Below are 58581 nucleotides of genomic sequence, written 5' to 3'. Positions count from 1 at the left end.
TTAAACCTCTTCTTAAGAAGCCTACTCTTGATTCAGGTGTTTTAGCCAATTATAGACCTATATCTAACCTTCCATTTCTATCCAAGATCCTTGAGAAAGCAGTCTCTAATCAGTTATGTGACTTTCTACATAACAATAGTTTATTTGAGGATTTTCAGTCAGGATTTAGAGCGCATCATAGCACAGAGACAGCACTGGTGAAAGTCACAAATGACCTCCTAACTGCATCGGACAAAGGATTTGTCTCTATACTTGTCCTGTTAGATCTTAGTGCCGCATTCGACACAATTGACCATCGAATCCTTTTGCAGAGACTGGAACATTTAATTGGCATTAAAGGAACTGCATTAAGCTGGTTTAAGTCCTATTTATCAGACCGATTTCAGTTTGTACATCTTAATGATGAATCCTCCGTGAAGGCAAAAGTTAGACACGGAGTTCCACAAGGTTCTGTACTTGGACCAATTCTATTCACCTTATATATGCTTCCTTTAGGTAATATTATTAGGAAACACTCCATAAATTTTCATTGTTACGCAGATGACACCCAATTATATTTATCAGTGAAGCCAGATGAAACCAATCAGTTAAACAAACTCCAAACATGCCTTAACGACATAAAGACCTGGATGACCTGCAATTTTCTACTACTAAATTCAGATAAAACTGAAGTTATTGTGCTTGGCCCTAAACACCTTAGAAACACATTATCTAATGATAAAGCTACTCTGGATGGCATTACCCTGGCCTCCAGCACCACCGTAAGGAATCTGGGAGTTATCTTTGATCAGGATATGTCCTTTAACTCCCACATAAATCAAATCTCAAAGACTGCCTTTTTTCACTTACGTAATATCACAAAAATCAGGCACATCCTGTCCCAAAAAGATGCAGAAAAACTAGTTCACACATTTGTTACTTCTAGGCTGGATTATTGCAATTCCTTATTATCAGGCTGCCCTAACAAGTCTCTAAAGACTCTCCAGCTGGTCCATAATGCAGCTGCACGCGTATTGACTAAAACTAGAAAAAGAGATCACATTTCTCCCATTTTAGCTTCGCTACATTGGCTTCCTGTAAAATCTAGAGTAGAATTTAAAATCCCTCTCCTAACTTACAAAGCCCTTAATGGTCAGGCACCATGATATCTTGAAGAGCTCATAATACCGTATTATCCCACTAGAACACTGCGCTCCCAGTATGCAGGCTTACTGGTGGTCCCTACAGTCTTTAAAAGTAGAATGGGAGGCAGAGCCTTCAGCTATCAGGCTCCTCTTCTATGGAACCATCTACCAGATTCAGTCCGGGGTGCAGACACCCTCTCTATGTTTAAGAGTAGGCTTAAAACTTTCCTTTTTGATAAAGCTTATAGTTAGGGCCGACCAGGCTCGCCTTGGATCAGCCCTTAGTTATGCTGCTATAGGCCTAGACTACTGGGGGACTTCCCATGATGCACTGAGCTCCTCTCTCCTCCTCCTCTCCATCTGTATGCATTCATGTAACATCAATGCATGTCACTAACTTTGCTTCTTCCCCGGAGTTTTTTGTGCTTTCTCATCTCACAGGAAAACCTGAGTCCCGGGCCGAACCTTCGCGGTCCTTCACAGTCCTGATGGCATCCTTCCCTGTCTATTGCTGCTTGTGCTTATTGTTGTTGTTGTGATTGTTTTTCTTCTGTCCCCCCTCCCCCTTTCCCTCTCTCTTTCTCTCTCTCAACCCAACCGGTCAAAGCAGATGGCCGCCCACCAAGAGCCGGGTTCTGTTTGAGGTTTCTACCCGTTAAAGGGGAGTTTTTCCTTACCGCTGTCGCCAATGTCGCCAGTACGGTCTTGACCTGCTCGATGTGAAAAGTGCCTTGAGATGACTTCTGTTGTGATATGGCGCTATATAAATAAAAATTGATTGATTGATTGATTGATAAAAAGAATAAAAATAAAAGTTTAAATAATATCTTGGAGGTTTCTAATGACATATATGATATAAATATATATGATTTTTTTGGTGATGTGTGATGACATAACAGGTTTAGTTTTTCTGCGATCATAAAAGTATTAAGAAACTATTCAGTGCTCATGATAAAATGTAATTAACTGAACAGTGTCATTTATTCCCTCATGACCATTAAATTATTATTTATGATACTACACTGTCTTTATTATATGATTTCTCTGATGTACTTCATCTACCAACAGCAGAAATTGCTCTCAGCCAATTTCCTATTATTTCAGCCTTATTAATACAGTATAAATATATCAGATTGTTGTTAATTTCACATGTTAATTATGCCTGGGGATTTAGAGTTTTCACACAAATAAAATTAACTTAAATATATAAAGTATAAGTCAAAAGTTTGGACTCACCTTCCCATTCACTTCAATTAGAAAGTGTGTCCAAATTTTTGACTGGTCCTGTACATTAACAACAATGTAATCAATCATGTGATCACTTCAGATTTGGCTGTGAGATAAATGTGTCTCATTGTATATCCAGAAGAACTTCTTTACTCTTAAGTTATAAATAATAAACCATCATCTATCTGAACATCTCTGATGACTCTTTATGGGGAGTTTTCATGTATAAAAACTATGAAAGTGAGTTTTTGATGTTGTCCTGATATGTTGTGACCACTAGAGGTCAATGTATACGTTCACTGACAGCTGCCTGATTTTAAAACCAGCAGCAGCAGCAGCAGTTACATTAAAGCCGTCAGTATCTGAACACTGTCTTCCTCCACAAACAGCTCAGATTGACAAATAAATAAATGAGAAGATAAATACAGTAAACAATCTGCTCCAACTCTCCTGAGTCAGTTACAGCTCTGATGGTGTGTGTGTGTGTGTGTGTGTGTGTGTGTATGTGTGTGTGTGCACTGACAGTTATGCTGGCTGTAAATTTAATGAGATGTGTGTTTCCCTCATGACCGCCTGAGTGCTCTTGTGTTTACTTTCCACAGCCAATCATTTTTCAGTCACTAATCAATAAACAAATCAGCTGGGAGCTGTTCACTGTATACAGCAGATGATGAAGATGGTCTCTAATGTGTGTGTGTGTGTGTGTGTGTGTGTGTGTGTGTGTGTGTGTGTGTGTGTGTGTGTGCAGTTGTTGTACTGTATTTCAATGGGACACACAAATATTTTGGTAAAACTGGATTTGCATTAAAACTTAACTCCTGTGTTGGCATTATTTTTATTTATTTTATTAATGTGTTGTATGTGTAATATTGTTTTGACTTCATGTTTTTATTTGATCATGCAGAGTTATTTTCTATATTTGTATTGTGATTTTTTATTTTTTTATTTTATTTAAAAAAGAGGGTCCTGACCAAAATATGCAGCAACAATGATGAATACAGACAGACAACATATCAAACAAATAACACGAAAATACATCACAATATCAGAGTGAAAACACTGCAGTTATAAATCATGAATGAATCAAATGAAATATTACATCCTAAAAACAACCCAACAGCTGTCTGGATAAAAAATAAGTGAAATAAAATTAATAAGGACAAGAAACACATTAAGTTATATTTATATCACAGATTGTGTCTCAAAACAAAAGAAGTCCATGATGATATGATGATGTGTAATATAACTCATCCTCTGATTGTATGTGTGCTCTTCAGGTTCATATGATGTTTGAATCTTTTCTTACAATGTTTTTCTTAAATGTTGTGGTTAAAACTTTACTTTAAGCCAAACTATTTAACTTTTATAAGCAATATACAAACATCTAGCGTAGTTGTAAGCAGATATAAGTGTTTTTTAATGTATTTATCAACAACTATAACTCCATCTATGAGCGGCTGCTGCTGTATAAACAGAAAAATGAATATATAAAATAATCTAATATATGTCTTCATAGGAGAAGTTATAATTGCTGACAAATGCTGCACATTAATAAACACTAAAACTACATTAAAATGTGTTTAATATTAATATTAAATGTTTGTATACTGCTTATAAATACTAAAGTGTTGCTGTTTTATTGTATTTTATTACTTGGAGTATCCATACTGCCAGTGTTGTTGTTATATGATGTGTAATAAAGTTATTAGTAGTAAAGCAGTAAAGTTATTCTACTCTATAAATGTTGGATGGTGGGTTTATATGGTGTCACATGATACTGATCAGATCATCAACTTTGTGTTATAGTTGCTGTTTTCTTTTCTTCTATGCACTTTTTTTTGCACATAAAAAATGCATTTTGGAGACAATCAGTAAATAAATCTATATAACTACTGGCAGGCAAAAAAAACACACATTTTAATCATCAAATCAACATACAGGTTTCATGACTGAGTGTGAAGGTCTCTCTGTCTTCAGGACACCAGCTGCACCTGCTCAGGTGTGAACAACAAAGAGAGAGTGACAGATAGATACACAGACGTCACTTCCACATCTACTTTCTGTCCCGACAGTCAAAACTAAACATAGAGAAGAAGCAGCAGCGTTCAGTTTTTATGCTCCACATATCTGAAAAAAAAAAAAAACTGCCAGAAAGCTGCAGGTCTGCTCTGACTCTCAGTCCAGTTTGACTTTTATTCAATCAGATCTGGGACTATTTATTCATATCTGACACTGCAGCTGTATCTGTTTAATCTGTTTTATTCTATTTTACCTTATTTTATCTCCTGTTTTAATTAAATCCTAATTTTATGTCTGTTTTTATATTGCATTGTGTTTCTTTTCTTAATGCTCTTTATGTTTTATGTTAATGTCTTGTTATTGAAAGCTGCTGCAGAAATAATGATGCTGCTCATCATTTGATTTCTGCAGATTTTTTTTTTAAATGAGCAGCAATTTCAATCAGTTTTATCTCTTTAAATGTGACCTTCTCTGTTGTTTATGATGCTACTGATGTATCTGACAGCTGTTTACCAGAAACAGAATCAGATGAGCGCTAAAATAAGAATAACTTTCTTTATTTGAGTAAAAATAAAATGATAAAAAGATTTTGTAAGATCAGATCTTTAAGAATTCGACTTTTTTAAATATATAAACCAAATAATCTACAAAAGAAAGCAACTGCAGTTTTATACCCACAAATTATAGTTGCAATAATTACCTGGAGGCACCAAAAAAACAAGTAAAATCAAGACAAAAATCTGAATTTATTAGAATTTTACAGCAAAAAAAGCATCATTTTAGCTACTAATATGTAATAATTTTACAAAAATGATATCACAGTTTGTTATTCTGTGTCATGTGTTCAGCAGGTTTGTTTCTCTCCTCTGTGCTGTCTGTCTTTAATCTGCTCTTTTCTTCCTCTCCTCACACTGACCTGCCTCCTCCTCCTCCTCCTCCTCCTCTCTCTCTCTCTCTCTCTCTCTGCATTCTCTCGCTCTCTTTGTTATGGGGGTCCTGCATGGAAGATGTATATTTTATGTGCGGCTCTGGAGGCTTTTACCATTAATTATAGAGAAACACTAAGCTCTCCATTTGCCGGACAGATGTTATTTTTTACTTAAGGAGAGAAAGGGGACTGTTCCATAATTCAGAGGTAATCCCGCTCACCAGAGAACAAATAAATAAATGAATAAATAAATAAAGCAAAAGCCAAAACCACAAACATTTGGTACTCTACTCCTGCAGACATGCGACACACGCACAGATTTCCTCTGCGTTCAGCCTGTAAGTGCTCTCAATGTAATAAATATGGAACAGCTGCTCTGTCATTTCATTTTTTATTCAATCTGCTTCTCAAAAGTATTTCCACAAATCACACACACATAATACAGTGGGGGTTTTTTTAACCTTCAGAACAATACATTTGTAAATATTTCAGTTTTTTTCTTCTTCAATGTGGGGATTTGCAGTTTTTCTCTGTTTTATATCGTTTTAAATTGAACGTCTTTGCTCGAACAAAACAGAAAACAGCTCATTTGAAGACGTCATCTTTGGGCTGTGGGAACCTGCGTCGGACATGTGTTTGACATTTTAGGTATTAAATGATGAATTGATTTCAATTTGATGCGTCACTTTGTTTTATTTTGTTGGTTTTGTGTTTATGCCTGTTTTCTGTTAATAGTTTGAATCTGACGTTTGCTTTTTGTTTTGTTTTCCAGGTGAAAATCCAGTTATTTTACATCATGACAGAGCTTCTATAGATATCAACTTTTATGTCAGAATAATTCAGAAATTTTGGGAAATGGGGGAACATCTACAGGTTGTGACTATTTGACTCAGAATAAAAAAGTGTTGCAACAAGCAGATATAGAATATATACTGTATGTGATGTGTGTCAGTGTGGAAATCTGATTTTTCTGATTTTAAAGAAACCTATAAGGACGATTTAAGGGGCAAATAAAGAGTTTAGGAGGTTCAGTAAATGTGAAACACGACCAGCCAGTCTAGAAATATGTGGATTAAATACCTGCCTTCACTGTTCATTCAACATCCTAAAAATCTTGATTTTTACCTTCAGTTCTGCCGACATTCTGCAAACCCTTCATGCCAAAACTCAGCCTGACATATCAGGTATCTGTGGAAAGTTTGAGATAGTTTTCCACTTATAGTTCTACTTAAATAGCTTTAATATTGAAAAAAAGACAAAAAACAAATTCATTCTACTCTGTCTGACAGTATCATATATCCAACTCTTCAGAGAATTTATATCATTTTTACACTGAGGGAAATATTCAAACTGAAGAATCCATAAAGTACTTCGAAAAAATGGAAATGAGAACATCTATGGTTCCATGATAACTGAGCAGAATCTGTCTGCTCATGAAGATCATGTGATATGATTGAAAGTTGTAGAGTAGCAACTAAATTGACTTTGTGATGAGATATTTGTGGTTTTTTGGGGGGGGGGGTTGTTGTTATTTTAGCACAAAATGATGCATAAAACATCTGGTATATTTTCATTTGATCAAATTCTGCATCCTTTGAAAAACATTGTGTTTGATTATTTCACCCAGTGCAGACACTGGTGAGTGTTGCATCAAGCAGAAACAGAATATATTAAATATATGACGCTGTTATACAGTGTAGACATTTTTTTTTCTCCCAGATTTAAAGAATCATGAGGTTGAATTTGAGGGGGAAACAAGATGTTTCTCTTCCAGATGTTAGACAGTATCCTGCTGTATGTTCTAGCAGCTCTGTGATATTTTCTCTGAGTGAATAACGTGTGTGATGAGGTTTGATTTCAAGCCTTGGGGTTTTCGGGGTCTTGGGACCACTCACTTACCCTCCCTCCGGCAAGCTGAAATCGCACCCCTGGGCCAGTGGATGACCCTTATCCGCACCTCCTGCACACACACACACACACACACACACACACACGCTTAAGCACTCACACACACACACACACTCATACACTCAGTGGAAAGGGGTTGTGGTTGGCGGAGGAATCCCGTCGTTTTAGAGAGGGATCCCATTAAAAGTGCATGAGTGTGTCTGTCTAGGAATCAAGACACCCGCTCTGCTGCTCAGCTGATAGCTCTGTGTGTGTGTGTGTGTGTGTGTGTGGGTGTGTACATGTGTGTGTGTTATTTATTCATACACAGAGTTATTAGGGCATCCTGTGACGTACATCACTCACTCTAAAGCTGGATACACTGAAGAAGGTTGAATGAAAAGCTGAATGTGTTGCTGTTTTATCTCCGGGTTTCGGATTTCAGATGTTTACGGGATCATTAACTCGACCTCTGACCTCAGATGAGACAGCGAGCAGCCTGCAAACAACAAATGACAAATCCTGCAAATGTCACACCCAGGATGAATTACTAGGAGGTGAAGGATTTTCATGTTTTATGGCATCGATTTTGACAGGCTCAGACCTAAAACATGCATTAAAAGACATAAACAGTCAAACGCTGAAGCTGCAGCACAAACACAAGCTGAGAAATGAGTAAAGATATTAGAAGATGCAGGAAAAAAAGAGAGATTAAGGAAAAAGACAGACTGAATATCGCAAACTCGACCTTCAGGGAAACTTTTCTTTTTTCTTTGTATTCTGCTTCCACCTTTACATACATGAGGTTGTGTCGGCACTATCACTACTTGTGAGAATAAACATCATGTCTCATAATAAAAGAAAAAAATAAAGGATTTCTGAAATGACAAAATGATGAAACTGAAGTTGTAAATTAAATTCAGGCTCGACTTAAACTTCACCAAATGAGATATTTTACCTGTCAGTTTTAAAAAGTTTCAATACTGAACAATATTTCTTTTAATTTAGACATATTTCTAAGTTAAATCACACAATGATAAACCCCCAAATCATCATCATAAAGGAGTACTTTTACCTCATTTGTAGGATTGACAGAAAACAGCTTCTGGTACAAATCAAGCCATGATGAGACAGAATAATAATACCTCCATGTTTCATACATCATACATGCATATGTGACACTGAGTGCAACCAAACAAAAATGTGAAGTCACCTTTATAATCCTAAAAACACAAAGACTAAATAACTTTAATTCATGTTTGCTCCTCGGATGAATATCTGTCAAACTCTTGTCATATTTAATTCATGCAACAAATTAAAAAAACAACACATGAATCACATACAATCAAAAAAGCAAAACACAATTCTACATGTGCATTTAGTAAAGACAATAACAGACCTACCGGTGTGTTTATCTTACCCAAACATTTATTTTTCTCCTCCTGTTCTCAGGTCGGTGTGATGCTCGGAGCTGCATCGAGCAGAGAGCACTGCAGCAGGCTGCTGCTGCTGCTGCTGCTGCTGCTGCTGCTGTTTCTGCGGCTGCTGCTGCTGCTGCTCATCTTCCAGCCAGAAGGCGGCGCTGCTCGCACACAAACCCGGGCGGTGCTCCGAGGCCACAGAGAGGCCAAATCAAAGCAGCGGGTCCAGAAAACTACAGAGAGGTCAGAGACGTCCTGGAAAACAAAACAAACACACCATTTAGATCTCCGTCTTATTTTGTCAAATAGATTGATTCCCCTCTTCTTCTCTCCTTTCATTACATTGTTTCCTCTCCTCTCTTCTCTTTTCTCTCCTCCCTCACTCCTCATTCCATCTCCTCTTCTTTCTTTTCTTTTTCTTCCATCATACTCCTCTGTGCTTCTGTCTTTTGTCTTCTCCTGCCCTCTGTTTTCTTTCCATCTTTCCTCTCATAGTCTGTACCTGTCCTTGTTTATCTCTCTTCACTTTCCTCCTCTCTTCTTTTTCTTCTCTCTTCTGATCTCTTTGTCACCTGCCCTGTCCATTTATCTCCTCTCCTCTCTTTCATGTACATCTCCTCGTCTTCCTCTCTTCTCCTTTACCCTTTCCTCTTTGCTCTCCTCTCCTCTCCTCTCCTCTCCTCTCCTCTCCTTACCTTCGTCCTGGCCACACTCCAAGGACGGATGGAGGGGGAACATCCGGAGCGCGCTCAGTGGCGCTGACAGCTGTCACTTTGGCTGGTGCTAATGCAGACGGGCTAACCTGAAATGAGCAGGGACAGGCCTGAAGCTCTGCATGTCACTGACCGCTGCCTCCTCCTTCTCCTCCTCCCCCTTCCTCCCTCTCCTCCTCCTCCTCCTCCTCCTCCTCCTCAGCCACGGGGAGAGGTAGCAGCCAAGTACGCGGTGAGGGGCTGAGGTGCAGGGTGCCGTGGTGGGTTTTGGAGAGATAAGGCAGCGGATATAAGAGGGGTCAGCGGGGTCACAGTGTGGTTAGCACTGACAGCAGGGCTCTGAAAGCGATCTAGCTGCAGCGCTAATGGAGGAGCAGAAAACAAGACGAGGCGAGGAGGAGGAAAACAGAGGAGGAAGGAGAGAGGATAAAGAGCAGTGATGGAGGAGGAGCTGTTATACGGAGGACAGTAGAGCACTGGTTCTCAGTCTTTTTGGCTTGTGAGTCTTCTTTTATCAGTTTTATGTCCTGAAGACGTATAACTCTCCTGTGTTTATGAGAAAAACGATGATGTATGTGCAGAGTTTGTGTTCACATTCATCTGCTGAAGGAGGAAAGTTGCTCTGCTCTCAACTTAAATCTCAGTTTAACACGTCATCACAACTGGTCTGGAGCCAATCAAGGTCCAGTATGCATCTGACACAAGTGTAATCTCTCTAAACAGATATCTGCATATGAATACAGGATCTGTAAGATTTGGGGATTGCAAGCGTTCTGGTGTTTTTATACAGAAACGTGTTTCGGTTGCATGCAGGTTGGTTTTAAACTGTTAACTGTAAACTGGTTACTTGTGAAACAATCCAGTCGTAGACGTTGTCTCTTAGCTCTACCTCCATTCTTGTGTCTCAAGTTGCTAAACAATGACCGTCACATGGAAGAGGAGGTCTTGGCCCGGATATCTATTATCTGTTTTCCGGATGTCCGCTGGCTACACTGGAACCCCTCAGATATTGGCCGTTGCCCCTAGAGGTGAAATTGTCATCAGATGACAGCTGATGGGTTCTGAGATTGACACAAGTGTGACGTGGAAACTTGAAGCCTCCAGTGCACAAACACTGAGGATGGATATTTGCATATTTTATAGATTCTGGAGTTTTCAATGAGGGAGAAGAAGGAGGTGTCATTAAGAGAATTTTAACAAGGTTATCCAACTTTTTTGTGGAAAAACACATTAAACACAAATTATTATTTAAACCAGAGTGTGTTTTTATGTGTCTTAATACATGTCTGGAGAGACACCCTTCATAAAGGATTTATAAACTGTAACTATAATGGCTCTATTATTGATTAATAAGTCATTTACAATTGCTCTATAGATCTGAAGATGTTAATAATTGTACTTAATTCGTTAATAAATGATAATAAGTCTGTGGTAATAGTTAAAGGGTTTCCACAACGATGCATCCAAAGCTGGATAACAAATGGCTCCAAGACCCCAAATTACTTTTGTGCCAATAACTTTAATGCTATTTGAATTCTTGGAAATTTGTTTGGTAATGTGCATCATCTTCCAATTATTTTATCGATTCATTGTTTTGTCAATAAAATGTCTGAATATGGTGAACTTGCCTGTTATAAGACCATGGTTACATCTTTACATGTCTTATTTTGTCCAAACAACAGTTCATAACCCAAAGATGTTCAGTTTACTGTCATGTATGACAAAGAAAAGCACAAATTAATCACATTTCAGAAGCTAAAACCAGTTAATTTTTTGGCGTTTTTGCTTTAAAGAATTACTAAAACAATTATCAAAATAGTGATTAATTTTCTGTTTAATCAACTGATCTTTGTACCCCTAAACGTGGCGCTACTACTACATCAAAGCATAACACACTTTCATCTGAGATGAGCATATATGCATTTTTTAAACTTACCTTTAAAGGACCAGTGTGTAAGATTCAGTGTCATCTAGAAGAATGAACTGGCAGAAATGGAATATAATAATCATAAGTATGTTTTAATTATTAGTGTATAATCACCTAAAAATAAGAACCCTGTTTTCGTTACCTTAGAATGAGCCCTTTGTATCTACATTTATATCTTCCATGTTTCTACAGTAGCCCAGAACAGACAAACCAAACACTCGCTCTAGAAGGGGCCTTTCGCGTTTTTCGCGAGTTTCGCAGCCACCGTAGTTCTCCTACATGCTTGGGAGAGGAGGGGGGATGAGGAGGGGGACTATGCAATCTGCAACCTCACCACTAGATGCCACTAAATCTTACACACTGGTCCTTTAAGGTCCAACTTGTAGCAGGTCCCTGTGTCAAACTTTAATATTTCAGTTCAGGAATAAAAGTTCATTCTTGATTCAGGCATTGATTTCAGTTTATAGTATGACTACAAAGTGTATATTCTTACATGAATTTGCTTTAAATTTAATTATAATCCAACAAACTTTCCCCGCAGCCCTGAATCCATCAGGTCTGCAGTTGTGAATATTAAGTTGTTAATGAATAAATTCTGCTCGATGTTGCTCTTTCTTCGGTCAAACGGCCTTAATGATGAATAAAGAGCTGAATAAAAGTGTCACACTGGGGAATAAACACCAGCCAACTTGGCAACCTAAAAGTTGTTCTTATTTCTGGGTGCTCTGGGTCAATCTGGGTGGACTGTGGTTGTACTGGGCAGTTTCCCGGTATTCATTTGTAACTGTGTGAATGTTATCAGGGCGTTCCTGGAAAAGCGAGCATTACTCTCAGAGAAACTTCCCTTGAATAAATAAAGGTTAATAAAATTGAAATTATATGTTCCGCAACCACAGGAAGGGTGTGATGTTCAGGTTTTTCAAGCATCTGCACATTGAAACTACAGTCAGAGCCGGAGAAAGTACTTTCTTTAAAATACCAGATTTTTTTCTTACTTTTGTGATGTCTATTATAGCGTTTCTTTATCGTGTGTGTGTGTACCTGTGAAGCCCAATATGTGCAGTGTGCAGCATGTGTGTGTGTGTCTGAGAGAGAGAGAGAGACAGAGAGAGAGAGAGAGCAAACAGTAGATGAAGCAGTGTGAGAGCTTGCGGCAATGCTGAGATTTAAACCCATTCTGTCTACGGCTCCATCAGATAACGAGCTGAATCAGCACGCGGCGCTGTGGATATGCACCGAGTGGGATGCTGCTACACACACACACACACACACACACACACACACACACACAGAGTTAAAGTGAGCATGCATCTGACATTCATAAAGATACAGGAGGGGAGACAAAGACTGACACCAGGTGTTATAATGAGCAGGACGCCTTTCAGAGACACAACTGTCATTTCATCCTCATCCCTCCATTGTTTCTCTTCTATAATCTTCTCATCTCTTTTTCCTCTCTGTCTCTCTCTCTGACGCAGTGGTTCCCGACCTCAGAAGGGGTCACACAACATAAATGTGAGGGGTCAAAAAATGATTAAAGCTGCCCTGTGGAGTTTTCTTGAAAGTTGTTTACAGTCAGTGTTTCTCACTGAAAGGATTTGTGTGCATCCTTGTGTCGAATGTGTTTCCTTTCTCACAAAACATTTGCAACTTTTAACAGTCTGCACTCTTCTGCACATGACCCAACACAGGAGGGCCAACTCCTGAGGTCAAGCAGTCTACCTGAAGGACAAGGGGGCACTCTGAGGGCAGCAATGTACACATATCGGATATGACACCAGTGATCACTTACATGTCCTTTCACCCCTTCCCCAGCAGTTTAACACCCATTCACACCTGGACTCATGCGACTCTAACAAATGACTGACAAGAGGACTAACGAACTACATGTGACCTCAACGACCCTGAAGGTGTAAACTACCCGAGTGTCCGTTCAGTCAGAACTGAGAAAGCCTTTTGGACAAGAGGCAAAAGTCCGGTTGCTCTTGACTCAGCGTTTTTGGATACTCGTTCAAACTGCATTCACGCTGAAAACAACCCTGTGTTAAAATAATACGAGAGGCTGCAGAGTTGGAGCGACAGATGAACGTGTTTAAAGGCTCATCAGGATTTTACAACTCTGGAAAACAACTGTTTTATCTTTCTTCTCAACGATTGAGAGGAAAACAGAAGAAACGTGGCTTTCGCGATACAGAATAATCAACCAGGAATGTGGATGGATGTGATTGGCCGACGCAGCGCCTTGCTGGACGACATCATGTTGTGTTGCAGCAGAAACTGAACCAGGTTCAACTTTTTTTGCTGGATGACCCTGCAATGTTTTTTCACCACCTTGAACAAAATCACAATTTCCCAAACCCCACGGTGACAGCTCTGAGTTCTTCTTTAGCCTTTTTGTTTGATAATCTGTAACCATAACTTGATGGTGATTCATTTTCTGAGTAATCAATTAGTCAAATAATCTTTTCCTGACCAAATATAAATGACAAGGAAATTATAGAAATAAAAGTGTGGCCCAGCAGACCACCTGTCCAGTAAGGGACCAGACAGTGAGGGTTTTTCCAGGGTAATGACTCTCATTTAAGGATTATCCCAAAGTAAAAACTGGCAAATTTTTCAACCAACCCCTCTTGGTAATTTGAGCTAGGGGGTTGCCAGGACATTACTGGTGTAATAATCAGGATAATCTTCCTGTAATAGCTGGATTACAGCAGGTTAGGGACACTGTAGTCTTTGGCAGAGCCCCCTCTGGATCTAAACTCTAATTCATTAATCAACTAATGCCCATTCAAGGCCTGCTTAGAGACGCAGAGGGACTCAGACAGGCAGAGCTCTGAGAGAGGGAGCTGCAGCCCACTGCCGGGTCTGTCGCTACACACTCATGTTGTACAGGCTGGCATTATTCTAAAACACAGAAAAGGATAGGACTGTTTCTTATTGTCAACAAATCCCATAAAAAAGACCAACACCAGTAATGTGTAAGTCTGCCTTTCAATACTTTCTGACTGCCTTGTCTGTTTTTAGCAAACGTTACTTAAACAGGAGTAAATAGTCGGCTACATTTGTTGGGAACTATTTTCAGCTTCATTTGGTGTTCTAGTGAGTATTTCTGGCAGCAGAATAGTGTGTGTGTGTGTGTGTGTGTGTGTGTGTGTGTGTGTGTGTGTGTGTGTGTGTGATTGAGTCAAAATAAACTACAATGTGTATGTTCATGGTGATAAAGGAACATGTCACACAGTTCAGTGGTGTGGCTCATTGTTGTGAACTCTATAGAACAGAGGAACAAGATATATCAGGCTTTGGATACACACACAATACTCATTTCTAGATCAGTTCATTGTTGACTTAACAACAACAACAACAACAACAACAACAATAAGAAAAGTATAGAATATCCCCAACCTTAAGGCTCGGTCACACCAGCATTTAAAATGGCAACATTTTGCAGCGTGATCAATTAATATAAATTGAATTACAGCAATCATTGGATATGCTTGCAGAGTTAAAGTAAATCCCCACAGATTTTTGCATTAAACTCAACTTTGACAGGTGCATTTGCGCCGTTAACCAGTAAATATTGAACTTTGAGAGAACAGAGCTGCAATACCAAAATGGTGGAAGCTATCCTGCCTTATTAATGTGTTGCACCATCTACTACAGGAGTGAATTATATAAACATCTTTTGAATAAACTGTGTGAACTTATTGTGCCGTTAGTGATCGAGCTAGCTAGCTAACAGTCAGTTGGCAAATTTGCTAGCTTGGAGGGCTTTTTTCCTTCCTCAACAACTCCTTATTGAATAAAATGATGTACAACCATGAAAAGAAAATGCTAAAGGATAAGGCTAGCTTGTTAGCTTGTTGTGCTGCATATCACAACGTAACCCTAAGTTCTTTGAGAAATTCACAATGTAGTACAAAGTAGCACAAGCTAGCAAAGCACATGCTCAATAGCATCTGCCTTTAAAGCAGTGTGTACATAGAACTACTCTCCTGAGACTGAAAATGTGATTGCTGTTATTAGTCTTTGGAACCATTTCTAAACAAACTAACATGACCAAACTCTTCATAATGAAGGAGCATGTCACCCAGTGTAGCGGTGCGGCTCATTGATGTGTTTTAGGATATTCTAAAATAATGTGGACAAATGATTTTCGAACATTGAAGCCACATAAAGATGCAGCAGGATGAGATTTGGTGGTCATGTCCGTGAATCAGTCACACAAAAACACTCATAATGACAAACCTATTGAATTCTGGATGGTGTTTAATTAGTCTCAAAACCTGCACACATAAAAAAACAGGTTTGTGCACATGACACGAGTGCACAGGACAGTATCCATGAGTGGAATACCATCCTTGCAAGGTAGCATTTCTGCTCCATGTACACAAATGTGGTCTTACAAGCACAACGTTTGATAAGTGCACTCCTTCGATTGGTCATTTAAAATACTGACCATGACCTTTGATTGGCTGTTTGGTTTGATCACTGACACAGTTGAAGACAAGTAGTTGCCTGAGAGAACAAAGGGAAACATAAATAATGATATTTAGCGGCTAATTCTCTCTTTTTTACCACTTACATTGATAAAAAATTGTTAAACATCATGGCAAAAGTCTTAAACACTGTTTAAACCCACTTTCAGATTCATGAAACTTAATTTTGCTTATGAAAACAGAAAAAAAAGGTGATTTCACTGATCCAGACCACATTAGACCAGGTCTAAATCAAAAAACAACTTGCCAAATCTGGACTAGATTACCAAGGTACTCCAGTATGTAAATGGTAAAAAAAAATAGAGAATAACCAGTCACTAAATATCATTTGTTGTTTGGTCTTTGACATTTCTAAGTGACCAATCAAAGGAGCGGACCGTCTTCCATCCCCGCCTCCGAAGTCTCAAAAGTCAACTTGACGAGCGAACGAGTGTTAAGCAGTAGCGAGCTCGCGTTCACTCTCGCGGGACTACGTTTGTGCTGTCAGAGCAGAAACGCTCCCTCGCGAGAATACTTTTCTGTGCTCTCGTATCACGTGCACACGCCTGGGTTTTTATGTGCGCCTGTTTTGAAACTAATTATTTTGCGACTCTCCTGCCCGCTCTTGTAGCTGCATGCCGTCCCCTCTGTGGGGCCACAGGTCCGGTGTGAAATGCACGCAAACATTTAAATATTTCAGACAGTACTCTCGCTCACCAACCGACCAACCAAACAGGCTGACACACACACACACACACACACACACACAGAAAGAGAGAGAGAGAAGGCGGCGACAGCTTCATAAATAGTCCATGAGGAACGGCCCCTCCTCACCACAACCTGTCAAAGGCTCACAATGATTTATTGATTTCTTTATTTGTCACATAAAAAGGGAAACTCGCTCTTCATGTCTCTCTTTTTTTCTTTTCTCTTCCCCTCATCTCTTCCTTCCCTATGTAAAAAAAAAAAAAAAAAAAAAAAAAGAAGAAGAAGAAGAAGAAGAGGACAAATCGCCACTTGACAGGTTGAACAGGAGGGAATTCCCTGCCTGGTGTGTGTGTGTGTGTGTGTGCGTGTGTGTGTGTGTGTGTGTGTGTGTGTGTGTGAAGGACCTGTGACTGCAGCTGTTTAATTGTCGTCATTATTTGATTTCATTTCTTTCTTATTAACAGTGAAATTTGTTTCTTCGTCACTTTTCAGAACAAAGATGTTTTTTAGAGTGTAAAATAAAAATGCTTTTCTCCTCTTTACCTGTCTTAACTTCCTGGTTTCTTCTCCTTCATCCTTTTCTTGCTTTCCTCACTTCCCTTTCCTTTTTTACTCTTTTTTCTTCCTTAATTCATTTCTTTTCTCTCTTTTTTCATTTTCTATATTCTATTCTTTCTTTCCTCCCTCCCTTTTTGATTTCCTTGCTTGTTTCCACTCCTTCACTCTCTTACTTTCCTTCCACCCTCTTCCTTATTTCCTTTATATTTCCTTTATTTCCTTTTCTTCCTTCTTTTCTTTCATTTCCACTAATTTCTTGTTTCCTTTTATTCATTTTCATTACCTCTCTTTCTTCCTGTTTCTTTTTTTTCCTTTCTTTATACTCTTTTCTCAGCTTTTATTCCTTCTTTCCTACCTTCCCTCTTTTCCTTTCTGGTCTTTCCTTCCTTGTTTCCTTTCATTCACTCTCCCCCTTTCCTTATTAATTTCTTTTCTTTTGTTTCTTGTTCTTGATTCTTTTCTGTCTTTCTCTCTTTCCGGCCTTTATTCATTTTTCTTTCCCTCCTTTCTTCTTCTTCTGTTATCTTGACCTTTAATTTTGCTACATGTTTCCTTTCCTTTCCTTCATTTCTTTGACTTTTTTTCCTCCTTTTGTCATTTTTTCCCCTTTCCTCCTTTCCTTTCTCTTTCTCCAACATGTAAAAACATATTTTCTCAAATAACACGAATCCCTTCCTCGCTGTCACATTTTTTTCACACTGCTTCTGTCCTTCCTTGAAGGTTTTTCCACTCTACCACCCTACCACCTAAAAAAACATACAAACACACATTTCTTTGGATGTTAAATGAGTCATTCAGTCCCAGAGCAGCAGAGGTTGACAGGGACAGTCATGTGCTGCTGAGGACACGATGTTGACAGAACAATGAGACGTCTTCAGGTTGTTTTATTCCCTCCAGAGTGTCTCTTCTCTTTCACTCACCTTCAGTCCGTCCTCTTCCCTCAAACCAAACATCTCTCCCTTCTTGTTTCTAGACTTATTTTCTTATTTTTACTCACCTCTCAACCCTCCGTCTCTCTGTCTCCGTCCATCCATCCTGCTCTGTCCCCCCCTCCGTCTATGTGTCCCCTGCTTTCAGAGTCTCTCTGAGCGCTGGCAGCCTGTCGATGAGAAGCATTGGTTGGCGGCCGGCGCAGTCGATGACCCTGACAGTGTGCAGTTATCGTTCTAATTAAGATGCCACACTTGAGTTAAACCGCAGCATTAGGATTTGATGGGGAATTGATCAGGGTGTCAGAAGCCGAGTGAGACAGAGAGATGGGGAGGGAGGGAGGGGGGGAGAGGGAGAGATGGTGAGAGCGTGTAAGGCGTAATGTAAGGGTGTTTGGAGTGAGGAGGGGGGTTACCGGGGTAATAGAGGAGGAAAGACAGAGAAAGACAAATAACTTGAGTGGGACAGAGAGGTGAAGACAGACTGTCCATTCTTGTCAAGTCTCTTTTAGGTACAGTTTGAAATAAATATGATCTGTACAAATGTTTGAGCACAGCACTGACATATTATCACTTTTTAAGCTGATGTGTTGAACGTGTTAGCAAACCGTCGCTTATTTCCACATCCAGCAGTTACGGAGCAACATTATCATTCATTTGGAGTCGTGTTTCTGTCCACCTGGTGAATGTAAGTCAAATATTCACTCTCTTTTAGCTCTGTTTTTGGTCTCCACCAAGTCCTGAGGGAAATATCTGGCTCTTTAGCTGCTAAATGCTCCACTATGTTCACCAGCTAGTCTACAGCTAACTGTGTCTGTTTGCCGTTTGGTGCTGAGCAGGTAGCATACGGTGGCTTTTTAGAGTTTTTTTCTCTGAAAACAGCTGCCTGCTGCGACCAGAAACGACACTATAAGAGCGCTGAGAGTCAGACAGATAAACAATGAGCTGAAACTCAATATAAAGCTCCGTAAACCGATGGCAGCTGCAGAGTCACTGATAATTCTTTACACAGTCATTAAATCAACAAATTTTTCATCTATTTGTTTATTTAACTTTGTTTTTTATTTAAATGATCAATTTCTAAATTTATTTGAATATTAAATTTAATCTTTCATTTATTTATTTGTATATTTACTAATAGTCAGGTTTGATCCTCCATATTTCTCAGTGTGATGGAGGTTCCTGTATTTTTGTGAGTCTGAGGAGCTGCAGGGCAGAGGTTAAGACAATCCTTGATTCCACTTGATCACCAAGTCAATATCCTCAATGACAGGAGCTGAGTGTGTGTTTGTGTGTGTGTGTGTGTGTGTGTGTATGTGTATCCTCTATACATTAGCTCGACGCTGAAAGCTCTGACAGTTTCTTATTGCGTCCGTCTCTCGGGGGTTTCACTAGAACCACACACACACACACACACTTAAATGACGGAGCTGCCGCTTCATACACAACATCAACAATACGTTCGCTCAAACTGTTTGCAAACACATCACAACATCCAAGTAAACAAAAACACACTGCTGCACCGTCAGGTTGTTTCACATTAGAAAGCCGTGAGCATATGATTACACTTACTGGAACAGCTGTGTGTCCGGATGCATGTGTGTGCTGCAGATAAATATGAATGAGCAGCAGATAGGCTTCATGCATTAAAGTGGGTGCGGCGATGCATATTCACTCAGCTCACTGCACACATTCTGATGCATTTTAGACACATTCTCACATAGGACTTTACTAACAACTCTGCACGCACAACACAGTGGGATCTCTGGCCTGCGGGGGGCCGGGTGGGGGGACCAGTCAAGGGTCGAATTAGTGGTCGGCTGAGAAGTTTTGTTTATGTGTGAACAGTGAGTCTATGCTCAACTATACTGGTGGTGGGAGGATGATTAAGACCTATTATTGAAGTCAAAGTTGCAATATCATGATTTAATAATTATCAACTTACAAGTCAAAGGCCAGAATACAAAGTAAAGCTGTGTCTCAAATCACAGACTTCTGTTAGTACACTTTACGGAAACGACGATCGCAAATTAGCATTAGCTAGCATTAGCATTCACGTTATCGTTCGCGCCACCAAATCATTACAGACTGCTAAATTAACTCAAAAAAACATACTGATGGCTTATATCCGACAACAGTGTAGTGGTGCTTAGTGCTAAAAAACACATGTATAACTTAAAGTTGTATAATGTGGCGATGTTCACTGTAATTACGTACCCGGCCGCTATTTCCAGTTTGAAAAGTGGTCCCTTCCCTTCCGCTACGTAGCCAAGATGGCGACCATTGAGGGCGAGAAGTGTCCATAGTTCCACACTCAACTTTTTGACCGTTTTGAGCGCACCATCCGGGTACTCACAGTGCACTGCATTTCCCATACTTCTCAGTGTGAACACACTTATGCACTCAAAATTTTAAGTGTAAGTACAGAAGTACGCGAATCACTGCCCACATCTCCGATTTCATTAAATGATTCAAATATGTCTGATGTTGTGCTTATTGAAGACCATTTTCTCTGGTTGCAGAAACAGTCAACGGATAGATCTTTGTAGATGTTCACATCACAAAGTGACATCACTTGTCCATATGAAATAGGTGAGTTCAGAGGCTTGGAGACGTAGTGACTAGGGCTAGTTGGTGAGCTGCTGTTAGCTGGTGAGCTAACTGCTACTTGCTGGGCTATCGCTAGTCAGTAACAACAGCTCCTGGAACTATTCTGTATTTTCTTTCTATTGTTCTGTTTACTTGGCGTTTTGTTCACCATTTCTTTTGATAAAATGTTATTGAATAGGAGTAAATAAAGCTTATGCACTTGTAAGCTTTATCTGTCGCTAAAGGCACAATAAAATCAAACAGTTTATTCAAAAGATGTGTTTGTACCTTCCACTCCTGTCTCATAACTGTCTGTAAACCTTTTGTGGAACAGTTTTTCCTCCGACAGAAGAGGTTAAAGTCCCCCTTTCCTCAAAAATGTGTTTTTCTTCTTGTTACTTCAGTTGGATGTTTAACGTCACTGTGCAGCATAAAATATGTGAATATTTTCACATTCATCTGCTGAAAGTGGGAATGTTTCTCTGCTCACTGAGAATCTAAATTAAAGGGACGGGCCTATGAGCACGATTTGTGACATCACAACTAGTTTGGAGCCAATCCTGGTCCAGTATGTAATTTATACAAGTGTGATGTGGAAACTTGAAGCCTCCAGTGCACAAACACTGAGAACAGACTTTACAGTGAAGTGTAGATTCAATTTTAAGAATTTCTAACAAAGTAATTGAACTTTTTTTATGGTAAAACCTTATTAGACACATATTATTATTCAAAGCAGAATATTATTATATGTCTTAAAACAAGTCTGAAGGTGATCTTAAAATGAAAGTGGTTGGTGCAACAAAGCTAATATGCAACGACAGCTTCCTCTATTTCGGACTCTCCACCCCCTCAAAGGACAGCTTGCTACGGGTCAACAGCGCTAATTTGCAAGTCAAAGTTCGCCAACATTGAACTTGACATGAAAAATATTCGCAAATATATTTAATCCCATGAGCGAGTCCACCGATTATTCCTTTGGAATAAATGGAATTTGTTGCAAAGTTTCACCATTTTAAATCCTTAAAAAGGCTTTCATACATGTCTAGCTAGCTATGTAGCGGCATTGATGAAAAACAGTGACAGAAAGATTGCAGCTGTTATGAGCTGGTTCAAGTGGCCACAACAAAGGGAGACACACCATCTCAAAGTTTCACAAAAGATATTTTATGAAACCAAGATGAATCAGGCTAAATGTTTAAAATATGGGGTGTGGAAATCAATGATATCAGTGGTGTATGTGATGCATGAGTGGAAGTTGTGTGTGTGTGTGCAGGTGTTGTAAGGTGCATGAAAGCAAAACAAATAACTAAAGTAACATAACCAAAACCGAAGGGATGCCTGAAGAGAGCAGAGATGCAGCAACAGCCTCAACAGCAGAATGACAGAGGAGAGAGAGAACTGTGCTGCATTCAGGCTTAAGTAAGTTGGGAATACCCTCAGGTGTTCCCAGTTGTGCCAATGATCACTTGCAGAAAGCAGACAGACAGGTGAACCACATAGCAAACACAAGATGACACCAGAGATCTGTACTTGGAAGCAGGATTTGGGGTTAGCGAGGTAACTTCAGGTTCAAACTCTGGGTTTTTAGTCCTTTGATGGTGGTTCACTCCCTATCGGGGTTCATCACCATGGTAACTTATGCTTGACAGCTAACCTGCTCTGGAGCAACTTCAGATGATCAGATCACAACCTGTCAACACCTCGACCACTGACCAATCAGATCACTGGAAAAAAAAAAAAAATCCTACAGGATCCTGACATGGACAAAAGTCCTGAGTTACAATAAAGGGACAAGTAAAAAAGGGCAATATATATATTTATAGGTCAGTAGAAACATTTTATTGTTCCAGACTTTCTATTTCTAACAAACAGAGAGATTGTTTGACACTAAACACGTGATGATGATTTTAGCTGCATTTTAATTGTGCAAAGTTGATTTTCTCCCGGGAGTGACAGCTGACTGTGTGGATGATTTTACACTGTGATTCAACCACTGCAGCTCAGAATAACATGAGATAAATCTGTGATGATAATAGAAAAATAAAAGAAAGTTGATGTCTTTTATTAGAAAAATAATCCACACTGTTAATTGGCTCCCATGATTATAAATTTAGCAACATTTGTGTCATGATAGATCATCAGTCATTAACTACTTTTCCACTCTTTGCTTCAGCAGCAGAAACAGTCTGACATTACTTTTAAGTTTTTCTTTATGTGACATAATCAGATGGTTTCTTCATCATCCAACTAAATAGCAAAAAATACTCTCTCTATAGTTAAGTCATATATAATAATTCCTACATGTATTTTAAAGGACCAGTGTGTATGATTTAAGGGCGTCTAGTGGTGAGGTTACCCCTCTCCTCCCCTTCCAAGCATGTAGGAGAAGCTAAGGTGGTCGTGACACTAGCCTCTCTGCAGAGCCAGTGTTTGGTTTGTCTGCTCTGGGCTACTGTAGAAACATGGCGGGCTCCGTGGAAGCTCACTGTGTAGATATGAAGGGCTCATTCGAAGGTAATGAAAACACAACTATTCTTATTTTCAGGTGATTATACTCTAATTAAAACATACTTAGGAGTATTATATTCCATTTCTGCCAAGTCCATTCTGCTAGATGCAACTAAATTCTGCACACTGCACCTTTAAGTCTTAGCCTACTTTTAATATTTGGAAATTATTTCTAGTGTTTCTACATCTTATTCTGTTATATGATTACAGGCTGTTGTCTACATTTCATTTCCTTGAATATGACTTTTTGGTGTCCCTAACACAGTTTTCTGCAGGTTCTTGGTATCACCGTTTCATATCATATAAAGTACTTCATACAGTATGTTGAACTTGCTTCGTAGTACAGGCCTCAGAGGTCATCACACAACAAAATTGGTAACAAGCATGGAAGACATTGTTCAGGTTGCCGTAACTTGCAGAAATAACAATGTTTGAACAATATTTCTGTGATGGAAACCTGAAGTTAGCTGCTTCTAGAAACCCGTTTAAAATGTTTTGTCTGTTTAGATTAAAGACATGATCAGTTAAACAAACAATAACAAATTAATCTGTAATGAAAATAATCATTAGCTGCAGCCTGAGAGATATCTGTATCATACTGGAAATGAAACAGTGAAAAAGGTATTGAGCCACGTCTACCCTTCGCCCTTGGTTGTATTTTCATGCCTCTGAGTGTGTGTGTGTGTGTGTGTGTGTGTGTGTTCACTTGTGTTTGTGTCAGATCTGGTCAATCAGAGTCCTTTCAGGGCAGCTGTTAGCAGCAGACCACACTCGGGGTCCCGCCATGTGTCAGGTGTCATTCATGCTTCCTGTCAGTGTTGATGATGACGAGCTCATCCCTCAGGTGCTTCATGTCACCGTGTCCTTCCTCCACAGACAGAAGGTAAACCTCACAACATGACCCATCCCGTCCAGATGTGGCCTGACAGCTCACGAGTGTCTTACATCTTCTTCTTCTCCTGCTGCTGATTTCCATTTGATTAGCCATTTCACAGATCAGTAACTGTACTTCTTCTTGGTACTCGTTGTTGTATATTTTTATATCCCTCCTTTACATGATGCCTCTCCAAGTGTTTACCACACTGGTCATGGTCATGTGGCATTTTTCACACAGCTTACCGCCTAATATCATGTTATACTGATGTAGCTACTGTTGTCATCATGCAGCCAGATGGTAAAAAAGAAATAATCATACAAAGACCTCAGACTGATCATAATTCAGGGCAAACTATCATTCACTCGAATACAGACTGACTGAGTTGACAACATCTACAAATTTGTGCTAAAGGTCTGTGCTGCAGTTCATAACACATCCATTGGTTCACCATATATTGCACTGGGCTCCAACTACAGTGTTTATTTTACAGGCAACGTGACACACAATGCATCATAGTGAAAGCAAACTGGTTATGAAACAAAACTTTAGAGTAAACAGTATCCACAGATTTAGACAATATCACGTCTCCTCCCACTATGATGGCCGACTTTTCCATCCATCTTTGAGTGTTGCTGTTCAAAACAATTATATTCCCCACATCGTACAAACTAAATCTGATCGATCATAAACCGACACTTATTACTAATGCAATATTTTGCCCAGTCCAGTATCAAAACAAATCCTGTCACAACCCAACAGCTTATTATTTGCTTGTTTTAACCAGTCGTTCCCCAACGTTAAGGTTTTAGTTGCCCTTTACCATAATTAGACATAACCACAATTGGAGATATTGTATGATATTATATATAGAAATAATTTACAACGTGTTGGTTTTGGTTGTTGGTTTGTCATTGAATTTAATTTGGACTTGTGTAAACTCATCCAACATCAACATTCTCTGATGTGACTACGTTGCCATAATACAGTCACAAAGAGTTTAGAAGATACTGTGAGATCAGCAGTGGTTTCATTACTTCTCATCAGAGATGTGATCAGGTCATTTATGGCAGATCCAAGATCAGTTTTCTGTAATTCATCATTTTCTTGTTCAGAATCAGCTCAGTGAATGGTAAATAGTAAATGGACTGTACTTGTATAGCACCTTTCTAGTCTTCCGACCACTCAAAGCGCTTTTATACTGCGCATCACATTCACACACATTCATATGCTGAATGGATACAGGGGCTACCATGTAAGGTCCCAACCTGCCCATCAGAGGAGATCTAGTCATTCATACACATTCACACACTGATGGCACAGCCATCAGGAGCAATTCGGGGTTAAGTATCTTGCCCAAGGACACATCGACATGCAGACTAGAGGAGCCGGGAATCGAACCGCCGATCTTCCGATTAGTGGATGACCCGCTCTACCTCCTGAGCCACAGCCACCTACTACTTTATTATTTTGGACAAGAACCTAAAACTATGTGACATGTTGACATTATTGTACATTAATATATAATATTATAATCATTGTAAAACTGACCACATAGTTATCACATATTGCTACTTGTCTTTACAGCAGGTTGCATAAAACTATGTATTTTCTTTATATGTCAGGGTATATCTGTCAATAGTTTGTATTGCATTTTTTTTCTGATATATGAACACTGTTTTTGGTATCAGACTGATACTGAATACTGAGTATCTGATCAGAGCATCTATAGTAATGGAAACCTTTTTAATTTTCCACTCCAGGATCAAACTGATCGACTGAAAGACGAATAGGTTGACAGTAAGTAACAAGCTTAGTACTCAAGGATTACATAAACAACACATATCCAATTGAACAAACCCATTTAAAATGATCAATATGCAAGAAAAAAAATATCCGTATCAATGTGACCCTTTGCTTTGTCTTACAGAGCCGCTTTAACCAACCTGACAACGAAATTTCGTTTAAATCGAAAATGTTCTCAATAACATTTTAGACCTTCAAGGCTATTCCATTCATTGATTACCACTGATGACGATCATTTACATAAGTATGGGAATGTTCAAGGTTAGCTCATGCTAAAATGATTTTCTGAGACCGTTTCAGGTAATCTTCAAAAATAATGCATTTCCTATATAATACAAGGTCAATGCATGCCCATCTCCATGCTCTCCTCCTCTCTCTATCTGACGAAGGAGAAGAGCTATCGACTAACCATCAAATCTCCTATCTGCACGGTGGGCCATTTCTCCTTGTCTCAGCACTCCACACCTCCTCCATTATAGCTCATAATCTCATCTGAACAGGCAAATGACCCTCTGAGACATACAGAGCAAGAGAAAGAGGAAGAGAGAGAGAGATATAGTAAGACAGAAAGAGAGGAGTGTAGAGAGAGAGAATGAGCAAAATGAGCATAGCATGGTTTAATAACATCTCCCTTCCTGACAGCAGAGGAGAAGTATGTAGGAAACAGAAAACAGATGGCACTAATAGGGATGTGTATCGGTCCCTCTCAGACGATTTGATACGTATCTAGATAATAGTAGATGATCTGATACAAAAACAACACAGGTGAATATGTAAAGTTATGATACATTGTGATTCAAAGCTGATTATGTGCGATTCAGCTGTGACTTAAAAGGATAAGGCTGGTTTTATTCTATATTATAGAAACCCCAAAATCCACAATGTTTTCTGACATTCACACCCTGTCTGATGTAAACCTAGGTGTAAATGGACGACAGATAAGGCTTAGTAAGTTCCTAAAACAGCTGGGCACTGCAGTTTTTAGCAAATGTTACTCATACATGATGAAATAATGCATTTGTTGGGGACTATTTTCATATTTTCAGTGGTGGATTAATACCCCTTTGGTGCCCTGGTGAGTATTTATGACAGTACAGCATTTTTCAGTATCTAAAAAGACATACATGCATACAAACATACAATAATGCACAATATTTTCTGAAGTTAGAAATGTCTTCTGCTACACCTAAGAGGAGAAGAGTGAATGGTTTTCGACATCCGAATATACACTCACTGCCCATTTTATTAAGGAAACCTGCACAATTTAATGCAATCCAATATAATAGGAGACCGTCCTCCAAGGAAAAATTACACAGTCTACCAAAAATGACTTATAGTTATGTTTGAGTGACAAGTGCCATCTGGCAGCTGTAGTAATTGTGACCCGAAGCAGTGGTGCAGTTCAGATGACGTATATATGTTGAGAAATTTCCTCATTCAGTGGAGGAGGGGTGGATGGACGGTATAACGCAACAGTGGACTTTACAACAAAAGACTGCTCTTCGTTTTCCATTTCCAACCGCAAGTGTCACATTACCAACCGTGAGTCAGGACAGTTTTTTAAAAACTGTAACTACGATTGTCCCCTTACCTTAACCCTGTGGTTATAATTGTAGCCATGGTGATGAAGGTAGCCTAACTTTCAGGAAATATTAACCCACGCCATTTCTCTAGCCTTAACAAAGTGATCATTTTAACCCAAACCGTGATCTTTCTCTAAACCTAACCAAGTGGTCTTTGTGCCTAAACTGAACCACGTTAACATAAGCTAATGCGGCTCTTGTGTTGTGTAGCAGGATGCAATCTGGCTCAGTGCGACCGTCTGCTCTGCTTATGATAGAACAACATGTTATTGCTTTATGGAAGAATTGATTGGTTATATAAGATCCATGCCTTCTACATAGACAGAGACGGTACTCGGGAGCAGCGCCAACATGAAACCAAAAAGAAGAAAATAGAAATTTCTCCCTTTTGGTTTCTGATTTTTTTTCTCAAAAGGAGAACACAGGACAAGTGATTCACAGAGCAGATATGTTGCTGTAGCAGACAAAAAAAGTACAATTTAATTTGATCTCTTTCCAGCCCTAAATCTAAACAGCCTGGTGCACCCGCATTCCTTTTTTTCCATCTTCCTTTTCCCTTGTCATCATCACTTTACAGTAAAAAATAATCTCCCTGTCACTCTCCATGTTTCTCTCGGTGGGAGGCTAACCGCTAACACTCCTTCCCTCTGTTGACCATTGATCACCAGTGACAGTGACGTCTCTACTGCGCTCTCAGACAGCGTTGTGTTGTCCTGGCTGCTGTCCACCTGGGATCTCTCCTGACCCCGCCGGCATCAGCATCTGCTGGTTACCGTGACAACTACATCCCGAGCAGTTATTGGTCAAGCCTGCCTGCTCTGGCTCTCCTTCTGTTGGCAGCCATAACTCTTGGCAAACGAGGCTTATGATCCCTCGCCTCCTACGCCCTTTATGGGTGCTTGGGGAGACAATGGGGCGATGCAGACCTGCCTCCCCCGTCTCTCTTTCAACTGTATTTCTGTTCACCCCCCCTCTTTCTTTCCTAACACACATATATATGGCTGAAAGTGGTCCATCACCCCCCACCCCCTCTTCTCAGCTGCTCAGTGATGGATGGAGAGGCAGAGGAATTAACCTTGGCTTTATGGGGACTCCTCTGCCACTCTCCACTGCTGTCTGAGATCCATGTTTGCCTCTCTGACTTTTTTCACTTGATCGTTTCTTTATGTGTGTGGGTGCGTGTGTGAGCGCCCCATGATCAGGGCAAATGATGCATATTGAGAATGGCTTTCAAATGAGGAGTGATTCGTTTCTCCACAACTGGAGGCATCTAGTCAGAGAGGGCAGTAGCCATGGTGACAAGTCTCAAAGATACGGTTGACATGAGATGACAGGGGTTAAAAACTAACAGATATCATGAAAATACAACTTGTATTTTGTCTTTTATTCATTTTTGTCATCATTCAGAGACCAAAATCCCTTGTTCACTCATTCACGATTCTCTTTATACTGTCAAGGGAGCAGCATGAACTGAAAAGTAACTTTATTTAGCCTCAGGAGCAAAGCAAAACTGAACCGGACAGAACAAAACTGAACAATACAAAGGAAAGGATCCAACAAGACCGAACTGAAACACAGGACTGAAATACTAACTGAACTAATGAGGGGATGAGGTGCAGTTGGGGAGATGGGCAGAGAAACTCAAGTGAGGAGAATAAGGAGATGAAGTGAAAACACTGGGAAAAGGGCAGCGCTAATGAGGATTGATGCAGGGCAGGTGTGGAAGGAAACACACACAGAACACACAATCCTCTTTATCACTGAGACAGAGTATATGCTGTCGAGTTCAGACCACAATGAAAACAAAGACAGACCAACCAATATAGGCCACCCACATAATCATCATGCAAGATAGTCTTTTAAAGGCTCAAATCAGCTTTCTCCCACTCAGTCCACTCCAAACAAAAAGGTGGAAAAGTCTGAGGGCCTCTGGAGGACCAGTGGAGAACGGCAGCTGAGGACACAGAGCCAGACTGCGAAAGGATCATGACACATACAATAAATTAGTTTAAACAGATCTGTCTCCTAAAAATTATATTCAAATACTACTAATTTGCAACAGCAAAAATACATTTTGAAGGAAACAATGTCGCCCAAATTATGTTTTCTGTCAACATAATGAGAAAATGTTGTTAATTAATGTTTTTGGCAAACTGTAAAAATGCTGATCATGAACCTATGAGTATTCTATCTTGCAGTACAATATTTATTCATGGTTACAGCACAAAACGTTTTTTATGGTTATGTTTAGGCATTTGCAACACATGCAGCCTGGTCGCCAGAATAAAACGTTGGCAGTTTACATTTCTGCAAAACACAGAACTGTTGAATGTCTACATTTCAACACGTGAAATATGTAGCATATTAACATTTCAACAAATCGTATCATATCAACATTTCCAAAGTGAACTAGTTCACACAAGATCTATATGAGCTGATCTTTCCTATTAGGAGAAGGAGGGGTTGGTGGATGGTTAGTAAGTTTCTCGGCAGCAAGTTGGAAATCAGCAGGGAACACGGTTCGAGACCACCTCCAAACCAATGTCCGCTTCCCGTTTCAACCAACAAAACCGGGTGTTTTTAGTGGGACATCGGCCGTTTTTATTTTATTTTTTATTTTAACCCAAACCATGAAATGTTAATATGCTACATATTACATGTGTTGAAACGTATATATTCAATGTTTCTGTGGTTTGCAGAAACATTCAATGCCAATGTTTTCTTCAGGCAATTGGGTTGACATATGGTTAGGGTTAGGGTTACCAACTAGGGGTCTGAAAATGCCTTAAGTCTTGTTGATCCATTGTGGGGTGGAAGAACATATCGAGGCATAATTTGTCATATCCTAATGCATCAATTTCACACTTAGAATTTGGATATTGAAATAAAATGGCATACAGTAATACAGTGAAATAGGCAGCAAATGGGGAGTGATTTTAGCTAAACACTGTCAGAGTCCACGTTCAGTATTTTTCCTCTAAAGTATCATCTAAACCACATCTCTGCCCAACAGCCCTTTTCCCATCATCACCATTACATACACACACACACACACACAAAATACACATCTTTCCTCAAACATTATACGAGCGCTTGTAGTTTCCATCACTGTCGCGTAACACCAGCTACAATATGATTGCACTCCTGTATCAGCAGCTCTATCAATCCAATAACTGAGTACTTTCAGGCAGAGCGATCATCGCCGCTGTACATGCCTAAAAAACCACCGGGGTGACATGTCACATAAAGCCACCGACCCTGCTCTTAACCCCTCTCTCTCTCACCCCCCGACGACCCCCCCGCCACCCAGCCACCCCCCCTCCCACAGCCAATTCCAGGTAGTGATGGTGAAGTGGAAGAGCGAACAGAGGGGAGAGTGACAGGGGTGTGATGGTGAGGGAGGAGAGGGCAATGGAGGTTAATAGTTCATCTCTCTTTACCGGCCATAAAGGGCCCAGACAGTCTGTTAGTGCTTTAGTGCCGGGTCAATCGTACATGTCCCTTTGTATTAAAGCTCAGAGGTGACAGACAGCCGGAGAAGCAGGATGGGGGGGGGGGGGCGCAGGCTGTAGTTATCGTAGTTTTCAGTCACAGGATGGAAGAACAAATGTACGAGTACTTTACCATCAGCTGAGGTAACTAGATGACCAGTCTCTGTGTCTATGTGAGTATCAATAAACTCAATGTTGATGTAAGTAGTGTACTTTTGTGAGTTTATGTAAGCATGTTTTCACTTTCTTTTACCGATTTTCATGGAAAAATATTCATATTTTCCCAATTCTCACAGAAAAATATAAATTCTCAAACAAAAATATACATGATCTTCCAATTTTCAGAGAGAAATATCCCTATTTTTCAAAAGGCTAGTTGGGTTCAAACTGATTTTCATGCAGATTTGTTTCCTTTAACCCAAAATTGGTTGTGTTTCCCTCTGCAAGACGACACTGATCACATCATAAGGTCAAGGTCATAGACTGTATGTACAGATGATTATATATCTAAAGACCTTTATCAGACCTTCAAGGTAAACAAGGTCCTCTTTCAATTGTTTTATCAATATTTTGCAGAGACTTCAAACTTGCTTGAGTTGGGAAATCCATTCAAGTAAATAGCTTTCCTTTTGTTTGAGTCAAAGCTACCTTATCATTTCCCAATATTGCAGCTGAAACTTTGGACTCACCTGCAAAGAGCCTCCAAAATTTGAGATGTGTGAGTTGGCTGCATCCAGGAGTTCTGTGGGAGGAAAATCAAACATTTTTTAAAAAAGGAAAGCGTAACTTTCTCTCCTCCTTGCATTAGAAAAAATGCTGATCAGCAGTTGTTGTTACATTATACCTCATCATCATAATAGCTAATTGTATAAAAATTACTTTAGCGCATCAATATACCAACAATATGAGTGTGAATGACAAAAAAACATCTCTTTTATCAGCTGTATGCAGCTACAACTATAAATATTTTTCTCTGTCTCAACAAATACAAATAGAAATGTCTGTGAAGTCTATACTCTCTGATTACGGTTATAGTTGCCATCACAATGCAGATTTTATCATCCTATCATGTTAGAATGCATTAAAGGACATACTGTGTCTCGATGCAAAAAAATTGGATTTTGCTCACATTGCTCTCAGATCATAAAAAAACAGATATGTCAGCGTTCAGGCTTTCCTTGTGATGGGAACTGTGTATAACCTGGATGCACTCCAGGGAGAGCAGGAGAACATACTGCAGAAACAGAGCGTTTCATCATTATTACTGGACATACATGTGCTTTAGTCCTGTAGGAAAATTACACAGTGATGGACAGTTCTTAAACCTGCAGAGCGGCTTCTACATATACATGACTGTCTGTTATATTAAAGCCAAACAAGTTCACACAATGCTGCGTAAGCCTATCACCGCCAGATAAAGCTTTCTGTATTTCACAGGAGATCAGAGTTTTTAATCTGGTGTTGGGTTTGACATTCCTTCGCTGGCTGGATGAATGCATAGACTAGAGATATCCGCAGGCCGAGCCGGTTAACTTCCAGCTAGCTTTCTGCTAGCTTGAATGAAGATAAAATAATTTAATTGTGCGACTCCTCTAGACTCTCTAAATGTTATTGGACCGAATGAATCAAATTCACAATTTATCCACCGTTTTTCAGCCGCAACAGTAGAGACGGAGTAGTCTATGCCTGCGATGTAAGCGCATGTCAACATTGTTTTTGTAATTACTCTCACCACCAGAAGGGGGAGACAAAAGTCCCGCGGTCCAGCTTTAAGGAGTTTGGATATTTCAATACAAATGATTACAAACCTACAGCAGAACATAATTTAGCACCATAGAATTGAGTGTCACCATTTCATCAGCAGTGATACACGGTTTACTACAGTTTTGTGCAAAAACAGAGAGAACAAATTTAATTGCACCATGTTCTCCTTCAGTCACACTGGAATTGGGCTGTAAATTTACAAAAGACTGTTTAGGTAATCATTTTACTGTTGTCATTCATTCTCTTGACTTAATAAGATTTTCTACTCTGGTGTTTGTTTACAAACTGTTCATATATCTTGATCCGTCAAAATTGATATTGACCTGTAATATAATTTAAAATAAACTCTAAAAAATTACGACTAATTGGTAGTTTGCCACACTTATTATCATTAATATTATTATTATAGCACTGTCACATCCATTGCCATGAATTATAACCTTCTGAATGAAGTCTGGTGAGATCTACACATGGAGCCAGTTTCACCAAATTCGCAAGGATTTGTGAGCCATACAGAGTCCTGTATGGCTCACAAATCTACCTGCAACAATTCATGAAGCGAGTCACTGAGAGCATTTACAAGCTGCTGGAAACACTTATTGTGAATCTGGAAATACACAGAAAGTGCACTTGAGGCCTCTTGTGGAACCTGTGAACTTCAATGTGAGTTCATCACCTCCTTTACAAGCAGCCCTCCCTGCCTGCATTTACGCGTGTGTGTGTGTGTGTGTGTGTGTGTGTGTGTGTGTGTGTGTGTGTGCTTTACATGTGGGACCGCCCTACTACTTCCAGAATCTGATCTGACCTCAGAAACGGCTGAATGTGGCCGTCAGACGTCACCGGAAACACACACGCTTATAAAGACACACATTGGAAAAAAATGTGTTCACCCATCACACTGATTGTGTGTGTGTGTGTGTGTGTGTGTGTGTGTATGACAGAGAGAGAGTGCGCGCAGCTCTGATTGTTTCAGAGAAACTCCCGTCCTGCTACATGATCAGGTGTGGCGGCTGGAGCTCGTCTGTCTCCCCATCAGCCTGTTACCGTGACGATAGGAGCTGAGCCCTGTCCCCTTTTAGTGTCAGCCCCGGCGACGTAGATGTCACGGCGGTCAGACTGACAGACCCAACAAACGGCATGAGTGTGTGTGTGTGTGTTTGTGTGTGTGTGTGTTTGTGTTTTGGGGAGCAGCTGAGTGGCCCTGGCAGTCTGTCCCTTAGGATCAGTCTACCGTGTGTGACCTGCTGACCCCTATAAACACAAACACACACATAGGATTCCACTTCACTCAACTGTACAATACGCACAGAAATAATAGGTAGCATTGATTTCTTTTTTTTTTGCATATTGGGCCATGATTGGCTCCAAATGAGTTGTGATGTCAGAAATCAGTGTTAAACTCGGGTTTAAGATGAGAACAGAGGAACTTTCCTCCTTCAGCAGATGAATGTGAAAACAAACTCTGCACACACATTAATCTGCACAGAGAAGAGAACATTTAACTGAAGGAACAAGAAGAAAAACACATTTTTGAGCGGAGGGGACCCTTTGTCTCACTTGTCTTGCGTTCACAACTGAACGGAAACTTCACTAAAGACGACGGATGCATGTTGAGGATGAAGATGAATCCATCTTCCTCCACATACGGTGAGATCTTGTGAGGGAAACCAGCGGAGGAAGGACCATCACACATATACAAACACACACACACACTGACATAGAGCGGTCTGGCAGACAGGAAGTAGAGACAGTTTCCAAGACGTCGGGGGGGGGAGGGAGGAGCTGCTCGGCTATTTCCTGCGTCTGAGGAGGAGCATTAGACCCAAGACAATGTCACAGCCAATCACCTTCAACACTGTCACATGACTCCTCGCAGTTGGCCGTCTCGTCCTCCGTTCCTCCTTCCTAAACCTTTCTGACAAGCCCCCCCCCCCCCCCCCCCCCCCCCCCATCTGAAAGACTCCACTTGTCCAAACACACACACTTTCCCTCCTTCTTCCCTTCTCTCTATTCTCTCTTCTCCTCTTTTTTTTTTTATATTTTTCCCTGTCATCCAAACTCTCCCTCCTTTCTCCTCTTCATCTCTCCTCTTCATGTCCACGCCAGCTCATTGATCTCTGTCAGTATTGAATGTCAGAGACACGTTCAAAGATGCTTTTCGCTCTCCATTAATAATTCACACTGCCTGAATCATCAATAATAATTCTCACAGAGCAATCATTCAGCTTTACCACCTCTCTCTCTCTCTCTCTCTCTCTCTCTCTCTCTCTCTGTCCCTCATCCCTCTCTTTATCCTCTTCCTGCCCTAGGCCATTCTTTCTTTCCACACCTTATTCCCTACTTAAACTCCTCTCGCTCTGTGATATCTCTTTTTGCTTATTCGGCCCACTTTTCCAGCAGCCCTTTTAAAGTGTATCATATCTTCATCCTTTTTCTCTTGGCAAGGCACTTTTTCACGGGGTCAGTCTGCACTTTTACACTTATGGATTATATAAACATGACTGATTCCCTCTGTATTCTAATACTGTTGTGTTGTTTCCCCTCCTGTAATAAAACATTAACATTATTATTATTAGACGGGCCAGGGCAACACTACCGCTGTCTTCTTCTTTAACTGCGGCGATAACTCAAGTCCTGTCAATCATCTGCTCAAAAATGAATGAGGATGGACTATGTGTCACCACCCAGCCAGTGTATATTTACTTTAATAGATATAGTGGAGAGGAGGAAGAGGAGGAGGACAAATAGAGGCAGAAAGCCTCTCTTAATGTACATGTAAAACTCTCCAGTGGGTCCATGCCAAGTGTAAGTGGTTGAGTGATATTGGCAAAGGGAGAGAGGAGGGGATGGAGGGAGAGAAAGTGTCAGATTTAGGCATTTTCCTTAATGCTATAAGAGCTTATTGATATTTTGATTTTCACTGAGGGCCAGCAGGTGCTGAGGCAGCTGCTTTTCGCTCTGTGTCTTTTACGGGTGAGAGATGTGGAGTTCATCCCATCCCGCTCGCGGAAAACCGGTCCGGAAAACTGTCTCTTGGGGAATGCCCGCCACGACCGGAGAGACAGAGAGAGGGGGGGGGGGGTTGAGGAAGAAGGTGGAGGAGGGGAGAGGTGAGGTGTTGCATGCTGGAGAAGCAGAGAACGGGTCATCTAAGGTCCGTCGGTTTCAGGACTTGTTCCGCTCTATTTTTGAAGAGAGGTGGCTCCTGTCAGGTGAAGAAATATATATCTGTGCTTCAAACTGTGGCCCGGGATGACTTTATTGAGGAAGGCACAATCCGAGAGCCGATGAGAGGTTTTTTCTCTGCGGAGATGGGCAGAGATTTTTTTGCAATGTGGGTGGCAGACGATGGCGATGATGAGCAGTTTTACACTTTGGGCCAAAGAGATATCTCAACATCTCAGTAGCTACAGACTATCAGATATCTTACAGACTCCCTTACCTTCAGTCTGGTGCCACCATCACATCAAAATGTTCTCTGACAAAGTATTTTGAAACCTAGCGGCCAGATTTCTGTAAAACCGGCAATGGATAGTAGGGATGTGCAGAGATCCCAGTATTTGTATTTGTATCTGTATTTGTTGAGGCAGTAAAATTATTTGTATCTGTATTTGTATTCAAATAAAACTGTTTTTGTTTTTTTTCCACTTTTAATTCTAGAAAATTATTATGATTACTGAGCTAAAACTTTACTCATTGCCTCATTGCAGCCAGACTTATCTATTTGTACACCCATAACACAGAGACAGCACACTGTGTAACGTGTAGGCAGGAACTTTAAAGGTGATTATTGCTTTGCACTTTTCAGTTATTGCCTTTTTTTTACAACCTAACTTTATGGAAAGGAGAAGGGGAACAACAGGTTATGGAGAGTCTTTAAGAGCACTTTGCTTGTGTCTGTAGCTCAACGTTATCTCTGGGGAACACCCCCAACAAAGAAAATATTTGTATGAAACAAATATTCGTATAAAACCCACTGTTTGTGCTTTGCCGAATAATCTGTTTGTATTCGGGCACACCCCTAGAGTGGATAGACACTCACAGACACTACTGTTCTGCCCATAGATTCACCTCTGTTGTCGAGCCGTGATGTTTAAAATGGTCTAAGGGTTGTGGGCAATGAGGTTCACTAAAAACAGAGATATTGAATAAATGATGATCATTTTTTAAGCTGAAACTATGTTCCAAAGCTGGATTTTCTGTCAGGAGATTGCTGCTACAATGAAGGTCTTCTAACCTTAAAAAAGTAGTAATTTGAACAAAAACTTTAAAGAAGTGTTTATTTTAACCCAAATCATGATCTTTCCTTTAATCTAGCCAAGTTGTTTTTGTGCCTACACCTACCCAAACCTTAACTATAGCATCACATCATAAAACATTTATGTTTAACAACGATGTCATAGATTATGTCGTCCTGCCGATTGGGGCATCAGATCAGAAAATGTTTCTATGTGTTGTGGAGTATGATGGTGAGACAACAACATTTTTGCTGTTTCATATTTGGACTTGTTGATAAATACAAGCTTTGGATTACATATCGGACAATGAGTTTTTCAATTTAATGGATTCATAAAATCAGAGCTACGAAAGCAAATACAGATCCTGCACAAAATGAAAGTGAATAAAATTAAGTAGCAATAAAATGAAACTGCAACCATTTCATCCCTCATCCACTCTCTGCCTGATATTAATCATTTCAAACTCTGTCCCATCGACTGGCCGACAACTGTAAATAAATACAAAGACGCCCGCGGTTCATTAAGAAGAGGAAGCTCGTAATCACCTCAGACTCTCTTCCCACCCCGAGTCTCTCTACTCTTGACTTTAATTGAAACTACTCGTTAACAACCCTCTCAGGGATGTGATCCTGTTTTCAGACTCTGCTCTCTCTCAGAGGAGGCTGCAGCCACCGAGGAATATCAGAGAATACAAAAAAACATCTTGTCTGATTTAAACACATCATGGATCGACTGTCACACACACAGAGTCACACACATTTTCCTTGTCAGAGTGTTGAGGAGGTCGAGGAGAAACGGGGACTCGGTGTCCAATCGACTGTTGAAAATGAAACCATCTTGCTAACTCCCAACACCCCTGAAGGCTTAAAAAACTCTTGCAGGTCAACTTGGACTTTAATTAGTTACAACCAATTCCAGTAGTGACAACTTTGCAAAGTGGAAAAAAAACCCTCATAACATCCACAGAAACTTCTCAAATCATTCCTGCATCATAATCCACTTCTTCTCCTTTGTCCACGTGTGTGTTCAGTATGTTTCAAACATGCTTATTTTCACTAAAATGAAGCTGAATGCAGAGCTTTAATATCAACTGTCAAGCACAAACAGGTGTGTATGTGTGTTGGTTTGTGCCCGCCTCCTGCTCTTTCATTGGTCAGAACTGCTCTGTCCTTATTTATGGACATTACACATCCATCCCTGAGTAGAAGTTTGATACTTTCTAATAGTAAATGAAGATAAAGACATGACTACTCCTACCTTTATTGATCTGTCAAGTCCAAACAATCAAAAAGGCAGAGTTCAATGCCAAGCCACAATACCACAAGTGAAATTAAAATTTAAGTTCTTGTCTTAACAGCAGAATATAACACTACATTACATAAGACAAGATGGATGTTGGAGGTTTTTTTTAATCTCAGTAAAATCCTCTCTCAAATCGTCGAAACATAAATCAACTTTTGATCATTTAATACTATGAATGTGAATCCAGATGCTGATCTCAGACTCATGGTCCTATCAGCATCCTATGACGATTCTCACCTGTTCTTGTGAATCCAGCTGCCTCGTAAGGAATGGCACATTACAGGACAACCCTTGACCCCCAACCCTGACTCCTGACCCTTGACCCTGACCCCCCACCTCATGCCTAAACCTAACCAAGTGGTTGTGTCATGTAGATTCTGCATGTTTTTACTGCGGCTGCAGCTGGATATACTTGTCACAAGATAAGACATTGATGGACAGATGGTTCATCCAATCACCTGCCAAGTATTTTTGGAAAGTGCAACAACAGTTACCAAGGACGACTTCTCAGACGGTTCTGTGCGCGACAGGTTATTAAAGAACAAGCCAGAAGCAGAATTTAATAGAACTTCAGATAAAACTCAAAGGAGATGCTAAAATGCTTGTTTAAGATTATGTAAAAGAAAAAGCATCAAATAAAAGCAGGAATAATAAAGTAACACAGCGACAGAGTAAATGAGTCTGTGTGTGATGAGGCTCCTTTGGCTGCAGACACTGAGTGCTGCTCTTTGGAGCGATGCTGATTTGCACATTTACAAGTCAGTTATACGATACGACTAAATGGAGGCAAATGGAAAAGAGGACGACTTGTTTAATTACAGTAAAGTTAAAGTTAAAGTGACAAATCACATCCTTTTTTTAATATCTGTGAGCCTCCTTATCTAATTCTGATCAAATCCCTTTCACATGGACGGAAAGATGGAGTGAAAATGTTTTCAAAGCAAACAAAATATTAATAATTAAAACTGCTCTAATACTACATACAATAGATGCAGGTCACCTAATCTAAAGGTATTGTATGGTTAGATGATAAAGATAACTGAAATAAACACCATCAAATCAAGATATTAATAAAACTGATGTCTGAGCTCACTGATTAAAGCACAGTCATGCTGTGGCTTTGATTACCTACAATGCACATTTACGCTGTAATATTTAATTCTCCTTCAAAAAAACTATATTTTTCTTATCACTAGAAGAGGAAAAGCCCTTTTATCCATTCTTTCAAAATAAAACAACAAATTAAGAAAATTATTCAACAATTCTTTTCTTTTCTAGCGTATTTACACACAAAAAAGTTCAGCTACTTTATGTACTTCATGTTAAAGTTGTTGAAAGGTGCAATAGTGACACCAGATCAGAAAAATTAAGTTCAGTATGTAAATGGTTCACATTCATGCTGAAGTGAGTAAAAGGTTGTAGTTAGTATTTATAGTAGGTTTGCGAAATCTTATAGTTTATATACATTTTTTTATGTTTTATTTTATATGCAGCCTCAGCCTGCCTCACAAGATGATCAGCAGTAATGCATAAATCCTCTAAATGAAATGACAAAATACATCACAACGCTTTTTCTGATCTGATGCCCCTGTCGTTAGTGCCATGAAATACTAGAAAAACACCAGTATGGTCCTTTAAAGTGTACTTTGTCTTCCTTGTTCTTCAGTCTCCTTTCACACCGTGATTCTCGGGGTTAACAGAGAGCTCTCCCACCTGTTAATAGAATCAATTGATCTGTGTGCCGCAGCCTCGGTTGAAGCCCACAGGTAAGGGATATTCAACACCGAGGAGGACGCGCTCACCTGTGTGTGTCACTGCAGGCCTGGACTGGAGTCTGCAACACACTGAGGGTGTCCCGCAGGGGCTTCTGTCAATACATACAACAGGACGTTAGGTTTAAATGCACCTGCATGTATACAGATTATAAAATAAATATCTTTTAGCCATAATAACTTTATTTGAATCATTTGTGAAGCAGTTGTGCTTCAAAGATGCAGTTTAAAGTGCTTTAAAGTGCTTATAGTGAGATTTAAATAAAGAAACAAAGTTAGGCAAAAACTTTTAAGATAAACATAAATAAGTGGTAAAAAATGATAAAAAATCATAGAAAAAGAATACATATATATATATATATATATGTGTGTGTTTGTATATATATATATAACATTAAGGTCTGGATTAAACATTCCAAATAATAAGATAAGGCTTTAATTTACTTTTAAAAAATATAAAGTGAGTTTGCTGCAACCATGAAAAACTTAATTGTCACTTTCTCATTTTAATTAGATTTTTTTTCAATTTTAATTATAGTTTTTGCTCTAGCAAGATTTGTCCATTGATATAAAAAAAAAGATGCTTTCATGTTATATTATTTATCATTATTACATAATACCAAATTACTATAACAAGATTAGTTGTGATGTCATAATTACAAGAAACATACGTTATTTAAACATAATAGTGACTTGCTGTAATGAGAAAAATAACTCATCATAACTTATAACTAGAAAGTTTTCAGAAATTTCAGAAACTTCTTTCTAAAGGGTAATTTTTTGGAATATTTAAGATAAAGTTAATACTTTGACTTGAGCATAAAATGAGAAATAAATGATTTAAAGCTTTATAAAAAAAAAACTTCAATTAAATTATCAATTAAGAAAATACAGGTGAACAGTAAATTATCATGAGCAGTGAGGTCACGTAATCTATGGAGTATTTTATTTCTAACAATACTTGACAATAAATTAAGAATAACTCATATTTTCTTTAGATTTATTAAAGACAGTTGAGTAAAAATAGTGTAATATTACCTTTCTTTCAGACAGAGTGTGCATATAAGCAAGATTACACTTATGGAAGTGTTTATATACTGTGTGTGTGTGTGTGTGTGTGTGTGTGTGTGTGTGTGTGTGTGTGAAAGATAGCTGGTAAGGGATATCTAACACCTAAGAGGACAGACTCACCTGAAGCCGGTGCCAGTTTTCACTTCCTGTACTTATCGACACCTGCTTCCTGTTGCAGGAGGAAGTGGCCACGCAGCACGCAGCCCGAGTGAAACCGGAGAGAGTGTTTGCACTGCTACGCTGGGATTGTGTCGGCAAAAAATCAGCCTCCGGATAAATTATGAATGAGAGTGATGGAGGAGATAAGAGGAGGGAGGGAGGGAGGGAGACGGAAGGGGGGGGGTATGACGTTATAGTGTTATCTTCTGTTTTACTGAAACAGCTGGAGAGCTGAGACGGAGATAAATGATACACACACAGACACACACACACACATACAAATACACACAAATACACACACAAAACTCAGCGCGGCATCCCGTTTTCCCAACTTTTCACATCATTGTAGTAGAGAAGCATTTTTACCGCAGAAGAAAAATACTAAGCTTAAAGTTCTGCATTCAAAAATAAACATTTATCAGCAGTAAAATGTACTAAAGGGTAAATATGAAGAAGAAGAAGAGTAGAGTTTAGTTTCACAGAGGAATAGAAACTAAGTTGGGTGATTTTTTTCATGCTTTCAAGTTAGCTGAAGAAGAAAAGAAAGGCAATAGAGAAAAAAGAGAAGGACAGAAGAAAATAAGGGAAGAAATAAAGATAAAAAAAGGGAAGAGATGAAGAAAAAAATAAGAAAATGTGTACGGACAAAAGGAAAGGAGGATGAAAGGAAAGATGGAAAAAGGAAACCAGGAAAGATATAAGAAAAAATGGATGGAAGTAAAGATTAAAGAAAGGAAGGAGAAGGAAAACGTGTAATGACGGGGGAAAAGAAGGAAGAAAAGTAACAAAAGTAAGAAAACAAGGAAAGAGATGGTAGTAGAAGATAGAAAGAAGAAAAGTGCATAAAGATAGAGAAGAAAGGGAAATAAGAAAAAAAATGGTAGAAAAGAAGGCAGAAAATAATGATACAAGGATATAAATGAGGAAAATGCTTAAAGAAGAAGATGAAAGGAAAAAGATAAGAATAAATGAGGAAACAAAGATGAAAACAAAGAAAGAAGGGGGGAAATAAATAATGAAAATGGAAAAGTAGAAAGAAAAGGGAAGAAAAGAAGGAAACATTTATAGAAACAAAGAGGAATGAAAGAAAGGAAGCGATTGAAAAAAAATATGTAAGGGCGGGAAAAAATAGAAAGGAAAGCAGAAAATTAGGAAAGAAGGATTGTGAGAAAGGAGGAAGTGGCAAATAAAGAGACAGATGGAAAGAAGGAAAATAGGAAGGAAGGAAAAAGAAAGTAATGTAGGAAATACTATAAATGAGAGAAAGAAAGAAAGACGAAACAAAGCAAATAAGGATGAAAAAGAAGAAAGAAAAGAAAAGAGGGAAAAATAATAAGGAAAATAATCAAAGACAGATGTAAAGAAGAAAGAATGAACAAAGAAAAAGAAAGGAGAAAAGACGAGTGGATAGAAAGAGGAAAAGAGGCGAAAACAGAAGGAAAAAAGGAGACTTTTAAAAATCAAGCGTCACAGAATGGAAACACTCAAAGTACTGGTACTTTAAAGCTGCAGCACTTAAGTAAAACACTTGTTCCCCTGCTGCTCTCGTATGTCTGAAACCGGCTGTGACCCGGTGGAGGCCCTGCATGTGATGTTTTCACACCGTGCAGTGCAGGACCACAGACTGCATGAAGGGAAATCTGCACTGAATTAAAAAGAAGAAGAAGCCCTCATTTGATCCATAATTGATCGTCTTTATATGAGATGGCTGGTGAGTGGAAAACAGAGGCAGTCTGATCTAGATAACAAGCGCACCTCCCTGTGTGCGCCGTGACGGCTGTACGTGACCGCAGGTTGGAGAGAGGCGAGCGTGAGAGTGCCTCGCTTCCGTCTCTTGATGTTTTTCCCTCTTTTCTCTTTTAATGAGTGTCAGAATGCAGGTTTCTTTTTTTTTAAAGAAAAAGGAGGGAGGGAGGGAGGGAGGGGTAGAAAAACAAAACAACAAGAAAGCAGAAAAAGACCAAAAGAACAAGCGTTTCTGATAAAGTGCTTACGGAGCGTTTAGAGCAAGTTCTGCAGACATGCGGTTGAGCGCTGATGTAGGGCACAAGCCCACAAGTCGTGTGGGGGTTTATCTCATTGATTAGAGAACACAACGGGAGCAGAGATGGAAACATGGGAGAAGCTGGGCATAAAACACCCACACTATGACCTACGTTATATTTACTCTCATCCCTGGGTCATAAAGTGATGGCTACTCCTAAACAGACAGTTGTTTTCTAATTGTTTTACCTCATTTCTGTGGGTTTATTCTGTCAGACTACGCCATTTTTCATTTACAATCAAGACATTTTCAGCATTCCCTCCAGAGTGGTGGCCTGTCAGTAATGTGGTGATATAATCCTCTAATGTCAGTTTTGGCTGCATTGTTTGGTCCTTTCTGTCTCGTTGTTATTATGAAATAGCTGCAGCCTCTTGACTCACTCATGAGCTCGTCCGTTCTGGTGTTTAACGTGCAACTGTCAGGCTATCGTGCATGGAGGAACTCTGACGCGCTCATGTGGCTCTTTCTTTGTATGTAGTATGTTAAAGTTTGTTTTCATCTCTGGACAAAAGGAAGCCAGTCAACTAATCAACTTGCTTTACATGAAGACCCACACTGTGTGATGGTGAGATTTGGTTCCTTTACAAGCCATAACACCTTTTTCTAGGTGGGTTCAGAGGAGCGTAATTCCAGTTTAAAGCTAAATTCCAAAGCTGGATTGAATTTTCAGTTATTTGTGTCATTACAAATGTCATTTTGAATGAGGTTTGCTTACTCCTGGAACAGATCCGGGATTCCAGTTACCCTACATGGACTTGTTGAAAACATGGGAGAAAAGTTGTAGCCAGTGTTTGTAGCTACATGATGAGCTTTAGTCAGTAGGGAACTACGGAAGTTGACAGCGCGTCTTGTAGCAGTTGCAACTCTCACATGTCAGTCAACTGCTGCCATGGGAAAACGCCATAGACTGTAAATAAAAATGGACGTAGCGAGGTGTGACATCACCCGTTGGTTTGCGTTGGAGCTGGTTTGAAGCCCAGAGTTGCAGTTTATGGTCGGCGCCATCTTTTCCATTTGGAGTCAGGACCTCCTGGATAAGGAGTACAGAGTGTTGACTACATGCTCTGGAAACACATCCCGCTACCTTGAACTGAAGCTAATGCTAGCTTACTGGGAACGGGCGCTGCACACTTGGGCTACTTTAGCTAAATTGTGCCAACAGGTCAGGCATCATAATCACGTAACATTACCACCAGCACTCTTATTAGAGAACTTGAATTTAGAGATTGATGACTTTCTGGAAAGTAGTTGAGGCTTTTTGGATGGGAGTCAGTTGGAGCATCTAGCAGTCGTCGGTGGCACTTTAAGGTACTTCTGTATTGGCTTCAGCCTCAAGCCAGTTGCCGTTTGGGAAGCGTCCATCCAGAGGCCTGAAACTTAGTTTTATCCTCAAATGGTCTGCATTTTCAGTACAGCACTTTTATCCAAAGCACTTTACAGTTTACCTCTCATTAGCTAGCTTTCCATCCAAATGTGGCGCAAATATTAACAGAATTTCCAGAAAATCGGCAAAAGAAAATTCGTATTAATGTGCATTTCAATCCACTGCTGTTATATCTTCTATATGGAGTTGGGGTGTCAAGACAAACATTCAGTGGCGCTAATTTTCCAGTCAGGGCATTGATGCATGCATGCATAATTAAAAGAGCACCAGTAAAACATCAAATTGTAAAAGATAATGTCTTGCATTTGTTTCATGTATTAATTTGAGGAATGTTACAGTCTTCTCATCGCCATGTTTTATTCACAAAGTATGTTTACATTTGCATTTTGCTTTTATCGATACACCAACCTTTTACGCTTTTCAGCCAAGCGTAAAAACTTTTTTGTAATATTCTGTTTGTTTTCTTAATTTTCCATTTTTATGCACAAATTTAAAATGCGAATTGGAAACACACTTATTCACACACACCAACGGCAGCCACCATGCAAGGCACTACTAGCCTAACCATCAGGAGCAGCTGGGGTTTGCTCTACCAGAGCCGCCCCTATCCTCTTTTGAAAAATGGAAAAATATGTGCAATAGCTTCTCTATCATTATAACTGATATGTTCTTACACAAAAAAAGTGAGGAGAAGTCAAAATGCAGCTTGACTTTAATCACAGAGTCTCTCAGGAGTTCTCATCTTGTCATCCCATGAAAACCTTCTCCTCTTCCTCTGTCTACGGGCTACAGTCAGAAGGATTTGTTTACCTCTCCTCACACAAAGATGGACTAAAGACAAAAGAGGTACAAAACAAAAGGGTAATGGCCCATCCTATAGAAGAGGTGTTTGTCTGCTTTAAAGCCATGAGTCGTTATTAATAAAACAGCAGCAGCTGTCACACAGCGCGCTTCTTTCTAGACAGGACAGCAGCGAGAAGGCTAATGTGATCACAGCGTCAGGCCCACGATGCAAAACAATAGATCACTTTTATAAACAAAACAAATACGATGAATGATGAGTGGATGTAAATGGAGGAAAACAAGGGTGTCAATAAAGAATGAAAAAAAGAAAGGAGAGATAGAAGGAAAATAAATAAAGAAAATGTGAAAGGACAATAAAAAGGAAGGAGGAATGGAAGAGATGAAGTAGGAAAATAGAAAGAAAATAAGGAAACAAGGATGGAGAGAAGAAAAGTAGAAATAAAGGACATAAATAAGGAAATGTGACAGAAGAAGAAGGACAGAAGGAAGAATGGATGGAAAAAAGAAGGAAAGCAGAAAAGGGAAAGAAAGGAAAGAAGCAAGCAGGAAATAAACAAGGAAAATGTGAAAGGATAGAAAGAAAAAGAAGGAAAGACGAGGCGAAATAAGGAAAGCGAAGACGGAAAGTATGCATAAAATAAGGAAACACGGCTGTAAAGAAGGAATGAAGGAATGAAAAAAGGAAATTGTGAAAGCACAGAAGGAAGAACGGATGAAAACAAGAAAAAAGATACGAATATGGGAAGAATAAAGAACTGAACTGAAGTGAAAGAAAGAAGAAAATGTGAAAGGATGGAAGGACAGAAGGCAAAAGAAAGAAAGCAAGAAGGAAGTGAGGAATAACATGAAAAGAAGAAAAGAAAAAAGAAAGAAAGAAAGAAAGAAGAAGAAGAAGAAAGAGAGAAATATGGAGAAAAATGAGAAAAAGGAAATATGACAGAAGGACAGAAGGAAGAACAGCTGAACACAAGAGAAGAAAGAAAGAAAGAAAGAAAGAAAATGTGAAAGTACAGAAGGAAAGCAGGGGGAGAGGAAGGAGAGAAAAAAGTCACAGTAGCTTCCATCTTTTCTAAACCTGTAAACCAAACAAACGGGGTGGATGAGATGATGAACACTTAACAGATCACAAAGACAAAAGATTTTAACGACTCCTTCCAGTCGTAGGCCTTCTCCGTCTCCTTCACCTCCCCCCTCCTCCACCTGTCCTCTCCTCTTTCCTCTCATCTCTCTCTTCTTCTACTCCACCTGTCTGTTCTCGCAGACGGCCGCTGACTGCCGGAGACGCCGCCCTGCGATGAGCTCTGACTGCGAGCTCCGTTGGTTCGGGACGATGGGCCGTTGTGACAACTGCTGTCCTGGCCCTGCCTGGGCCTGTCTCCGCGGTGACGCCGAGTTTGTGGTGATTGGCCGTCTCCATGGTGACAGGGCTGTCACAGGCTGCTAAGCCAGTACGAAAAAAGAAAACAAACAAAACACCTTTCTCTTACCTAACTGGGAAGGGTTGAGTATGATGCGTTACAGGAAATTCAGTCAGATTAACTAAACTTCTGTATATTATGTCTATTTCAGTGGAAAACAACAGTGGCAGATGTACTTTCATCACTTAAAGGGGACATATCGTGCACATTTCCAGGTCCATATTTTTATTTTGGGGCTCTACTGGAATATTTTTGGCATGATTTACCAACTCATATCAAAATGTGTAATAGCTGCGTTTGTCCACAGCGCAAAATGTATTAGTCTCATAATAACGGATCTGAAATTGTGGTTTTTTGGCCTATTCTTTTCTATTGGCCTGCGTCCACGTCACATGACTGTTCATGTTTCTGTCTTGACTTGACATTTTTGCACGCTTATACATATTTGGTTGAATGCTAATAAAAATCATTGTTTTGTCTTTGTTAATGTACCGAGATTTTACAATCCAGTTCAGCAGAAGATACCGATTTAACTATGGACAGAAAACCCAAGGAGTTTGCTTTGGCTCTTCACGAAAACTCTATTAGAAAATCCACTGACTTATAGTTGAACAGAGACAAACCAGGACATGTACTTCAGCTCTCTATAGTCCACAAGACATCACAACACAAGTGATTACACAGATTGTAAAGGGGAACCCCACCGATTTTACACATCAAAGTTGACGGTCTTGGGGAATATTACATCTATGCAAAGCGTTGAGGCTGAAGTTGGGGCTGAAGACTACAAGTTTGAAAAAGAAAAGAATCTGAGGGTGTGGAGTTAGAAAGCAGTGAGGTTACCAGACCTCTGTAGCCTGCTCCTGATCCCTGCTGGAGGCTAGCAGCTCCAGGCTACATTAGCTGCTACTAGCATAACATACCTGAATCTCCAAGGTGATCTGACTTCTTCGTCTTTGTGTTTATTGGCGGCTAGGTGGTGGTATGCACGTATAAGTACCAACTTATACGTGCATACCACCACCTACCACACTGTAGAAGTATGTAGAATGGGATCCAGTTTAATTGAACTGTCAGTAGTTGAGTTGTATTATGGGCAATGTAGGCACCAGGCTTTGATAAAAAAGGAGAATGTGTTGCAGAAAAAAGACGATATCTCTTGATCTGCTGCATTGATTTTTATCCTTTTTTAAATTTTCCGTATTGTGAGTCTGACAGTGTTAAAGGAATGCAATGCTAAATCTGTGTAGTACTCTTTTAAGTGCAGTTTAACCCACCTCTTAGAAAGTAAAAACAAAAATGACTCAAACATTGCACTGCAAAAGAGAAAACATGCACAAGTACTGAAAGAAACTGAGATGAAGGTAAAACTCTGCAATGCAATGGATGTGAAGTTGCATCTCTGCAGTAAAGACAGTCTCAAAAAACCCTAAAACTACAAATAAGACAAAAAAAAGACAAAAATTACACCAGATTGTAAAAAAAACCTACATTTTCCTTTGACTTCTAAGATCACAGCCATAGTCAAACTTATTCCCTGCCTGCCTTTTTTGCTGACCACTGTGGATAGATTAATGAGCGTGGGATCTTAGGAATGTTAATTAATTTGATTACGGAGGGGAGGGGTCTATGGTTAGGTGGAGTGGGACGTGGGTGTGTTGGGTCCGTGGTTTTATCGAGGGAGGGGAGGCGGGGGCAGAGCTTTCTGCAGAAGATGAATAGGTCCTCTGGCTTGAGCCGCTTGCAGGCCGGCTGTGCCTGGTCTTTATATATAGCATGTGCTGCCACATAGTCAATGCGCTTTTAATTCATCTCTTACTACACACACACATACATTAATGGTCCTGTATGCACGTGCACACGCACACACAGGGCGTTCATTACTCCCTTTTACTAATGGAAATCTAATCATTTCTCCACCTGCTTGTTCACACACATGCACACACAGCTCTGTGGTTTATTTATCATTGATATCCCCCGGTGTATTAATACAGGGCCACAGGGGGTGTTTATATGCTTACGAAGCCGCAGAGCAAAGCCAGACTAATTGTATTAACCAACCCAAAGAGAAGCTCATGATTCTGACCCTGAGCTGTTTATGACCCGCAGATCAATCGACCTCCTTGCTGGGTTTCCTCTGATTTTCTCCTGTATTTTCTCTCCGGCCCTCCTCCAGTCCATCACTCTCCTTCGATATGTTTTGGCGTGGCTAAATCATTCCTGCAGCCCGCTGTCTAATTACCATCATCGTTAAGATACTGTATATGATTGAGCCCTGACCGTAAAAACACACCAGTAAAATGGAGAGGAGCAAACAAACAAGAGCTTTACTGCTCCGGCCTGGCGATGCTGATATGGGACAGCAGTTATGGCCATTTGGTGTCTATTCCTCTGACATTTTCATTTCATATTTAATTGCACACTGGTGATTATGGCACTTAAGGTTTTATTTTGCATTTATCTAATGGTGCTCTGGTGGCAGTGTGGTGACACTTTTTAATTTATTTGGTGCTCAATCAGGCTGAATTTACTGTCACTTTGCCTCTTTCTATTCTGTACAGAATTTCTGCTAAATGAATGTTATAAAGGCTGGATGGCTGCCTGTGTAGTGTTCTCCATTTGAGACGTTTCTTTACTTAATATTCAACTTCACACCACAGTGTGTTCCAGCTGCAGGAGCTTCGGATGGTGTTTAGCAGGTGTAACAATGTCTCCTCCAACATAACAGGTTTTATCATCAGGGAATAGGAAATATGACTCAACACTGCATCTGAATCATTTAAGTTTAAAGTATTTGTTCACCAGTGGTGGGGCTAATTTACTTAACAGACAGTTAGCGACTAGCTGGTAAACATAGTGGAGCATTTAGCAGCTAAAGAGACAAATATTTCTGTGAGCACCTCTTTCCTTTTCTTGATTCCTTCATCTGTCTTTTCTAGTTACTGCCTTCTGGATAGTGGTGGATGGAAACATTAACCCAACAGAACGCTGTTTGTTTCCTGTTTCTAAACAACAAAAAACAACAAAAATGCCATTCATTTTATTCTCAGTGGAAAATGTTTGTTAGTTATTATGAAGATTGTTTCAGGTCCCGCCAGAAAATTGATGGAATGCAACATTTTCTATCGTTGCTATGGTGGTTGCTATGGTGGTTGCTATGGACCCTACTATCGCAGAAAACACGTAGCTTACATGTTTGAATCATTGTCTTTGCGTTGTGTAGTTATCTGAGCTGTTATGTTATTTTATGTAACTGTTTGATGATGTTCTTTCAATAAAAAACGTAGATTTTAAACTGCCCCAGGGATGACAGAGTTCTTCTTCTTCTCGCTGCCGGAAAGTATTTTCCTTACTATCAGTTTTAACTATATCCTCAACGTTTCTCAACACAAAAACACAGAAGTTTTTAAGGTAGTTTTTAAGATATAATCGATTTGACGACACCTGTGGTTACTGTTGGTATCTTTGGTCATAGATATGACGCATGTAGTGAACACACGGGGCACCAAACACACGTTGAGCAGTTACTCTAAAATGCAACAGAAGAGTAATTGGTTTATATGTTTATAGCGCAGCCAAACAAACTAAAGGTTGAGAGGACTAATTGCCTCAAGTATGTGGATACACCGTTTTTTGCATAATTCCCATGAATCCTTTAGTGTGCAAACACAGTTTCCATCAAGCACTGGAACGACACCACTGGTAATGAGAAACTACAATATAGCACACTATATACTGTATAGAGAGAGACAACTACTGAATACAGCTACACAGTCTTGCCCTCATGATAGCAAATGATCATGATCAACCCATCAATCCACACTTCACATTACTGCTGTCTGGTCGTAGATACAGGACTTTAAAACGGACAAGAGCTTGCTTTGGCACGGTTGTGTAGATCCAGACTCATCCGTGTGTGTGTGTGTGTGTGTGTGTGTGTATGTGTGTGTGTGTGTGTGTGCGCATATATACATGTATATATATATATATATACACACATCTATTAGTACACAAATATATACAGTAAAGTTTGAAACTTTATCTGTCTAAACCATGTGACCTGACCACACTTTTTTTTTTTTCAGATATCATGATGCCTTGTGAGTGAGTTGAAACAAAGAATATAATCCCACCCTGTCTGTCTTGTCAATCCTCTCCAGCTGTGGAGTTTATTTTGGAGCATAACTCCATCTCACCTTTTTTTTTTTTTCAAATGAATTAATATATGATACTGCGAGAGTGCAGGGAGCTGTACCTGCTAATGAATTCACTTGAGTGAGCTGTAGGAGATTAATTAATTCATGACAGGTAGCTGATACCCTCGGCCCTGGAGATCCCTTGTGGCCCAATCCCACCTTCCTTTACCTCTTCCTAGACCTGTACCCCTGTCTTATCGTGGTGTTGTTACATGCCTCCTCCTCTCTCCTCCTCTACCTGTCTCTGCTCCCTCTCACTCCTCTGAGACTCCTCGTGACACAAAAGGAAAACCGGCGTATTAATTAAAACTTCTGAGAATTAATTGCTGTATTTTTGGTGCGCTTCTTTCTTACCCTTCCCTGTTTGGTTTGCTCTCTCGTCAGTCGCTCCCACCTGAGCTGTTGGCTTAAAAAGTATATTTGGGAATGATCAAGGGAACAAGAAAGAGGAGAGAAGACAAGAGTGAGAAGAAAATCAGAAAAAGAAGGAAGGTGAGGAAGAAAAAAAAAAATCATGTTGGATGACAGAGTCTAAAAGAGTTTTTCCAACTGTGCTGGAGTGGAGGCTCAGCCAGAGAGGAGCGCAACTGTATTGATCCCTCTCCCCTCTCCTCTAACAAGGGAAGATTTGAGCAGATTTCCCCTCCGTGTCTGGAGGAATACATCCCTTTCATCCCCCTCACTTCTCCCGTTTATCTCTCCACTCTTCTGAAGAGCACCTCCAATCCCTCCACCCCATCCCCAAAGCCTGGAAGAAGGGGGGAAACCCTGTTTGTGAAGGCTTCAGTAAACCTCCCAGTGCACACACACACACACACACACACACTTTTTACACACAGTACACACTCATGCTTGTTTCTCTACACTTGTGAGGACATTCATTGACAAAATGCATGCCCTGGCTCCTTACCTTAACCTTATCCTAAAGCTGATTGTAGCTTTAACTCTCAAACAGCCTGTTAAAATATGTCCTAACTTCCCAAAAATTCAACTCACTGCTTAAAAATGTTCTTTAATGTTGAAAAATATCTAACCTTTCCCAAAAACATCCTTACAGTCCAACACTGTCTCGACCTCCTAAAATGTCCTCATGTTCCAAAATATGCTTTATTATAAGAGTTTTTTTGTTACTTTCCTCACTTTTCAAATAAATCCTGACATAAAAAAAAATATTTTCACTTTGAAGAAACGTTCTTTCTGTCCAAAAATGTCCCCACTTTGTAAAATATGCCCCTCTCTCTTAAAAGCATTATAATTATACATTTCTTTTGTCACTTTCCAAAATATGCTCACTTTCTAAAAACATTCGTATTGCAAAAGAACTTTTCACTTTCCAAATTCAAAATGTCACCGCTCTCTTGTACAAATATGTCCTCACTTTAAAAAATATGTTTTGACCTTCCGAAACATTTTCCAAAAATATCTTCATTGTCCTAAAGTGTCCTGCCAAAACTTTCCCCACTTTCCGAAATCGTCCTTCTTTACTGTCCAAAAATGTCATCACTTTCCCAAAAAACATTTCATACACTCCTTTCCAAACACATTCTTACAGGTTTTTTTTTTTAAAAAAAACACTTTCCGAGTGGCTCAGGAAGTGGAGCGGGTCATCCACTTATCAGAAGGTCGGTGGTTCGATCCCCGACTCTTCCTCTCTGCATGAGCAAGATGCTGAACCTCAAATTGTACCAGGACGCTGTGTGGTAGTTTGGCGATGGATAAGTGAGCAGCAGAAAAAGCTGTAAAGTGCTTTATAAATGCAGCCATACTTTCCAAAAATTGTCACCATTTTTCTTTTCAAACACAATGTGTCACCACTTTCTAAAAATGTGTTGACTTTCCAAAACTATCCGAACTTTCCAAAGACCTACCAAAATCCAAACATGCCCTCATTGTCCTAAAATGTTCTCACTTTCTACAATATCCTTACTTTCCAAAACATGTTCTCAGTTATGGCAAAGAAAAATCTCTTCCCAACAATGTCCTCGCTTTCCAAAACATCCTCAAAAACAACCTCGCTTTCCTTGATGCCCTCACTCTCAGGCTCTAAAACTTGGTCCTCACAAAGACAGACATACACACCTGCATAAGTGTGCACACACACAAACCAAAACGACATTTTTGATCTCTCCATCTTGTGCTAAGAACAACTCCGGGAATGTAAGAATCTGTCAGAAACCCCTGAAAAAAACTGGAGGTTGATCAAGCCAAAAAGAAGTGGTTCATCGAGAAGTGGAGAACAGGACACACACACACACACACACACATACACACACACACACACACACACACACACACACACACACACACACACACACACATACACACAGAGTCAATATGGCTTAGCTGAAGTCTGGTAATATCCTTTTTCTGTTTGTCATCTCCATTAATGTGCTTTGTGAGCGAGTGTATGCAATCAATTTAGGCCTATTTCCAGCGTGTCTGACTACCTGGTCACCACGGCTGGACCGTGTGTTTTGGTGAGGATGGGTGGAGGTGTGTGTGTGTGTGTGTGTCTCGCAGGGAGGGGTGGGGGGGGTTGAGATGAAACTCCCTTCACCAGGGGACAGCTTTGTGTCCCCCCCCCCCCCCCCCCCCTCCCCTCCCCTCCTCCCCAGCCCCCTGGAGAGTCAGTGGAGTCATTTGCTCAGTCTTATGATGTCGTCACGGTGTGTTAGTGGTGAGTGCCGAGGCCCTCACGCCAATCCGGTCCTCCCTGCGCCTCCCCACCGTTCTCCGTCCTCCCTAAAGCCCGCCGCCTCCTCCCCCCTGGTATGCTGACCACCCCCCCCCAACCCACCCTCCCTCAAACACAAGCCTTCTCCCCTCTCTCCCACCTCCCCTCCTCATCCCTCAGTGGTCAGTGCAGGGGGAAGAGCTGCTGACGCAGGCCGGCAGAGGTAACAAGCTTACCTGCGGATAATCTCCTAAGAGAAATTTCAAGGGAAGAAATAAGAGAGTGAGAGAGGGTGGGAGACAGAGAGAGAGAGAGAGAGAGAGAGAGAGACGAAGGCACGAAGGATGGATGGAGAGAAACTTAGCGAAGTTTTTAGTCCCTGACTTGCTGCGCCAAGCACTTCCTATTCTCCAAGCCATCTTCCTCTCTGTGGTCAAGCACTTACTGCTCTCACAATGCCCTCAGTGAGGAGAGGGGAGAGGAGAGGACAAGAAGGGGAAAGGAGAGTGAGTTAGGACACATGAAGAACGTAGATCTCTCATCAAATAAGCTCTATATATACAAATTTATACTGTATATATGTATATATATCTGAATATGAAAAAAACTCTACAATTTAAGTAGCCATTGGAGGTTAAGAGTTCAGTACAGTTTATATAGAGAGAGTGTGTCTCACTTCTCGCATCATATCCATATAATGTTCAAAGACTGTATTATATTCAGGGCTGGCCGCTGACATAAATACTCTCTGTGGTTGTTTAGGGCCACAACCGCTGGGGGGGGAGGGGGGCGCACGATGAGTGTGACTTCCTGTGTTGCTGGCTCCCCACAGTGCAGTGCAGGACTTCGCACAATGTTCACACAATGCTGATAAATCTCTTTGTATTTCACATGTGGAGTTTTTAAATCATATGTCTGTGGTGACTTTCCCTCCCTGGCCAGATGAAAGCGTACCAGAGACTCCTGCCGGCCGAGCGGCTAACTTCCAGTTAGCGCTCTGCTAGCTTGAACAGAGATAAAATAATTTAATCGTGCGGCTCTTCTAGACTTTCCAAATGTTATTAGACCGAATGGATCAAATTCTGATAGTGAAATGAGTCATTTCATGGGGGTTGTGTGACACTCAAAACAATTTATTCACAGTTTTACAGCCACAACAGTAGCGACGGAGTAGTTGCAAGATTTGCACAATGAGAATTGTGACATCACACAGGAATGAAGAACTGCAGATGAGTAAATTTGTGTGTTTTTAATCATCTCATGTCTCATTCCTCCCAAAATCATTTCAGTATTATGACTGCAAAACAGGCACTGATCATTTTAAAAAATTATAAAAAAACCCAAAAAAACATTTCTCATCTTGCTTCCTCGTTGTGATTCAGGTGTTTCAGGAGTTTTTAGTGGATAATATTTTAAATGCTTTGGGCTCCACGGATTAAATCAAATTCATTTCTATTGAAAGGCAGCAGAAGAGGACCGACTCTAGACAACACTACACTACTTTTTTCTTTTCTTTGAATTTGCATTTTAATATTTTTATTTGTGAGTGAAATATGCTATACAAGTAAACTTGCTTTACTGCCTTTTGTTCTTTCTTTTTAAATTTGAATAAAGTTACTCTTTAAGCTGTGTTTCAACATTGAGTAAGTTACACTCAAGGAGCCTCAGATATTACATAATCATTGTATTTATCAATCCTCCATAACTATTATAGATTAAAATTTATTAGTCAATACATGATGTAATGAATATATCTTTATTTACGCTCAGAAATAATACATCTGAGGTACAGGAGTCCTCTTTTACAAGTGTGCTGAGTTTACATCATAAAAACAGATTAATTAATAATTTAAAAAGGTTAAAGGTTTAAAAAGGTAAACAAATGTAAAATATGATATAATATATTGACATTTGGTGCAAACAATCAAATCTATGAGGGAAGATAATAATAATTTCTCAAGCAGATGCACTTTCTGCGTCCACTGTTGTGACTTTACTGTTAGTATTCTTCTTGCTTCTTGTTCCTCATGATGATCATGAATTAATTAATGCTCGTAGCACATACAGAGTTTTCTTTCTCTCACTCTGCTGCTACAATGGTTGAAAGGCTTTTGCATTACGTCCTCAGTCACCTGTCAGAGCTCTTTATTTATTCTACACGCTACATGTAACGTTGAAAAATTCAGAATAATGAATTCGGACATTTGCATTAAGAGTTTTGTCCTCTGAAACTCTGAAGTGAAAACTGAGCCGAAGCAACGGTAAACCTCAGTAAGTTGAGAGATTTTAAAACGCGGCGAGTCAGACCAGTGAACCGAGAGTGTGTTTATGTGTGTTTGTGTGTGTTTTTGTGTGTGTGTGTGTGTGTGTGTGTGTGTTGTTGGGTTGGTACAGGCTCTCTCTCTCTTTTAATCAAGCCCAACTTTAATGAACTGTCTTTGTGCATCACTTTCATTAGCACATTTACTCAATCAATACGCACTGTGTATTCAAGCAATTCAATGAAAACTATAATGTGATGGTTGGATTGGAAAGAGAGTGGTGTGTTTGTCTGTGTGTGCTTGTGCATTTATTTGTGAGTTTATTTGTGTTAGTGTGTATATTTGCATGCGTATATATGCACAGTAACCGTTCCTGCAGAAGTAAAGTGTGTACCGAAGCTGTCCGAAACCTCGAAGATGCACCGAGATGCCTCCACAATTAACTTTGTCAGTCCTGTTCAGCCCCGAACCGTCAATAGCGGTATCCGTCACTCAATCTCAATTCATCCTTCCCTCCTTCCCATCATGCAGCAGTGCGGCCGCAGAATGCACTGATTAGCCCTCTGACCATTTAATTAATTAGGCTCGGCACTTAATTATGACAAACTGCATTACTGCAGCGGCACGCCGGGGCTCAGGCAGGTTATGTTCGGTAACAATTTGATTTGAGTGAAAATGGGGAGCACTGATGGAGGAGGGGGGGTTTATTGAGCGGAAAGAGACATATGATGAGATTAACAATAATCAGAGCAGCGGGAATAGCCCATGACCGGCCGAGGAGGGGAGAAGGAGGGCGGGGAGGGTGAGTTGAAGGGTTGTGATGGATCAAATTAGGTTTTTCTCTTCTCATTAGGATCTGGAAAAGCAAAGTTGATACTGAGGGAGTGTGTGTGTGTGTGTGTGTGTGTGTGTGTGTGTGTGTGTGTGTGTGTGTGTTTGCATGGATGAGTCTGTGTGGTATGTTGGATGGGGATTTAATTTGCTCAGTGCGTCCGTATCTTTTTACTGAAGCTGAGATAATCATCTAATCTACATTATTCCTCTTTGTTAGTATAACAGTGAAAGAAGATGATAATTCATTGAGCAGAGTTTATTTTTCTCAAAGCTCTTCTTCTTGCTTGTCCTTTACTCCCAAACTGGAACGTTCATTTCACATTTACTGTGGTGTGCACATCATGATGCACAGCTAAGTAAGAAGTGCAGTTAACAGGAATCCATTCAGCTCTTTCTGGTGGTCAATGAGAATTTTGCCCTTGAACTAGTGTTGGACCATCTTATTTTTTATTTTTTGCTTGTGTGAAAATCAAACACATGTGCACATCACATTAAAAAAACCAAACAAAATGTTTACATATTCCTGCAGTTAAGTAAAAACAGAGTTTACATTCTGAATGGTCAACTAAGAGGTCAGAAAAACAAATAAATAGAAAAAAACATAAATTGAGTGACATCTTTGATATTTACATTACATCAAATGACCTACAAAGTGAAAAGGTCACTCATAGTGACAAAAATACTGAGAATCGTCAAGTCAGGTCAAGTCAAATTTATATATGTAGCATATTTCATACGGCAAGCATAAACTCAATGTGCTTATTGTGACCCAACTGTGCAGCATTAAGGCCTGCTTACATCAGAAAGTGGCACAGAAACATTCATCTGCAATTCTGCAAAGTATTTGGTTGTAAAGGTTTGGCGACGTGGAGACTAATTGGCTGTTGCTGTAGCTGGAACGCTAACCGCTAACATGCTGGAAACATGCTAGCACTAGCCAGTCATAATAGCTCTCTCTTACGGGACAATAAGTTTGCACACTTTATTCAAGAGATGTATTTTAATTGATACTGTTTGCAGAGCAATCCTCTTCAGTGGAACATTTTACACTCTGACAGAGGAGGATGAATAAAACTGGATGGTGCAACACGGCCGATAAGCTACGATGACTTTTGTTTGGATTTTGATCATATTATATAATATACAGATCACAGCAATTTCATTGGAATGAACTGTTTTTTAAATGCTGGTGTGACTGGGCCTTTATGTATCTTTTAGCCTCTTTTAGCTTGTTGTTTTGGTTCTTTAACTACACATGGACTGCATGGTTGAGTCTCACAGCTCTCATCAATCTCTGCATATACAACTCTAAGCAACCGTCTACGATAAGTCATGCTGTTAAATAAATAAGTAAATAATGATATTAAATATAACTGTGCTGAAATGATAATCCTTTGACCTTTTGGCATCCAGTATTTTTAATATAGCACTAATAAATACAGTAATTTGCTTCTTCAAAATATCTTACAAATAAAACTCCTTTTCAAAAATCTATATATTACATTCTTTTCATTTTTCACAGCTGCCTTTTTGTACACTGACCGTTATGGACGCCTGAAGCTCAAATAATCTAGGACCAGCGTGATATGTTATAGGATCATAAATATCATTCTCCTTTATTCTTATGCGTTTCATATCCATATTTCCCTGACAAAAAACATCCTGTTGTAAAGCTGTTAAAAGCGATCTGAGGAGGGTATTTAAAGGGATGAACTATTTAAAGGAGGCGAATTCAGATACACTGTGCGCTCTTACATCAGTGCTCTGCGCCGTATACCCTGCAGCCACACCACAATATGATAATGCCCATGTGAATAGCGAGGGGAGTAGGTATGGTAAAATGATGAATTATGATAAATAAGGCCATAGCATAGGCATGAAGGAAGGGGAAAT

General features: G+C 39.9%; 2 long non-coding RNA genes across 2 annotated transcripts; both read right to left on the bottom strand.

Annotated features, from left to right (window-relative positions):
• Nucleotides 1-5274: 5274 nt before the first annotated feature.
• Nucleotides 5275-18263, bottom strand: LOC137188419 (uncharacterized). Its single transcript, XR_010929398.1, has 6 exons — nucleotides 17985-18263; nucleotides 8606-8861; nucleotides 7552-7684; nucleotides 7198-7258; nucleotides 6424-6486; nucleotides 5275-5366 (listed from the first exon to the last, which is right to left on the bottom strand). It is a non-coding gene; the product is annotated as an uncharacterized lncRNA (long non-coding RNA).
• Nucleotides 18264-28629: 10366 nt separating this feature from the next.
• LOC137187405 (uncharacterized) lies at nucleotides 28630-47017 on the bottom strand. Its single transcript, XR_010929204.1, has 4 exons — nucleotides 41035-47017; nucleotides 39874-39938; nucleotides 31457-31509; nucleotides 28630-29249 (listed from the first exon to the last, which is right to left on the bottom strand). It is a non-coding gene; the product is annotated as an uncharacterized lncRNA (long non-coding RNA).
• Nucleotides 47018-58581: the final 11564 nt, after the last annotated feature.

The sequence above is a fragment of the Thunnus thynnus genome, chromosome 8, assembly GCF_963924715.1.
Source record: "Thunnus thynnus chromosome 8, fThuThy2.1, whole genome shotgun sequence".
NCBI classification, from domain to species: Eukaryota; Metazoa; Chordata; class Actinopteri; order Scombriformes; family Scombridae; genus Thunnus; species Thunnus thynnus.
The sequence above is the reverse complement of the archived record's forward strand: the minus strand, read 5'-3'. Positions and strand labels throughout refer to the sequence as shown.